Raw genomic sequence first — 72,089 nt, 5'->3', positions numbered from 1 at the left:
TATAAAACAAAGGATAGCCACTGACGATTTAAGACCGACACAGGAAGGAATCAGTCATATAATGACAAAACATTAATATAAAACATAGAACAACCACTTACCAGTTAAGACAGACACAGGAAGGAATCAGTCCCATAATGACAAAACATTAATATAAAAGAAAGGATAGTCACTGACGAGTTAAGACATACACAGGAAGGAATCAGTCATATAATGACATGACATTAATATAAAACATAGAACAGCCACTGACGAGTTAAGAGAGACACAGGAAGGAATCAGTCCTATAATGACAAAACATTAATATAAAACAAAAAAGAACCACTGACGAGTTAAGACAGACACAGGAAGGAATCAGTCCTATAATGGTAAAACATTAATATTAAACATAGGACAACCACTGACGATTTAAGACAGACACAGGAAGGAACCAGTCCTATACACTAGTAACTCGAATTTAGCTTGAACGGACAAAAACGCATTAACGGCATTTAAAAAAGATTAATGAAAATTGAATAAAGATTGACAAAAATTAAAAATCATTTTTAATGCATTTCAATCCTTAACAAATCATTTTAATACCAGTCAAATAGTTTCCCTTGCGGTCATTCAAGTTAGTTTGAGATTTGGTTAAACTGCGTCAAACTAATTAGCCACGCCCCCGTTAAACGGAATCAAACTGATGTTAAGTCCTTTTAAACTTTAAAGTGTCCGCCTTTTTGTAAGGTAAATCACTCAAGCAGAACAGCATCCTCGTGTATCTATCATTAATCCGCTCCGAGCATTATCGATTTAAGCTATCTTACTGGTGGTTAGTTTTATATATGTTTTCCAATACTTATGTTATACGTAATGTTTTATATGTATATTGGAATGTATAATGTTATACAAGTGATGAGACTTTAATAAAAAAAATTGAATCTGAATATATAAACATGCTTCACAATTAAGATAAACGAATGAACAATAGATATATAACTAAATTTATAAATATTGATGCACGATTTAAAAAGCACAAAGTGTTAATCTGTTAAAAATAAAATAGCTCTTTATATCAAATTATTCGTTTTCAATATTGCTTACTAATATGAAAACTCGTGGCATGTAAGTAAGGTATGGTCTTTTAAATATATCTGCGAAAAAATAAAAACCGGAAAGATAAAAAGAAGGTCGTAGTTGTGCTCATTACAAACCTAGAAGTGAAAGATGTTTTTTTATTCAATAGACAATAAGTTTTAATAGATGCATTTTATATTTTCGGTAAGAAAAAAACATTAACATTTATACCGACATTTAAAAAAGCTTGTAATTAAAAACATTTTTTTGTTAAATAATAAAATTGATCTAGATGAGCTTGACATTTGTTGAATTCATTTAGTAAACAGTTTCGTCTTGCTAAAACTTGTAATTAAAGTAACAGCTCAATGAACTTTTAAACCTTTGTAAAATTGTAATACCGGTCACTGGTTAAAAATGTGTGTTATTTGTGTAAAAGCAGCAAACGACAAATGAAATTTGAAGTGGGTTTACGAAGGGATTATCGTTATGTCCGCATGTAAAATAATTTTTGCAAGAAATGAACGTTTGACGAACTGGACTGGCTATTAAGCCCTCGCACGGTCGGCTCTGGCCCAAAAGGAATATTTTAAAAAAAAACTTATTTTTATATTTGCGGCATTCAAAAACGTTTGTAAGACCAAAAGGTAACTTAAACTTTGTTAAGCACGTCGGATAAAATGTTTCTGTCATATAATTGTGTAAGGCATATTTTAGCGGTAATGCATATTTTAGCGGTAATTACTAGATACAAAAAAAAAATAATTGGCTATTCTAACTTCCCAAGTTTAATCTAGGTGCTCTCGTAGGCCACGTTTAATATTCAAATAAATTTCATTGGTCGGGTTTTCATAATGTGTTATATGAAATTATCTTGAAAATAATTGCGGGAAAGGGCTGTTAAAGTGCGAGAAGAAAACTCTTTTTCTTTTTGCGGAATTGTGAACGAAGGAACGTGCTACAAATAAAGACCTGCGATTGTTTGTCAATAACTCAAATTTACCAGACTCAAGCTAGCGAACAATAAGCCAGCGAACAATAAGGTGTATCAAGCTAGCGAACAATAAGCCAGCGAACAATAAGAAATACGCGCCAAACTGATCTTGCCTAAAAACCGAAGACTTGCATTAACATGAAACGTTCTTTGAAATCTGATGACAATCATTTCCAGTAGGAAGACCAAATGCAATACATTTTCAAAAAGACTATTAATTGAAAACTGTTTATTTATTTATTTATTTATTTATATATTCAAGACAACATAATTGTTCTTGACCACAGGACATCTCTTGTAGGATTTTCAAAATTCCTTTTAGGTTCTCCTCTCCCTTTTTTGATTACCTTTGAGTAGAAACGGTTTGTCTTTATAATCATGATAATAGTGAATAAATAAAAAAATTAGACCATACTTAACTAGTGTAAAGATAAAATTAAATCCACATGCTTATATTCTTTATAAAAGAAAACAAAATACCGATTTTGGAACGTAAAGTACAGAATTTTGCAAGCAGAATTATAAGTTGAAATAAAAACTAATAAATATCCACAGTTTTCGTCAGGAATGATTGAAAACTGGCAATTTATTTATTACATTTCAATAGGAAATGTGTTTTATGTGACAATGACACACGTGACACGATATCTGAATGGATATAAAGATTTCAGCTACTTTAACAGACAAAATTTTCAAATCAAAGCTTTTCAAGGAGGCATATTTAAAAAAAAATCGGGAAACAGACGGAAAAACCGAAATCAGAAGAACAATTTCTTTACACTGATTTAAATTAACAAGAACAGGATGCAATCACAACAATACAAACTATTTCATTTTAACATTGGAATTATAATCAGGGAAACGGTCCAAAGTTGCGGTAGGGTGACCCAACCCCCTCCCTTCTTTAATTCATAAAAAAGTCCCTACGGCAAAGCTTTTGTCCACACTAGGTACAAATGATAGGCAATTGCCTAAGGTTGCCTGGACCCAAAGACCCAGGTGGGTAAAGTTACGGAACTTTTTTAATTGAGGTCCAAAGTTGCGGTAGGGTGACCCAACCCCCTCCCTTCTTTAATTCATAAAAAAGTCCCTACGGCAAAACTTTTGTCCACACTAGGTACAAATGATAGGCAATTGCCTAAGGTTGCCTGGACCCAAAGACCCAGGTGGGTAAAGTTACGGAACTTTTTTAATTGAGGTCCAAAGTTGCGGTAGGGTGACCCAACCCCCTCCCTTCTTTAATTCATAAAAAAGTCCCTACGGCAAAGCTTTTGTCCACACTAGGTACAAATGATAGGCAATTGCCTAAGGTTGCCTGGACCCAGGTGGGTAAAGTTACGGAACTTTTTTAATTGAGGTCCAAAGTTGGTGGTATATCACCTTTTTAATTTAATTCATAAAAAAAGTTGCGCACCATACATTGATACATAATATAGTTCTCAAGCTTTTAACAAAAAGAAAAACGAAATCCGCTTTTTCAAGAAAAAATAAATTTACTTAAACACTTTTGTCTTGAAAGGTAATCATTTACATAGTTTTTACATTGTCTATACGTTTATTCTACAAAAAATGTTATTTTAGGAACTATTTGACAGGATGTCGAAAGTACGGAAAGCCATTTCACACAACACATAATTTATAGTTGAAAAGTTGATAAAATAACAGGGAATGTTGTTTACACTTTTAAATTAGATTATTTAACAAAATATAGAAATTTATCTGCAAAAACCAGCAAAATATAACTGACGACAATAACTAATAAGTAGATCATAATTAGCGGATCATTTTTGTGGAAAATCTTTTGTAAAAGTAAATGGATGATGACGGCGGACGACTACGGACTACAAACAACAGACGCCAAATATTGTAAAAAGCTCACACTGAACCTTTAGACCAGGTTAACTAGAACTTTCCATTAAGCTGGACTAATAACCCCGCATCTTGGATTGACTGAGTATTCTAGTTATTGAAAAACATGCTGTCACAGAAGCTGATAATAATAATTTGGTCTTTTTCCCAGTATGGAACTGTAGATTCATTTGATATATATTTTTCTTTGATTGCGTGGGAAAAGGTGAACCAGTAGTATTGTCTCTGATTTTTTAACCCCCACAACAACCAGTGCTGCTGTGGTTGTCCCAAATATGGTTTTGCCCCGCCCCTTAAAGCCAAATATGGGCATGTCCCGCCCCCTTATGTTATATGATATATGGGCATATACGCTGCCCTCCCCCCCCCCCCCCCATCTTATGATGTCACTGGAAGTAAGGAAGATGAATCACGACGGATGCATGTTGACCATATTTGGATGTATATATACCGCCCCCCTTTCCCCCAACCTAATGACGTCATAGGAATTAAGTATATATATATCATTTTATTCTGATATCACCTATGTTGAACAGAGGTAAGGAAGATGAATCACGACGGATGCATGTTGACCATATTTGGATATGGATATAACAGTATGACTCACGTAGAACCATGCCAATCCCCCCTCATGAGTCATACCGAATTCACGCCCGCCATTTTTGGTCATTATGCGATCCGACCATTTCGATACCACGAGTCATCAGGATGCAAGATCAGGGCATGACGCACCACATGACAATAACATGAGTCACACCAGATGTACGTTGACCGTATTTGGTCTTGTTGTGTAGATCTGACAAGTCAGACATCCGTATGAGTAACAAAGTCGATATTGTTGGTACGTTCATTAAACAAGGGCATCATGTCTCCCTTATTGGAAAATTTAAATTATCAAAAATTCAAAACTTAAAAAATCCATAAAATTCAAAATTTTATATTTTAAATATGTAACTTTTGTGAAGTTGAATCGTAAATGCGCCACCGTTATTATTTTCAAAAAGCATAAAAGAAATCTGCTGGATACGTAAAGGTAAAATTCATCCATCGTTTTGCTTCAGGCATTCTTATAGATAGGTTGATCAATGTATGCAGTGATTTTTTTTTTCGATTTTCAAAATATTTTGATTTGTTTTATTTGATTTTTTTTTTTTATTTATTTAAAAAAAATTATGACTTTTTTTTTTTTATTTCAATTTTTTTTCTATTTTTCAAATTTTGAATTTGAATTTTTTGATTTTTTTGCATTTCAAAATTTTTAACAATTTTTATTAAAATTTTGAATTGTGTGGATTTTTGCATTTCTAAATTGTATATAATTTAAATTTTCGAATAAGGGAGACATGCCCTTGTATAATGAACGTCCCAACAATGTCGACCTTGTTACTCATGCGGATGTCTGACTCGTCAGACCTACACAACAAGACCAATACGGTCAACGTACATCTGGTGTGACTAATGGTATTGTGTCATGTGGTGCGTCATGCCCTGATCTTGCATCCTGATGACTCGTTGTATCGAAATGGTCGGATCGCATCATGACCAAATATGGCGGATGTGCATTCGATATGACTCATGGTTTTGGCATGGTTCTACGTGAGTCATACTGTTATATTCATATCCAAATATGGTCAACATGCATCCGTCATGATTCATCTTCCTTACCTCTATTCAACATAGGTGATACCAGAATAAAATGATATATATATACTTACTTCCGGTGACGTCATTAGGTTGGGGGAAAGGGGGCGGTATATGCCCATATATAATATTAGGGGGTGGGACATGCCCATATTTGGCATTAAGGGGCGGGTCATGACCATATATGGGACAACCACAGCACCACGGATTTTGGTGGATGGTTAAAAAACCACAGACAATACTACTCATAAGATTATTCATCTGATGACATGGGCCATCTGGTCTGGAGTAGTGTGAAAAGGCCGATTCTGCCGCACTCCCCCATTTTAAGGGGAAATCCTGCATAGGACCCCTAACCTCGAGGCTGAGATGCAATCCGACAGCGTCCCTTCTTAGCGTATAATAAATCATGACTTTTGTACACAATGGTTTCGTCGACACAGTTGACTTCATCAGCGAAGACACCTTAGAGGGAAGGGTGCCCCAAATTAAAATAAATAAAAGGATGGCATTGGGTAAGTATATTATGGATCAGTACGCAGATTTCTTCTTGGAGAATGAGAAGGATTTGGAGGATAGCGTCTCAACCCCAGTTCCAGCCCCAACCCCAACCCCTCAGCAGTGCTGCGACAACCCAAATATGGCACAGATGGATATGACCACCCAGATGTGTCAAAACTGCGGCGCTCAGTCGACAAAGCTAAAATTTGAAGACCAGCCAGAAGAATGGGTGAGACACACCTGCGGTGTCCCACTGAAGAGGAAGAAGGTGCAGTTCTGCAAGAGCAAATCGGGAATGGACAGTCTCTGCTGGAGACATAGGAAGCAATCGCGCCAACAGGACGATGACGAGAACATACCAATCGTAGGCAAAATTGTGGTAAAAGAGACCATGAAGGCACTCCGATAAATAGCTAAGGATAAGGGTCTGAGGGGGGTCAGCAGGATGTCGAAGAAAAAGTTGGTCAAACTAATCGAGGAGAAAACCAACCGAAAATTTGCCCGCGAAGAGGTCTTCACAAAGAAGGAGCTGAAGGCCATCGCCAAAAGACGTGGAATCACCAAATATTCCCGACTAGGAAGAGCCGCCCTAACCGACCTGGTGAAGAAGGATATCGAAAATGCCCCATTGGAAGACGAGATCAAGGTAGTTGACCGACGCGATGCATTGAAAGGAGCTTTTGGCACAGTCAGAATTAACCCGCTCCAGCAGCATGATTTTGAAACGTTTTTCCAGGTAAGTTGCAGCACCATCTCGAGGACAATCGAAGATGCCCTCACCCGAAAGAAGGGCTTGAAGATACAGCTAGTACTGAAAGTGGAGCTGGTTAAAACGAATCCCGCGACTGGGGGGAACACCTACGTCAACCCTTACTTCAGATCAGCCCTGACAGTCATCACCGAATCAGCAGACCTCGACTTCGAGATTGCGGTTATGGTAGGGAAGATTAAAGAAAGCATGTCAAGGTATATGCGTGAGGGTAGTGGATGGACCTTCGCCCACATCGAGCAGCTAGAGATCCACCTGAACGAATTTAAGCCACTTAGGGGCAGCTCCCACATACCACTCCCAAAGCCACTCGCTCAGAAGAAGGCCATCATCAACATCCAAAACCAAGATCAGGAGTGCTTCCGCTGGGCCATTCTCTCAGCCCTACATCATGGGGAAGTCGATCAGAAGTCAACACACCGCGTAAGCCAGTACAAGCAGTGGTGGGGGGGGGGGGGGGGGGGGGGGGGGCGATGAGCTAAAATTCGATGATATTGACTTTCCAGTATCTTTCAAGGCGATCGATAAATTCGAGAGGCGGAATGCAGACCTTAACATCAACGTCTTTGGCTATGATGGTCTGAAGAAGGGTGAGGATGGGGAAGAGGACCTCCAGATAAATCCCCTAAGGATATCCAAGAACACCGGCGCGCAGCACGTAGATCTCCTTTTCCTAACCAGCGATAGCAAGCAGCATTACTGCTGGATCAAGATCTTGTCACGACTCTTGAGCTCGCAAGTGAGGGAGCACAGGCACGAGCTCTTTTTCTGCCGCAGATGCCTGTGCCACTTTTCTAAGCAGGACATCCTCGACGATCATATGGAGTACTGCGGCAAAAAGGATGCGGTCAGAATCGAGATGCCGGAAGAAGGATCCTTCATCAGCTTCCAACATCACAAGCGTCAGATGAGGGTTCCATTCACCATCTACGCGGATTTCTAGTGCTTCACGGGAAAGATGGATACCTGCCAACCAAACCCATCGCGAGCCTACACGAAGGCATACCAGCTACATCGACCATCAGGTTTTTGCTACCGCGTGAAGTATGCCCAAGGCGACTACAAGGAATCGGTCGTCTACTGTGGGGAGGATGCGGCCAAGAAATTTATGGAGTGCATGGAGAAGGAAGATCTAAAATCTATCGGGACAACAAACCCATGACGATGATGGACGAATAAGGAGAGCTTCGCGGTGAGCACACTCTGCCACATTTGCGGTGGAGCATTGGGTGAGGATAAGGTATGGAATCACGATCACCTCACGGGTAGGTATCGCGGCGCCGCACACAACCAGTGCAATCTTGACTTCCACCTCCCAAAATACGTGCCCATCGTCTTCCACAACCTGAGTGGGTACGACGCCCACCTTTTCGTGAAGGAATTAGGATTCGGGGAAGGGAAGATCACCTGCATCCCCAACACCGACGAGAAGTACATTAGCTTCTCCAAGAAGGTGGGAGACCTTGAGATGGGGTTCATTGACTCCATGCGATTTATGCTCAGCTCTCTCGAAGCCTTGGCAGGGAATCTTACTAAGGACAAATTCAACGCGACGCAGAAGTGCTTTGGCGACCGATCCGAACTGATGCTTAGGAAGGGGGTATATCCCTACGATTATATGGATGGTCCCGCCAAGCTGGAGGAAACCCAGCTACCGCCCAAGGAGGAATTTTTCAGCAGACTCTATGGCACGCACATCAGCGATGAGGAGTACGAGCACGCGCAGCAGGTCTTCGAGAAATTCAGCTGTCGGACGATGCAGGACTATCACAATCTCTACCTGGAGAGCGACGTAGCAATATTGGAAGATTTTTTCGAAGATTTCAGGGATATGTGCATCAAACACTACAAGCTCGACCCTGCACAATACTTCACATCTCCAGGGCTAGCTTACGACGCGGCGCTAAAATTTACTGGGGTCCGACTGGAACTCCTCTCAGATCCGGATATGCTGTTGATGTTCGAAAATGCGACTAGGGGAGGTGTGGCCATGATTTTCCATCGACTTGGTAAGGCTAACAATCCGTATATGAGCAATTACGATCCAGCACAACCCACCATGTATCTGACTTATCTGGACGCGAATAATTTGTACGGGTGGGCCATGACGCAACCCCTACCTACGTTTCGAATGGTTGGAATCGGAAAAGATTGAGGCCGTCTTAAACTTCCCCGACGATCATGGAGCTATGGTGGAATGTGACCTAGAGTACCCCCATCACCTCCACGATGATCATAACGACTACTCTTTGGCGCCGGAGACCATGGAGATCGATGGGTGCGCAAACTGGTGCCTCATCTAGGCAAACGTGAAAAATATACCCTTCACATTCGTAACCTCAAGTACTATATCTCCCAGGGAGGGGGGGGGGGGGGGGGTGTTAAAGAAGGTCTACCGCATCATTGGGTTTAACCAATCTCCATGGCTTAAACCGTACATCGACAAAAACACCGGACTCAGAGCCGTGGCCAAGTCCGACGCCGAGAAAGATTTCTTCAAGCTCATGAATAATTCGGTCTTCGGCAAGACCATGGAAAATATCCGCAAGAGGGTCGATGTCCGGCTGGTCACCAACGAGAAGCAGGCGCTGAAGCTCGTGGCCAAGTCCAACTTTGATCGTCGGGTCGTCTTCACCGAGTACCTGGCAGCCGTCCATATGAAGAAGACGAAGCTCAAGTTCGATAAGCCCGTCTACCTGGGAGCATGCATCCTGGATATTTCAAAGATCCTGATGTGTGACTTCCACTACGGATTCGTGCGGCAGATGTATGGCGACGACGCCCGGCTGCTTTTCACCGACAACGACAGCTTGGCCTACGAGATCCGAACCGAGGATTTCTACAAGGATATCGCTCCCCACGTCCAGGAGATATTCGAGGCGATAAGTGGGCGGCTGAGTGTTCAACACTAGGAAAATGGTGAATACTTCCTCGGTCCAGCGGGGTGTGTATCCCTTCTCGAATGTACCTTTCTTCTTTGTGATTCGGACTTTGTCGCCAGCACGAAATCGCGGTGGTTTCATGGGAGGTATGCTGCCGTAAAGGTTCCAATACACCTTGTTTTCATGCTCCTTGTGACTTGCGGCGACAGGGGTCATCTTGATGGAGCGGTGCTTGGTGGTATTGTACTGGCGAACAAGATCGTCCAGGACATCGATATAGGTGCGCGTGGAGTTGGCCGAGAAATATTTGAACATCTTCTCTTTCATGGTGCGATTCCAGCGCTCAACCACACTCGACTTCTCCTCATTCTCGGTGGAGTAGAGCTCAATATCATGCTTTTGAAGCAGCTGCTTTACATCCTTGTTGTAAAACTCAGTGCCTTTGTCTGTTCAAAGCTTCTTGGGCACACGATCCTTGAACACCGCTTGAAAGGCATCCCGCACCGTCACCCCCTTCTTGTTTTTGAGCGGTATCAACCAGCCATATTTGGAGAAGACATCGATGATGCTCAGGATGAACTTATTTCCCTTGTTGTCCCTAGAAAAGGCACTCATATCAACACGGTCGGCCACCCAGGTCTCATCCAAACCACCCACTACCACACGGCGTTTTTGAAACTTACGTCGAACTGGTTTGTGCAACTCCTTAGCTAAATCATCGGTCTAGCGAACTTTTTTATTTTAACACCCAGACCGAATCGAGCTTTGGTACCGATGATGGGTCCGACGATGCTGCGGTCCATGCGTTCGCGTGTGGTAGGGTTGGGAATGGTGTTAAGCGAGGCTAGCATAGCTTTGTCACAAATGGAGTTGCGTGCGGTTGTATCCTTGTGCTGGGCATAACAAAGATCGTGGTGATATGCAGCCTGGTCAACTCGATTAATGGGTTTTGACCAAGCCTTCGGGGTGCCATCGGGGAGTAGTCGCTTGCTAAGTTTAGTCCCTGGCCCGGTGAAGTTGTGTCCGGGCAGATGCATTTCCATGGGTAATCGGTTGATTAGCTTGTTCATGAACCCTGCACCGGTTGTAGCAACAAACTGAAACTTCTTGGCACCGCACACCTTGCAGTTGCCAAACTTCCTCCGTCGCCCGTTGCTGGTAATTGTTTCACCAGGGTTAACTGTGTCCGTCTTCATACGACATTTTACGCAGAAGATCATCGTTATTTTATTTAAATAAATGAACGTCGAAGACATTTCCTACAGTGCCAACGCCCCCAAGAGGAGCAATCACTACCTCCTTCCGCAGCGGTCGATCATTGAGAAGTCGGACTGTGGTAAAACAACGCTGTTGAACAACCTACTCCTGCGCGATGGATGGCTCGACTACGATCGATTGTACGTCTTCGGAAAATCACTTCACCAGCTCATCTACCAGCTGTTGCAGCAAGCGCTGGGAAAAGGCTTCCCTAAGGAAGATATTCAAGACCTCCTACAGTGCAAGAGCAAGTCACCCTACTCGTTGATCGATGTGGTCGACGCCTTACCACCACCACGACACCCGAGTGGTATCAACACTTTTTTCTTCGAGCAAGCGAGCGATGTATCAGACCCCCGGGAAATCGATCCCAGCCGCAAAAACCTCATGGTGTTTGACGACTTGATGCTGAGCAAACAGAACACGTGTGAAGACTACTACGTGCGCGGTCGCCACAACAACGTCGATTGTTTCTACCTGTGTCAGAACTACTTGAAACTACCCCGACAATCGATCCGAGAAAATGCAAACTTCCTCTGCCTCTTCCAGCAGGACGCAAAGAATCTCGACCATATTCGGCGCGATCACTGCAACGATCTTACCAAGGAACAATTTGACGCTCTGTGTAAGCATTGCTGGTCCCAACCCTATGGATTTGTAACCATCGATCTCACAAGCCCCAAGTCAGCAGGGAAATACCGATGCAAATTAGATGAGTTCTATGAGTTATAAAATAAAAAAAAAAAATGGATCACTTGCAGGAATTTTTCCTGGAGAATCAACGGGACTTGGATCGGGAGTTTGAGAATGCTCCCAAGCCCTCACGACCACCCCCTGAATGCAAGCACGATTGGGACTCAGTCGATATGACAAGTATGTGTTGGAAATGCGGTGTAACAATCATCCGCCCGATCGATAGCAGTGGAGGTGATTTCGACGCATGGAACTCTGGCCGTCTGTATGGTAAGGTGGAGCGCTTTTCTCAACCCCAATGCCCTACCAAGACGATTCGATGCCATCAGTGCACATACCCATGCCGCCCTGGTAAAGACCTATGTGGTAGACACTTTAATCTTGCAAAGAAAAAGGGGGCCGTAGTGGATACGGTCGATACCCCTAGCGATTGGGAAAGGCGTCTGAACCTTCCCCCAGGCGCTTGGGAGCGTTTCTCCTAACGCTTAAGGGCGATCGACCCAACGCTTAGGGGCGATCGAACCAACGCTATGGGACGTTCACACCAACGCTTAGGGGCGTTCATACCAACACTTAGGGGCGTTCGATTCAACGCTTAAGGGCGTTCAATCCAACGCTTAGGGGCGTTCAACAGCGTTCGATCCTATAAATAAATGACATTTATCCAGATTAACGACCCTAAGCAGCGTGAGGCACTTTCCAGGGAGTTGCAAGACACCAAGCGGAAGATTCAAGCCAGTAATATGCAGCATCGTCTCGACAAGATTGGACTCAGCCGAGACCTTTCCAAGGTGTTTAAGCCTGTGGTTGAGGCTCAGCGGGAAGCGGCTTCAAAGATTACCAAGACGATTGAAGATCTTCCTGCAGCGGTGTCAGCCCTTTCTCCCCCACCAGCCGAGTTTGCTGCTCCGCTATCCATTGCATTTACCACAGACACCGTACTTGGACCCTTAGCTCAGCAATACCTCAAACTCGGTACGACTCCGGAGGCTGACCATACATTCGGATTGAGGGTTGAAGACAACACCTACATGATCGGGAATTCACCGGTGGAGTTCAGTGGTGATGATATTTTCGTGGATGGAGTGCGCTACGAAGGTACCCCCGTCCTATGGGAACTCATGGTCAAGAAGAATCCAGAATCGTTCGAGCCCGAAGACCTAGAGAACTATGCACAGATCCTGAAAAGTTCCGGTGCCATGTATCAAGGCAATTCCACCCTCTCGAGAACCCCGAAGGCGAATAAGGGTTACAAGTGGAAGGAAATCGTATCCCACATCTACAAGAAGGATAAGTTTGGTAGTGGGCTGCAAACCATATTTCTTCCTTCCAACTTCAAGCAGCTTCTTGATCGCTTGGAACTGTGTGCCGCAGCATACCGAGCAGGAAATAATGGTGTGCGCAACGAAATTGTGTCGATTATCGATGCTATGAAGAAGGGTAGACATATCAGCATCGAGGAATATAAGGCACTGCATCGTAGCATCCTATAAATAAATGTTGCAAATCAAGAAAGGTTACGATCGAAAGTACGCCTACGGTGGTAAAGGACTGTTTGACACAATCGCCAGTTTGGCTGGACGCATGTTTACTTCCTCTGCCGCCAAAACCCGAGGAAGTAAGGCCGTGAGTGCTGCCACCAATGCGGCCTTGAAAGGTGTTGAAAAAGGAGCCTCCAAAGGCGTCGACCATGTGGTTAATAAAGTGATCCGCCCCAGAAAACGCAGTAAAACCCCTCAACAGCCTAGTGTTCTAAGCAAGAAGCCAGAGCAAGTTCGGTTAAACAATCTCATCTCCGGCTCTGGTATCAAAACCATTCACGACTTCATCCAACGCTATAAACAAATACATTATGTCTAACATTCTTACAATCACCGAAGGATTGACCTTCGACGAAAGTCTCCAGGAATATCAGGTTCGAGAATACGAACCACAAGCCGGGGCCCAGCTGAACAATGCCGGTGCTGAAATCCGAATCAACATCGAAACCCAGGATTTGTTCCTACACCCCGCCGAGAGTTATCTCGTGGTGGAAGGTCGACTTCTCAAGAATGATGACACAGCATATGCCGATTGCGATCTTGGGTCGCTCACCCATAATGGTATCATGTATCTCTTCAAGAGCATCAGTTACAGGCTTTTCGGTCAGCAGATCGAACATATTAACGACCCCGGCATCGCCACCACTATGCTCGGAATGTTAACCTACCCCGACGACTTCTCCAAATCGCAGGGTCTCAACCATCTGTGGTATAAGGATTCTTCCACCAATGCTGAGGCTGAGAACACTGGATTTGCAGCCCGCCATGGATACATTATCACCAAGCCCACCAACAAAGGATCGTTTTCGTTTGCCATCCCCCTAAAACATATTTTTGGATTCGCAGATGATTGCAACAAAATAGTGTACGGGTTCAGGCACGAACTCTCACTCGTTCGCGATTCAAATGCTAATGCCATTCTGAGAGCAGCTGCCGTCAACGATCCGGCAAAGATTGTCCTGAGTAAACTATCGTGGTTCGTCCCTCACGTCAACCCCTCAGACGAAAATAAGATGCAACTGTACAAAACCATCCAAAGTAAATCCAAGATCCACTGTGGATTTCGCATGAGACAGTGTGATTCCCTAGCCGTTCCCCAAGCCTCACAGTTTAACTTGCGCCTAGCTGCCAATAGTGGTCGCGAAAAGCCTAGATATATCATTGTTGCCTTCCAAACCGACAAAATAGGTGACCAAACCCATAATGCTTTCGTGTTCGATCACTGCCGATTGCGAAATATCCATGTCACCCTCAACGCTGAACGTTATCCGGCAGTTGACTATAATGCAGTTTTCAACGAAAATAGGATCGCCAGAGTGTTCAAAGAGGCCTCTGACTTCAGAAAGAAATTCCACAATATGGACAGTCTCCTCAGTAATGGTGGTATTAATCCCTCCGATTACATCGACTTGTACCCCTTGTTTGTAATCGATGTGAGTCATCAGTCTGAGCGTCTCAAAGAATCTACGGTAGACATTCAGATCCGGGTCGAATTCGCCCGCAATGTTCCAGCCAACACCGAGGCGTTTGCATTTGTTATTTCCGACAGAATCCTACAGTTTGAATCCGATGGTCAGAAGATGAACGTCGTGTACTAAAAAGTAAATGGATAAAATTCACCTACAACTCCTCTTTACCAGTCGCCCCGCCGAAGTCTATGCGATCGTAGTGAAGGCTGGTAAACAACTCAAGGAGCAGTATGACGGTATCGAAAAGTGGACGCAAAAATATGTGACAATGGTCTACCATAAATAAATGGACAACACATTGTTGCAGCAAATTGTTCATAATACCGACCCAAAGCATGGGTTTTCCTTCATTGTCTCTGGAAACGATAGCCAAATCCTTACCCGGTTCAACCCCCCACTACATCTCAAGGAATCCAAGACCTACGAAATGGCATTGGTGAACCTGGAAACCTATAACTCCATCCCCAACATTCATACAGGTAACAATTCCTTCCGTTACTCCCCCGACGATGGTGCCAACTGGTTTCCCATCGCACTGAGCACTGGTTCCTATGACATCGAAGACATCAACAATGAGATCGAGCGGCGGCTACGGCTCAACAAACACAAAACGAAGATCATCATCGATGCCAACCGGGCGACCCTAAGAGCAACGCTGACCCTCGCCAGACACTATCAAGTAGACTTCAACGTTGTCAATAGCATCAGCACCGTCTTGGGATTCGAGCGGCAGATTTACATGTTCGATATGATCACAAACGGCTATACTGAAGGGGAACACATTGTAAATATCATCAGCATCAACAGCATTCTGGTGAATAGTGATATCATCCATGGAAGTTATGTGAATGGTACACAGCAGTCTACCATCTACAGCTTCTTTCCCGCAGACGGTCCTGGTATGAAGATCATTTAAACCCCTAAGAATCTAGTATACTTGCCAGTGACCTTGCGAACCATCAATCGCATGCAAACGTATCTCACCGATCAAGACGGTAGGCCCATCGATTTCAGGGGTGAACATCTCACCATCCGCTTTCATCTTCGTGAGGTATAAATAAATCACGAACATGGTTTAAACTTGACAAAAGGTCAAGCTGATAAACTACAACGGGCTGCCAAGAAAGGTTGTCCGGTCTCCATTCGTTTTTCCCACGCAAACCTGCAAGGCGAACACAAGATGTGGCTCACCACCCGCCAGGTTCAAAAGATCGCCAAGCTTCTACAGAAGGGTACTGGTGGCATGGTCCTAAAGTTAAGTGCGACCCAATTGAAGGAAAACATGCAGAAGGTAGGTGGCTTCCTATCCATGTTGGCGGGGCTGGCAATGAGGGCACTTCCCATGTTAGCAAAAACCATTCTACCCGCCTTGGGTGTAGAAACTTTGAGTGGTCTGGGTGGTGTAGCCGTCAACAAGGCCTTAGGGTCTGGATTGTACCTGAAACGTGGTGGATGCGTTTGCACCGTAAAACCTAGTGGCAACGGTCTCTACCTCAAACCCTCAAACGCCCGGATCACCTTTGGTGATGGACTTTACTTGAAGCGTGGTCAGCAATTCCACGACGGAGCCGGTCTGATCTTAGGTGCTAACAGTCCCTTCAAAAATATTCTCCTCCTCGGTATGCTCCTATAAATAAATGGATCAAGTAGATGCCAGTCATATCGCATGCATGGAAGAGGAGCTCACCGCAGAAATCCGGAGATATGAGCATGCGTTGAAGATCTACAACCGATTGGAAAAGGTCATCTCCATTGCCCTGGGTGGATGCTGCGTAGGCAGTCTATTGCTGACCAGTGGTACCATGGGGTCTGCTCTGACCGGTGTGGGTGCCGTGGCATCCATTCCCCTAGGTTCCCTCGCCTGTGTATGTGTCACGGGGATAATGGTTCTGTCCTTGATCTCACGCCGAGTCGCCCAGAAGAAAAAGAAGCATCGAGACACCGTGCGATTAGCCAAAACCTACAAGTTCCAGCTGGCAGGTGAAGACGGTGCTCCTGCAGTCTGCCTGAAGAACTGCTATGATGAAAAGGATCAGCTTCGTCAACCTTCTACCCCAATTAGTGAAGAATTGAATGCGCATGCGCCGTAGGGAGGGTTCTTCCAATCGCGCCTCGCTCGGCTACGCCTCGCTCCCCGCTCATTCCCGAACCCTCCAGATCAAAGTGTTAAGTGACCAAAAAAATTTCCCAATCCGCTTTGGATTGGGAAATTTTGCGTCCTTACCTCTAGCCCTCGGTTATTTTTTTTTTTTTTTTTTTTTTTACTTCCTCAACAGATCGTATGAGAGATACTCCTGCTTGGACTTTTTGCTGAGCTTGAACCCAGTGCTTCGTACGAAGTCTCCTTGCAAAGAATATTTCTCCTTATTAAGCGTGGGGCAAGCCCATACTCTTCTGGTCTCTCCTTGACGGTCCTTCAGGGTGAGGATTTTGCTTTTTCCAAACTTACCATCCACTTCAGCTACCTCCAAGATCACCTCGGTGGGCAAGTCTTTCCATTTGATGGCTTCCTGATTCTGGTCCTGCACCTTTTCCTGAAAGGTGTCTTCGCTGATGAAGTCATCTGTGTCGACGAAACCATTCTGTACAAAAGTCATGATTTATTATACGCTAAGAAGGGACGCTGTCGGATTGCATCTTAACCTCGGGGTTAGGGGTCCTATGCAGGATTTCTCCTTAAAATGGGGGAGTGCGGCAGAATCGGCCTTTCCACACTACTGTCTGCGCAAAAGAAAAAAGCTTTGCCATAGGAATCTGTTAAGGGTTACATGTAAAATTGGGAGGGTGGGGGTCTACATACTCTAATTTTGAATCTCATTTGAAGAAATTCGGTGAATTTACCCACCTCCGCTATCTGGTCCGGGCAACTTCAAGGCCTAACCTATCGTTTGTTCATAGTATGGACAAAATCAAAGCTTTGTCGTAAGAAATTTTATAACAATTAAAGTTTCGACGGAATGATCTCCTTATCCCAACTTTGAACCTCAGTTGCAGTAGTTCCGTGAATTAACTCACCAGGTTCATCTAATCCGGGCAACTTTATGCCATTGAATTTCATCTGTACCTTATGTGGTCAAAGCTTTGCCGCGTAGAGAATTGTTTTGACGAATTAAAGTTTTGAGGGGAAAAGGTCTCCATTTCCCAACTATGGACCTCAGTTGCAAACGTTCCAAGAATTTATCCACCCGGCCCATCTGTTCCAGGTAACACGTAGGGAATTGCCTATCATTTGTACCTAGTGAGAAAAACGCTTAGCCGGAATGATTTTTTGACAAAATTAAACTTGGGATGGGATAGGGTGTGCAAACACCAAATGTGAAATCAGTTGTAGAAGTTCAGGAACTTTACCCACCTGCGGGTTCTTCGAGTCCAGGCATCCTTAGGCAATTACTATCATTTGTTACTAGAGTGGACAAATGCTTTGCCGTGAGAAATTTTTTAAGAATTCAAGTTGGGAGATACGGTCTACAAACTTTGGACCTAAGTTGTAGGAGTTCCGTAACTTTACCCACCTTGGTCTTTGGGTTCAGGCAACCTTAGGCAATTGCCTACCATTTGTAACTAGCGTGGACAAAAGCTTTGCCGTAGGAAATTTTTTTATGAATTAAAGAAGGGAGGGGGTTGGGTCACCATATCCCAACTTTGGACCTCAATTATAAAATATCCGTAACTTAACCCGCCTGGGTCTTTGGGTCCAGGCAATCTAAGGCAATTGCCTATCCTTTATACCTAGTGTGGACAAAAGCTTTGCCGTAGGGACTTTTTTATGAATTAAAATTGGGTGGGGTTGGGTCTCCCTACCCAAACTTTTGACCTCAATCTAAAAAGTTCTGTAACTTTACCCACCTGGGTCTTTGGGTCCAGGCAACCTTAGGCAATTGCCTATCATTTGTACCTAACGTGGACAAAAGCTTTGCCGTAGGAAATTTTTCATGAATTAAAGAAGGGAGGGGGTTGGGTCACCCTATCCCAACTTTGGACCTCAATTATAAAAGTTCCGTAACTTTACCCACCTAGGTCTTTGGGTTCAGGCAACCTTAGGCAATTGCCTATCATTTGTACCTAGTGTGGACAAAAGCTTTGCCGTAGGGACTTTTTTATGAATTAAAATTGGGTGGGGGTTGGGTCACCCTACCCCAACTTTGGACCTCAATTAAAAAAGTTCCGTAACTTTACCCACCTGGGTCTTTAGGTCCAGGCAACCTTAGGCAATTGCCTATCATTTATAACTAGAGTGGACAAAAGCTTTGCCGTAGGGACTTTTTTTTAATTAAAGAAGGGAGGGGGTTGGGTCACCCTACCCCAACTTTGGACCTCAATTAAAAAAGTTCCGTAACTTTACCCACCTGGGTCTTTAGGTCCAGGCAACTTTAGGCAATTGTTATCATTTGTACCTAGTGTGGACAAAAGCTTTGCCGTAGGGACTTTTTTATGAATTAAAGAAGGGAGGGGGTTGGGTCACCCTACCGCAACTTTGGACCTCAATTAAAAAAGTTCCGTAACTTTACCCACCTGGGTCTTTGGGTCCAGGCAACCTTAGGCAATTGCCTATCATTTGTACCTAGAGTAGACAAAAGCTTTGCCGTAGGGTATTTTTATGAATTAAAGAAGGGAGGGGGTTGGGTCACCCTACCCCAACTTTGGACCTCAATTAAAAAAGTTCCGTAACTTTACCCACCTGGGTCTTTAGGTCCAGGCAACCTTAGGCAATTGCCTATCATTTGTACCTAGTGTGGACAAAAGCTTTGCCGTAGGGACTTTTTTATGAATTAAAGAAGGGAAGGGGTTGGGTCACCCTACCCCAACTTTGGACCTCAATTAAAAAAGTTCCGTAACTTTACCCACCTGGGTCTTTGGGTCCAGGCAACCTTAGGCAATTGCCTATCATTTGTACCTAGTGTGGACAAAAGCTTTGCCGTAGGGACTTTTTTATGAATTAAAGAAGGGAGGGGGTTGGGTCACCCTACCCCAACTTTGGACCTCAATTAAAAAAGTTCCGTAACTTTACCCACCTGGGTCTTTGGGTCCAGGCAACCTTAGGCAATTGCCTATCATTTGTACCTAGAGTGGACAAAAGCTTTGCCGTAGGGACTTTTTTATGAATTAAAGAAGGGAGGGGATTGGGTCACCCTACCGCAACTTTGAACATCAATTAAAAAAGTTCCGTAACTTTACCCACCTGGGTCTTTGGGTCTAGGCAACCTTAGGCAATTGCCTATCATTTGTACCTAGTGTGGACAAAAGCTTTGTCATAGGGATTTTTTTATGAATTAAAGAAGGGAGGGGGTTGGGTCACCCTACCCCAACTTTGGACCTCAATTAAAAAAGTTCCGTAACTTTACCCACCTGGATCTTTGGGTCCAGGCAACCTTAGGCAATTGCCTATCATTTGTACCTAGTGTGGACAAAAGCTTTGCCGTAGGGACTTTTTTATAAATTAAAGAAGGGAGGGGGTTGGGTCACCCTACCCCAACTCTGGACCTCAATTAAAAAAGTTCCGTAACTTTACCCACCTGGGTCTTTAGGTCCAGGCAACCTTAGGCAATTGCCTATCATTTGTACCTAGTGTGGACAAAAGCTTTGCCGTAGGGACTTTTTTATGAATTAAAGAAGGGAAGGGGTTGGGTCACCCTACCGCAACTTTGGACCTCAATTAAAAAAGTTCCGTAACTTTACCCACCTGGGTCTTTGGGTCCAGGCAACCTTAGGCAATTGCCTATCATTTGTACCTAGTGTGGACAAAAGCTTTGCCGTAGGGACTTTTTTATGAATTAAAGAAGGGAGGGGGTTGGGTCACCCTACCCCAACTTTGGACCTCAATTAAAAAAGTTCCGTAACTTTACCCACCTGGGTCTTTGGGTCCAGGCAACCTTAGGCAATTGCCTATCATTTGTACCTAGAGTGGACAAAAGCTTTGCCGTAGGGACTTTTTTATGAATTAAAGAAGGGAGGGGATTGGGTCACCCTACCCCAACTTTGAACATCAATTAAAAAAGTTCCGTAACTTTACCCACCTGGGTCTTTGGGTCCAGGCAACCTTAGGCAATTGCCTATCATTTGTACCTAGTGTGGACAAAAGCTTTGTCATAGGGATTTTTTTATGAATTAAAGAAGGGAGGGGGTTGGGTCACCCTACCCCAACTTTGGACCTCAATTAAAAAAGTTCCGTAACTTTACCCACCTGGATCTTTGGGTCCAGGCAACCTTAGGCAATTGCCTATCATTTGTACCTAGTGTGGACAAAAGCTTTGCCGTAGGGACTTTTTTATAAATTAAAGAAGGGAGGGGGTTGGGTCACCCTACCCCAACTTTGGACCTCAATTAAAAAAGTTCCGTAAATTTACCCACCAGGGTCTTTAGGTCCAGGCAACCTTAGGCAATTGCTTCTCATTTGTACCTAGTGTGGACAAAAGCTTTGCCGTAGAGTATTTTTTTATGAATTAAAGAAGGGAGGGGGTTGGGTCACCCTACCGCAACTTTGGACCTTAAGTAAAAAAGTTCCGTAACTTTACCCACCTGGGTCCTTAGGTCCAGGCAACCTTAGGCAATTGCCTATCATTTGTACCTAGTGTGGACAAAAGCTTTGCCGTAGGGACTTTTTTATGAATTAAAGAAGGGAGGGGGTTGGGTCACCCTACCGCAACTTTGGACCTCAATTATAAAAGTTCCGTAAATTTACCCACCTGGGTCTTCGGGTCCAGGACACCTTAGGCAATTGCCTATCATTTGTTCCTAACGTGGACAAAAGTTTTGCCGTAGGAAATTTTTTATGAATTAAAGAAGGGAGGGGGTTGGGTCACCCTATCCCAACTTTGGACCTCAATTAAAAAAGTTCCGTAACTTTACCCACCTGGGTCTTTAGGTCCAGGCAACCTTAGGCAATTGCCTATCATTTATACCTAGAGTGGACAAAAGCTTTGCCGTAGGGACTTTTTTTTTAATTAAAGAAGGGAGGGGGTTGGGTCACCCTACCCCAAATTTGGACCTCAATTAAAAAAGTTCCGTAACTTTACCCACCTGGGTCTTTAGGTCCAGGCAACCTTAGGCAATTGCTTATCATTTGTACCTAGTGTGGACAAAAGCTTTGCCGTAGGGTATTTTTTATGAATTAAAGAAGGGAGGGGGTTGGGTCACCCTACCCCAACTTTGGACCTCAATTAAAAAAGTTCCGTAACTTTACCCACCTGGGTCCTTAGGTCCAGGCAACCTTAGGCAATTGCCTATCATTTGTACCTAGTGTGGACAAAAGCTTTGCCGTAGGGACTTTTTTATGAATTAAAGAAGGGAGGGTGTTGGGTCACCCTACCCCAACTTTGGACCTCAATTAAAAAAGTTCCGTAACTTTACCCACCTGGGTCTTCGGGTCCAGGCAACCTTAGGCAATTGCCTATCATTTGTACCTAACGTGGACAAAAGTTTTGCCGTAGGAAATTTTTTATGAATTAAAGAAGGGAGGGGGTTGGGTCACCCTATCCCAACTTTGGACCTCAATTAAAAAAGTTCCGTAACTTTACCCACCTGGGTCTTTAGGTCCAGGCAACCTTAGGCAATTGCCTATCATTTATACCTAGGGTGGACAAAAGCTTTGCCGTAGGGACTTTTTTTTTAATTAAAGAAGGGAGGGGGTTGGGTCACCCTACCCCAACTTTGGACCTCAATTAAAAAAGTTCCGTAACTTTACCCACCTGGGTCTTTAGGTCCAGGCAACTTTAGGCAATTGCTTATCATTTGTACCTAGTATGGACAAAAGCTTTGCCGTAGGGACTTTTTTATGAATTAAAGAAGGGAGGGGGTTGGGTCACCCTACCGCAACTTTGGACCTCAATTAAAAAAGTTCCGTAACTTTACCCACCTGGGTCCTTAGGTCCAGGCAACCTTAGGCAATTGCCTATCATTTGTACCTAGTGTGGATAAAAGCTTTGCTGTAGGGACTTTTTTATGAATTAAAGAAGGGAGGGTTTGGGTCACCCTACCCCAACTTTGGACCTCAATTAAAAAAGTTCCGTAACTTTACCCACCTGGGTCTTCGGGTCCAGGCAACCTTAGGCAATTGCCTATCATTTGTACCTAACGTGGACAAAAGTTTTGCCGTAGGAAATTTTTTATGAATTAAAGAAGGGAGGGGGTTGGGTCACCCTATCCCAAATTTGGACCTCAATTAAAAAAGTTCCGTAACTTTACCCACCTGGGTCTTTAGGTCCAGGCAACCTTAGGCAATTGCCTATCATTTGTACCTAGTGTGGACAAAAGCTTTGCCGTAGGGACTTTTTTATGAATTAAAGAAGGGAAGGGGTTGGGTCACCCTACCGCAACTTTTGACCTCAAATAAAAAAGTTCCGTAACTTTACCCACCTATGTCTTCGGGTCCAGGCAACCTTAGGCAATTGCCTATCATTTGTACCTAGTGTGGACAAAAGCTTTGCCGTAGGGACTTTTTTATGAATTAAAGAAGGGAGGGGGTTGGGTCACCCTACCCCAACTTTGGACCTCAATTAAAAAAGTTCCGTAACTTTACCCACCTGGGTCTTTGGGTCCAGGCAACCTTAGGCAATTGCCTATCATTTGTACCTAGTATGGACAAAAGCTTTGTCATAGGGATTTTTTTATGAATTAAAGAAGGGAGGGGGTTGGGTCACCCTACCCCAACTTTGGACCTCAATTAAAAAAGTTCCGTAACTTTACCCACCTGGATCTTTGAGTCCAGGCAACCTTAAGCAATTGCCTATCATTTGTACTTAGTGTGGACAAAAGCTTTGCCGTAGGGACTTTTTTATAAATCAAAGAAGGGAGGGGGTTGGGTCACCCTACCCCAATTCTGGACCTCAATTTAAAAAGTTCCGTAACTTAACCCACCTGGGTCTTTAAGTCCAGGCAACCTTAGGCAATTGCTTATCATTTGTACCTAGTGTGGACAAAAGCTTTGTCGTAGGGTATTTTTTTATGAATTAAAGAAGGGAGGGGGTTGGGTCACCCTACCGCAACTTTGGACCTCAATTAAAAAAGTTCCGTAACTTTACCCACCTGGGTCCTTAGGTCCAGGCAACCTTAGGCAATTGCCTATCATTTGTACCTAGTGTGGACAAAAGCTTTGCCGTAGGGAGTTTTTTATGAATTAAAGAAGGGAGGGGGTTGGGTCACCCTACCCCAACTTTGGACCTCAATTAAAAAAGTTCCATAACTTTACCCACCTGGGTCTTTAGGTCCAGGCAACCTTAGGCAATTGCTTATCATTTGTATCTAGTGTGGACAAAAGCTTTGCCGTAGGGTATTTTTTATGAATTAAAGAAGGGAGGGGGTTGGGTCACCCTACCCCAACTTTGGACCTCAATTAAAAAAGTTCCGTAACTTTACCAACCTGGGTCTTTAGGTCCAGGCAACCTTAGGCAATTGCCTATCATTTGTACCTAGTGTGGACAAAAGCTTTGCCGTAGGGACTTTTTTATGAATTAAAGAAGGGAAGGGGTTGGGTCACCCTACCGCAACTTTTGACCTCAAATAAAAAAGTTCCGTAACTTTACCCACCTATGTCTTCGGGTCCAGGCAACCTTAGGCAATTGCCTATCATTTGTACCTAGTGTGGACAAAAGCTTTGCCGTAGGGACTTTTTTATGAATTAAAGAAGGGAGGGGGTTGGGTCACCCTACCCCAACTTTGGACCTCAATTAAAAAAGTTCCGTAACTTTACCCACCTGGGTCTTTGGGTCCAGGCAACCTTAGGCAATTGCCTATCATTTGTACCTAGTATGGACAAAAGCTTTGTCATAGGGATTTTTTTATGAATTAAAGAAGGGAGGGGGTTGGGTCACCCTACCCCAACTTTGGACCTCAATTAAAAAAGTTCCGTAACTTTACCCACCTGGATCTTTGAGTCCAGGCAACCTTAAGCAATTGCCTATCATTTGTACTTAGTGTGGACAAAAGCTTTGCCGTAGGGACTTTTTTATAAATCAAAGAAGGGAGGGGGTTGGGTCACCCTACCCCAATTCTGGACCTCAATTTAAAAAGTTCCGTAACTTTACCCACCTGGGTCTTTAGGTCCAGGCAACCTTAGGCAATTGCTTATCATTTGTACCTAGTATGGACAAAAGCTTTGTCGTAGGGTATTTTTTTATGAATTAAAGAAGGGAGGGGGTTGGGTCACCCTACCGCAACTTTGGACCTCAATTAAAAAAGTTCCGTAACTTTATTCACCTGGGTCCTTAGGTCCAGGCAACCTTAGGCAATTGCCTATCATTTGTACCTAGTGTGGACAAAAGCTTTGCCGTAGGGACTTTTTTATGAATTAAAGAAGGGAGGGGGTTGGGTCACCCTACCCCAACTTTGGACCTCAATTAAAAAAGTTCCATAACTTTACCCACCTGGGTCTTTAGGTCCAGGCAACCTTAGGCAATTGCTTATCATTTGTATCTAGTGTGGACAAAAGCTTTGCCGTAGGGTATTTTTTATGAATTAAAGAAGGGAGGGGGTTGGGTCACCCTACCCCAACTTTGGACCTCAATTAAAAAAGTTCCGTAACTTTACCAACCTGGGTCTTTAGGTCCAGGCAACCTTAGGCAATTGCCTATCATTTGTACCTAGTGTGGACAAAAGCTTTGCCGTAGGGACTTTTTTATGAATTAAAGAAGGGAGGGGGTTGGGTCACCCTACCGCAACTTTGGACCTCAATTAAAATAGTTCCGTAACTTTACCCACCTGGATCTTTGGGTCCAGGCAACCTTAGGCAATTGCCTATCATTTGTTCCTAGTGTGGACAAAAGCTTTGCCGTAGGGACTTTTTTATAAATTAAAGAAGGGAGGGGGTTGAGTCACCTTACCCCAACTCTGGACCTCAATTAAAAAAGTTCCGTAACTTATCCCACCTGGGTCTTTAGGTCCAGGCAACCTTAGGCAATTGCCTATCATTTGTATCTAGTGTGGACAAAAGCTTTGCCGTAGGGACTTTTTTATGAATTAAAGAAGGGAGGGGGTTGGGTCACCCTACCCCAACTTTGGACCTCAATTAAAAAAGTTCCGTAACTTTAACCACCTGGGTCTTTAGGTCCAGGCAACCTTAGGCAATTGCCTATCATTTGTACCTAGAGTGGACAAAAGCTTTGCCGTAGGGACTTTTTTATGAATTAAAGAAGGGAGGGGATTGGGTCACCCTACCCCAACTTTGGACCTCAATTAAAAAAGTTCCGTAACTTTACCCACCTGGGTCTTTGGGTCCAGGCAACCTTAGGCAATTGCCTATCATTTGTACCTAGTGTGGACAAAAGCTTTGCCATAGGGATTTTTTTATGAATTAAAGAAGGGAGGGGGTTGGGTCACCCTACCCCAACTTTGGACCTCAATTAAAAAAGTTCCGTAACTTTACCCACCTGGATCTTTGGGTCCAGGCAACCTTAAGCAATTGCCTATCATTTGTACTTAGTGTGGACAAAAGCTTTGCCGTAGGGACTTTTTTATAAATCAAAGAAGGGAGGGGGTTGGGTCACCCTACCCCAATTCTGGACCTCAATTTAAAAAGTTCCGTAACTTTACCCACCTGGGTCTTTAGGTCCAGGCAACCTTAGGCAATTGCTTATCATTTGTACCTAGTGTGGACAAAAGCTTTGTCGTAGGGTATTTTTTTATGAATTAAAGAAGGGAGGGGGTTGGGTCACCCTACCCCAACTTTGGACCTCAATTAAAAAAGTTCCGTAACTTTACCCACCTGGGTCCTTAGGTCCAGGCAACCTTAGGCAATTGCTTATCATTTGTACCTAGTGTGGACAAAAGCTTTGCCGTAGGGACTTTTTTATGAATTAAAGAAGGGAGGGGGTTGGGTCACCCTACCCCAACTTTGGACCTCAATTAAAAAAGTTCCATAACTTTACCCACCTGGGTCTTTAGGTCCAGGCAACCTTAGGCAATTACTTATCATTTGTACCTAGTGTGGACAAAAGCTTTGCCGTAGGGTATTTTTTATGAATTAAAGAAGGGAGGGGGTTGGGTCACCCTACCCCAACTTTGGACCTCAATTAAAAAAGTTCCGTAACTTTACCAACCTGGGTCTTTAGGTCAAGGCAACCTTAGGCAATTGCCTATCATTTGTACCTAGTGTGGACAAAAGCTTTGCCGTAGGGACTTTTTTATGAATTAAAGAAGGGAGGGGGTTGGGTCACCCTACCGCAACTTTGGACCTCAATTAAAATAGTTCCGTAACTTTACCCACCTGGATCTTTGGGTCCAGGCAACCTTAGGCAATTGCCTATCATTTGTTCTTAGTGTGGACAAAAGCTTTGCCGTAGGGACTTTTTTATAAATTAAAGAAGGGAGGGGGTTGGGTCACCCTACCCCAACTTTGGACCTCGATTAAAAAAGTTCCGTAACTTATCCCACCTGGGTCTTTAGGTCCAGGCAACCTTAGGCAATTGCCTATCATTTGTATCTAGTGTGGACAAAAGCTTTGCCGTAGGGACTTTTTTATGAATTAAAGAAGGGAGGGGGTTGGGTCACCCTACCCCAACTTTGGACCTCAATTAAAAAAGTTCCGTAACTTTAACCACCTGGGTCTTTAGGTCCAGGCAACCTTAGGCAATTGCCTATCATTTGTACCTAGAGTGGACAAAAGCTTTGCCGTAGGGACTTTTTTATGAATTAAAGAAGGGAGGGGATTGGGTCACCCTACCCCAACTTTGGACCTCAATTAAAAAAGTTCCGTAACTTTACCCACCTGGGTCTTTGGGTCCAGGCAACCTTAGGCAATTGCCTATCATTTGTACCTAGTGTGGACAAAAGCTTTGCCATAGGGGTTTTTTTATGAATTAAAGAAGGGAGGGGGTTGGGTCACCCTACCCCAACTTTGGACCTCAATTAAAAAAGTTCCGTAACTTTACCCACCTGGATCTTTGGGTCCAGGCAACCTTAGGCAATTGCCTATCATTTGTACCTAGTGTGGACAAAAGCTTTGCCGTAGGGACTTTTTTATGAATTAAAGAAGGGAGGGGGTTGGGTCACCCTACCCCAAATCTGGACCTCAATTAAAAAAGTTCCGTAACTTTACCCACCTGGGTCTTTAGGTCCAGGCAACCTTAGGCAATTGCCTATCATTTGTACCTGGTGTGGACAAAAGCTTTGCCGTAGGGACTTTTTTATGAATTAAAGAAGGGAGGGGATTGGGTCACCCTACCCCAACTTTGGACCTCAATTAAAAAAGTTCCGTAACTTTACCCACCTGGGTCTTTGGGTCCAGGCAACCTTAGGCAATTGCCTATCATTTGTACCTAGTGTGGACAAAAGCTTTGCCATAGGGATTTTTTTATGAATTAAAGAAGGGAGGGGGTTGGGTCACCCTACCCCAACTTTAGACCTCAATTAAAAAAGTTCCGTAACTTTACCCACCTGGGTCTTTGGGTCCAAGCAACCTTAGGCAATTGCCTATTATTTGTACCTAGTGTGGACAAAAGCTTTGCCGTAGGGTATTTTTTATGAATTAAAGAATTGAGGGGGTTGGGTCACCCTACCCCAACTTTGGACCTCAATTTAAAAAGTTCCGTAACTTTACCCACCTGGGTCTTTAGGTCCAGGCAACCTTAGGCAATTGCCTATCATTTGTACCTAGTGTGGGCAAAAGCTTTGCCGTAGGGACTTTTTTATGAATTAAAGAAGGGAGGGGGTTGGGTCACCCTACCCCAACTTTGGACCTCAATTAAAAAAGTTCCGTAACTTTACCCACCTGGGTCTTTAGGTCCAGGCAATCTTAGGCAATTGCTTATCATTTGTACCTAGTGTGGACCAAAGGTTTTGCCGTAGGGTATTTTTTATGAATTAAAGAAGGGAGGGGGTTGGGTCACCCTACCGCAACTTTGGACCTCTTTTAAAACAGTTCCGTAACTTTACCCACCTGGGTCCTTAGGTCCAGGCAACCTTAGGCAATTGCCTATCATTTGTACCTAGTGTGGACAAAAGCTTTGCCGTAGGGACTTTTTTATGAATTAAAGAAGGGAGGGGGTTGGGTCACCCTACCCCAACTTTGGACCTCAATTACAAAAGTTCCGTAACTTTACCCACCTGGGTCTTTAGGTCCAGGCAACCTTAGGCAATTGCCTATCATTTGTACCTAACGTGGACAAAAGTTTTGCCGTAGGAAATTTTTTTATGAATTAAAGAAGGGAGGGGGTTGGGTCACCCTATCCCAACTTTGGACCTCAATTAAAAAAGTTCCGTAACTTTACCCACCTGGGTCTTTAGGTCCAGGCAACCTTAGGCAATTGCCTATCATTTATACCTAGTGTGGACAAAAGCTTTGCCGTAGGGACTTTTTTATGAATTAAAGAAGGGAGGGGGTTGGGTCACCCTACCCCAACTTTAGACCTCAATTAAAAAAGTTCCGTAACTTTACCCACCTGGGTCTTTAGGTCCAGGCAACCTTAGGCAATTGCCTATCATTTGTACCTAGTGTGGACAAAAGCTTTGCCGTAGGGATTTTTTTATGAATTAAAGAAGGGAGGGGGTTTGGTCACCCTACCCCAACTTTGGACCTCAATTAAAAAAGTTCCGTAAATTTACCCACCTGGGTCTTTGGGTCCAGGCAACCTTAGGCAATTGCCTATCATTTGTACCTAGTGTGGAGAAAAGCTTTGCCGTAGGGACTTTCTTATGAATTAAAAAAGGGAGGGGGTTGGGTCACCCTACCCCAACTTTGGACCTCAATTAAAAAAGTTCCGTAACTTTACCCACCTGGGTCTTTAGGTCCAGGCAACCTTAGGCAATTGCCTATCATTTGTACCTAGTGTGGACAAAAGCTTTGCCGTAGGGTATTTTTTATGAATTAAAGAAGGGAGGGGGTTGGGTCACCCTACCCCAATTTTGGACCTCAATTAAAAAAGTTCCGTAATTTTACCCACCTGGGTCTTTGGGTCCAGGCAACCTTAGGCAATTGCCTATCATTTGTACCTTGTGTGGACAAAAGTTTTGATGTAGGGACTTTTTTATGAATTAAAATTGGATAGTGGTAGGGTCACCCTACCCCAACTTTGGACCTCAATTAAAAAAGTTCCGTAACTTTACCCACCTGGGTCTTTAGGTCCAGGCAACCTTAGGCAATTGCCTATCATTCGTACCTAGTGTGGACAAAAGCTTTGCCGTAGGGACTTTTTTATGAATTAAAGAAGGGAGGGGGTTGGGTCACCCTACCCCAACTTTGGACCTCAATTAAAAAAGTTCCGTAACTTTAACCACCTGGGTCTTTAGGTCCAGGCAACCTTAGGCAATTGCCTATCATTTGTTCCTAGAGTGGACAAAAGCTTTGCCGTAGGGACTTTTTTATGAATTAAAGAAGGGAGGGGATTGGGTCACCCTACCCCAACTTTGGACCTCAATTAAAAAAGTTCCGTAACTTTACCCACCTGGGTCTTTGGGTCCAGGCAACCTTAGGCAATTGCCTATCATTTGTACCTAGTGTGGACAAAAGCTTTGCCATAGGGATTTTTTTATGAATTAAAGAAGGGAGGGGGTTGGGTCCCAACTTTGGACCAAAATCTTTATGGGTGCCTCTCTTACACTTATCACTCTTCCTTTCGAAATATAGTAAATACATTACCAGAGTGACGACATACTTTTGAATAATTAGAAAAATGAACTAGTTCTTTGACAAAAGAAGAAAACTGCGTATAATGCTTTTATTTCTAAAGAAAATCTAACAAAAAATACTGGACGTTCCAAAATCAGATGATTTATTTTTCTTTTCTTTTCAAACGCATATGTAAAGTAGAAGATTTATTTGTATCGTTACATGTACACTAGTTTAGTTTCATTATTATAAAAACAACAAACCCATCTCTAATCAGACAGCACTAAAAAGAGAAAGGATTACCTAATAGGAATTTTAGATGTCCGGTTAAAAAACAGTTGTATTAGATACACGAATAACTAATTAACTTTGTCTGTGTGATAATGGAATTGCATTTCGTTCTCCTACTGGAAATTAGTTTCATTAGAATTAAAAGGACGTTTTGTGTTATTGCAAGTCTTCGGTTTTTAGGCATGATCATGTTGGCGCGTTTTCTTATTGTTCGCTGGCTTATTGTTCGCTAGCTTGATACATCTTATTGTTCGCTGGCTTAGTGTTCGCTAGCTTGAGTCTGGTCTCAAATTTACAAAATAGTAAAATATAACTTATGATCAATGTCAAAATTATTGGAAGTTTTGTGTTATGTAGAATAAATACTCGAATTTGTCAATTATACCACATCTTCTTATTTGTATATTAATCATGTCAAAATACGAAAATGGAACGAATATAGTGAAGTATTGTGTCCATGCTTGACGATATCAAAGTCGCGTACATATACGAAGAGAAGATCTGACAAAGACGTAAAAGAGACAGCAACTCAGCCACACAACATACCAGAATGTGTACAGTTAGCTCTTGTGTGCATCCTTTCATTAGGATTTGACTTTAAAAGATATTACTACTTTTGCCTGAACATACCGGAATTGTACTATTTTCTCGGAAAAGTAAGGTATTTATTTCCCGAAGCGTAGACTTTAATTGTGGAAACGTATTCTTTTTCCCGGCCAAATTTTATATGAGCAGTGTATTTGTTTCAATGTCAGTATAATAAAGCATTAACTAGTGTTAATGTCTATGGATGTATTAGTTACAGTTGCATACTAATTGAGAGATCGTCCTTTTTGATGTTCTTCGTGTGGAAATTATTCTTCCTTCAGCATGCATCTTTTACTTTTTTCCTCTAATGAGATCCTCATTTACCCTTACATTATAATAGTTTGTGGACCCGTATGTATTTAGGGAACGGCACTCTCCGTGTATCGTACGTAAAGAAAAACAACTTTCGTATATTTTACGTTTCAGAGTCCTACATGTATGTTGAATTTTACTCAGAACTTAGAAAGTTGATATCAGCGCGGGTTATGCTTAAAGTTAACCTTTTATTCTATATGTCAGATAACCTACTTGTTTTTATGTAGGATTGCTGTCTGATTGACGAATAGCCGTAATTTTATCTCTATATTTTTTTTAAATTTTTTTTTAGGGATGCATCCAATTGCACCTTTTCATTTGTAATATATTTCCGTGACGTAACCTCAAAAGATTAGTCACTTCAATAAAAAAAATATAAGCGAAAATGAAACCTCTTCTCGCATGTTGCACTTTGTGTAATTGTTCTCTTCGACAAAATTAAATATAAAGAAGCCACAATTTGGTTCCTAAATGGATATTTTTTAAAACCCGGGGCCTAAAGCTAGATAAAGCCTATCTCTTGATAAAGTTTCTTGAATTCGGCAAATTTTAGAGACCGACCGTGCGAGGGCTCAGTCTGTATAGCCATTCAAGGTCGTTAAAACTTTGATCATCCTTGTAGAGATTTTTTGAAAATACGATGGTTGATGCTTTTTTCAAACTAAAACATGATCAAATATAATTGGTGGCCTTCTGTTTTCATGTTGTTGTCTCTTTTACATATTCCCCATTTCCATTCTTAATTTTAGATAAAGTAAAAAATTATGATAAACAAATGTATTCTTGTTGTCAGATCAAAATACATTTAACAAGCCAGTGCGATAAAATTCCATTCGTTACTATTACGTAAAATATATATCACGATATCTCAGTAGCATGGGTTCGAATCCCGGCGGGGGAAGAACAAAAAATTTGCGAAAGCAAATTTACAGATCTAACATTGTTGGGTTGATGTTTAGACGAGTTGTATATATATATATAAGTCCTGTGTCCAATTGAGAAATAACTACATGTGGTTTGTATATCAGGGGAGAATTGACAATGGGTGGTATGTATACTAAAATGTTTATCGTCTTCTATTATACATGACATTGTGGATGAAAATTATTGACAAAAGAATAAAGAAAACAGAAAATAACCAGACAAATACATAGAAAAGAAAATGATGAGGTTCTAGAATACATGGAATAAAGAATGATCGGCAAAAGGTATAACGAATAGAAAAAATTGCCTAAAATGATAGAATACAGAAATAAATTAAATGAATCCCGATTCAGACCCTCACAATCTGACGATGACATTAAGCTTTAGGGCAATTATGGGCAAACGACCAACAACACAGTGTTTTTTTTAATGAAAGTTCACATACAAGCTAATTTTAACAAAATCAACTTGAATATGTAATAAAAACTATATCTATATATTATCTTCATGTGTTGAATTTTAAAGATAAACGGGTTTGAAGTTTTCGACATTTACTAAAAATTTCGGTTTCTTGAACATTTCTGTCTCCTTAAATTTTGTTTCCAAAGATAAACATATGCGGATTTCGGTAAAGAGATAAGGAATATCTTCGTTACAAAATTGGGCTCTACGTTTGTGTAACAATCCTCATCAAAAATCCTTTTTGTTAAAGAAAGAAATTGATTTTAGAAGAAAGAAAAACGACATTTTTGTTGTTTATTTATCTAGTTGAAAAAAGTCGGTTATTTCTTCATAAAAGTTGGAACGAATAATCTTCATCGGAGACTTATAGTAATTGTATGGGTGTATAACGTTTCCGCATTTTTAGCAAAAATCCAGTTCACGTTTCCACATTTTCGTGCATTACTTTTCCGAAATAAATAGATACCACTTTTCAGCATTTTTACCTGTATTTCACCTGTAAAAAATGGTAATAATGATATATCGGTATGAGACTTTATTATCAAATATGGTCATCTCCTCCCGACAATCCGGAATCGTTTCTCCCAGTTCTATCCATGTCACACAATTATATTTATTTTTATGGACGTTTTGCAGAAGATCCAAACAACAACTTACATCAAAATTCGGTCTTTATCAGCAATAGCATCAGTTCGTAAAAATGATAGCGAACGTGCTGAATTAGAATAGAATACGAGGTTAGACTTTATAAAGTCAGTTGGCTACAAGTTTACCGCTTTAAACTGTGCTACATGTACTGTATAATAGTATACTGACGCTTAAAATATATATAAACTTTTAGTGCTGAACATTGACTTTCAATTGATATATGACCATGTGTGATTTTTATCATTTTAAGTTGATACATTTGTAGTTTCATTTTAGTCATAAAGACTTATCCTGCTCGAAGTCCTACTTCCAACCAGTTGGTGAGTAAAAGGGGGAGGGGGGGGAGGGGGGGGGGGGGGATACATTAAAAATCTAAATGCGGAAACGTAAATAATCTTTAATAAAATCAATGTAAAAACAATTCGGAAAAGAGTACTATAAAAATGCGGAAACGTAAGAATTTTAATGCGGAAACGTAAGAATTTTAATGCGGAAACGTAGTGCCAAAATGCGGAAACGTAAAACGCCGAATTGTATTATATGTCTCTGTCTTCGTACAGTATCATGCCAAACGCCATTTTTAAAAAGAGGGGGTCCATGTTCTCGTTTTTAAGCTAATGGTTAAATCTCGAAAAGATGCATTTTTTCCCGATATTTCACAGTTTGACGTCGCGAAAAATAATATTTTTACGGAAGCAAATAATGAATTAATGTGTCGATAAAAAGAACGAATTCTACAGTATATAAAATTCTGTCAAAAATCATTTCCTGGGTCAATATTATAAAGTTCATCCGAAAAAGTGATAAAACTGATAATAACATACTAATTCAATTTCATGCAATTAGGTTTTAATGCCAGAAGTTTTAGAAGAAAGAGTTAAATGTCTTCTTTAAAATATTTAGATTAATTCTGCGAAAACATCAGAGAGAGATAAAACAAAAATGTATGCAACCAATTGAATAAAAAGGAGAATGGAAATAGAAAATGTGTCCGACAACAATCCGACCAGAGAGCAGAAAAGGTATATAAGGCACAAAATTTGCACCATAATTGAGTTACCTTGTTTTGTAACCCCCATTGACATAATGGTTACATTGGTTACAATGGTTACACTCATACAAACTATCATAAATCATATTATTCAGAAATTCTTTTTGGGGATCATTAATGTACGTCCAGTGGCATATATATAACATGCATGTCGGAACAGGAAAATTGACATAAGGTACTATTAGAACCATGTTCACATTATTATACATTAGACATATGTCTCTGATTATACCCAACAATTGTGATGATGACGAATTTCTTAAACTGTTCGAAATAATCTAACCGAAAGATAAATCTGTAATTTTACTTTGTCCATTACTTCGACGAACCAAATTAAAGCGAGTAATACTTCGACCTGTTTTTAAATCAGATTGGTTTTGAATGTTTCTCTCATATATTCAATATGTATATACATGTATATATTCTAAATTGAGACTATCTATTATTATTATAGTTCCATAACATTCTTTCAAGGCGTATAAATCAATGATCGACAAGTGCGTACATTTTGTGAAATCATTTATAATGTGTATGTTTCAAATGTCCTTATCTATTGACAACGAGTATATACCCTTGGAAAATATGTAAATAGATTTTTATTTTATCAGATCTTTTTTGGGGAATTATTAAGATTTTCATAAATATCATTCTTAACACCAGAAACGTTATTTATAAACAAGCGTATAAGTAATGACTATAGTATATCACTATCGGACACGCAAGACAAAGATGTATATTACACCTGATATTTTCAAAATGGAAAGTTACAAGTTATCGGCCGTGTACACTGATCAATACCCTCAGAGGTCAAGTGATGCACCAACTTGCTTTATGTAATTGTGTAATGAGAGTTTTAAAGTCCGACAGGAAATCGTTTGAATACCTGGACGTGTCACCTCACAATACATCTGGGAATAATTTCTTCAGCCATGTTGGTGATCAGATGAGGGAAGATCCGAATTTATTTAAAGAAGTTTACAAAACCGTTTTACATAGAGAAATTATGATCAAACTAGACTTTCGAAAACATTTCTACACGGAACACTTAATTATGACTTTGAACTTTGACTTTTTAACTAATTTCCATTAATATGACTTTTTTCAAAAACTTAATAAAAAATTAGTTTCAAAACGATTCCTTATTTAAAATTTAAAAAATATGTTATTATTTTAATGTGGCACGCGCTCTTCTTGTGTAATGTCTAATCACCTTGTTAATTGATCCAGTAAATCTTTAAGAAATAACTTCAAAATAAAAAAAAATAATTCTTGTCTTTTCGTAATTAGAAGAGATAAAGAGGTATTGATCTTAAAGTCATATGAAACCTCAAATTAAAAAATATGCATATGTTTTTTATAACAAAATGGATAGTTGTCATTATTAAACTTATGTACAAGTGTTATACAAGTGCTCAATATCCATGCTTCTTTGTTGATTGATTTTTTTGACAAACAACATCAGATAATATAATATCTTGTGGAAAAACTACATTTGACGGTACGTTTATTTTTTATTCATAACACTATCCCATCATGGGCTTGGCCCAGTTAACGGAGATTAGTGCACAAAGGCGGCCTAGGTGGAGTTTAAGCTCTCGTTAATTCAGTTTCCTGATATAAAGGCTCCAAGGCAGCACATTCGTAGAAATACCGCAAAGAACCTCCTTCGTACACTAAGAAGAAAAATGTGCACTAAGGACCTGATGGAATGATACAACTTTCACAAAGGACATGGCATATAGAAATAGACTTTGTAAAAATACATTATTTTAAATTTTATGATCATATCTTTTGTGAGGGGAGGGGGGGGGGGGGGGTCGGAGGGGTCCTGATCCCGAAATCCCGGGCTTAAAAACATGAAATCCCGAAGTCCCTAATTTAAAAAAAGTTAAATCCCGACATCCCGAAATTCGAAAAACCTTGACCGTTTAGAATCCACTTTGTATACTGATTAAACATGTAAAATTGAAGATGAGAAACATATTATATTAGACTGTCCTTTATATGCAGATTTACATGAAAGTTTATTTTATGAAGTTAAAAGAAGTAATGGTGATTTTAATATTTTATCTGATGATGATAAGTTTATTCATCTTTTTAAAAGTACTGTTTTTGGTGTGGTTGACAAGACATGCTGTAATATTCTAAGTAGAAGAAATTGTTTTTTTTATATGCTTGATTGATAGTGATGTTTTTGCAGACCTGAAATATTTTATAAACATGATAAATGCACTTATATGGTGCTTTTGGTATTTCTGACTGTTATATTTTTTAATCCTATGTAATATCGTATTTTCTACTCTTATTTTTAGCTCATCTTGCGTCAATCGTCGTTAGCTTTTACAAAAAATCTTCTCCTCTGAAATCACTGGGCCAAATTTTAGTTATAGAACGGTAATTTTGTTCAACCGAAATACTTTTAATGGGTACACATACTAGATTTACTAAGGATAAGATTATAAGAGTTTTATTTAGGAGCAAGAATATATGGTTTACATTATTTTTTAAATGCATCAGTGTTATATTAATAACATAATTGAATTTTATAATTATACAAAATACACATATGGCGGAGAATGACAATAAAAAAAACAATGACATCCGTAATAAAGGTAACTTTCATAGAAGACTATTTAATATGATTATTCTCTTTTTGAAAATAATATTAACCTCTTGAAGTCTTTCTATATCACTTCTATAATCGGGTTTTGAAGAATATGTGTTACTCTCAAATGTCTTTCAAGGTATAGTAATAGTATGTAAACTATAGAGTTGTAAATGTGGAAATGAAATCTCAGAAGCATTTTTTTTTTTCAATTTCTATCTCAAAACAGGTTTCTTTAAATAAAAAAAAAAACAAGTTTACTAAAGCAATTTCCTTCAGAACAAAATAAAACAAAGGCAAAGTAAACATAAAATTCAGTTTTTAATTTTTCTTTCATCAGCTTGAAATTATAACATCCTAAACCGTTAGGTTTATTCAACAACTATCATTAATTAATCAATTAGTAACGATCAAAAGACGATTGTTATTTGGATATGGTTGATTGAACTTAATGATTGGGAATTTGCAATAAGCCGTTGGTCACGTGCCGAGTGGCACGCGCTGATTAAAAAGTCATTTTCCTTCAAAATTACAATATCTATTGATACCAAACTTTATATTTATGAGTTATATACTTATATCCATGTTCTTTGTGATCTTAAAACATCGTTTTTGTGTCCTTAGTGCACTAAGAAGTCCTTTGCGGTATTTCTACACACCGTTTCATTTTAAAGATACTATATAATATGTTTTTGCATTGTTTGCACATTGTACACAAAAAAATCTAAAAAAATAAGGAGATGTGGTATAATTTCTCGTCAAGAGACCAAATAACACAGAAATTAACAACTAAGCGTTTTTTTGCCTTCTACTATACATCTGACGGTGACTTTTATCTTTAGGGCAATTTAGTGACCAGAGAGAAGACATATAACCTTCTGTAGAAAAATCATTTGAAAGGTAAATATTATTAGGGTCATCCGGTAAGCTCATGAAAATACTTTAGATACAAAATGTATTTCTTTTTAATTTATGCAATTCAATTTTGATACTACAAGTTTTTAAATCAGTAATATCTTACGATTCAAATTAGCGTTAGGCAAATTATAAGCAATGTGTCAGTATTTCAATTAGTTATTAGTCCTAATAAGTGACATTGGCCGATCTGAGCTGTGATACTTCTTATTTAGTTTGATATTTAGATGATCTGTTATAATACTTAAAGTGTTTTTGACATTTGAAATAATAATAATCCGAACTTCACTATTCATTTTCTTACTAGCGTCAACAACTGGTAAATGCCAAATTTGTTGGTAATTCGTATACTAGTAAAATTAGAAGATACGGGGATGTCGTGTGACTCGTGTCTGTGTATTGGAAAATAGGAAGTGATAATGAAATGATATCCTCCTGGGCCTATACCATGTTTAATATACGTGATTTGCGTTATCGTTATATCCGAGACAGTCCATGCAAAAAGGTACAAAAAGTCTCGTTGAACTTTACAGATTACGATATTAAAGTTCGATAAAATATTTTCAAATAAACAGCTGCGCCATGAGCGCATGATACGCCCGTCGTCTTGTGTGTGAATTGTTACTCAATAATCATAAATAGTTTCTGACATACGGCCTGACATGCGAAAACCCCCTTTTTTACAAAAAACTCAATATCTCTAAAATAAAATTTTGAATCAAAACCAAAAAGTATACAGATCTTTAGATTAATATAACTAAGAAGTGTGTAAAATTTTAAGCAATAATCATAAATTGTTTTTGAGATACGGCGCGACATGTGAAAACCCCCCCTTTAAAAAAAAAATCAATATCTCAAAAATAAACTTTTGAATCAAAACCAAAAAGTATACAGATCTTTAGATTAATATAACTAAGAAGTGTGTAAAATTTTAAGCAATAATCATAAATCGTTTTTGAGATAAGGCGCAACATGTGAAAAACCCCTCCCCCTTTTTTTGCAAAATACTCAATAACTCAAAAATAAAATTTTGAATCATCACTAAAAAGTATACAGATCTTGTGATTAATATAACTAAAAAGTGTGTAAAGTTTTAAGCAATAATCATAAACTGTTTTGAGATACGGCGCGACATGTGGAAAAACCCCTCCCCTTTTTTTTAACAAAATACTCAATATCTCTAAAATAAAATTTTGAATCATCACCAAAAAGTATACAGATCTTAAGATTAATATAACTAAGAAGAGTGTAAAGTTTTAAGCAATAATCATAAATTGTTTTTGAGATACGCGACATGTGAAAAAAAAAACACACACCTGTTTTAGTTACTAAGTCCCGTAACTCAAAAAGTTTTAATCTTATTTTCACCAAAAAGTATACAGATCGTTTGACCATCATAAAAAACAACTATTTTAAGTTTCATAAAATTTGGATAAGTCGTTCTGATGTTACGGTGCGACATGTTTACGCCGGACAGACCGACGGATGGACGGACGGACGGACGGACACCGGACATTTGTATACCATAATACGTCCCGTCAAAAATTGACGGGCGTATAAAAACTATTTCTATCAATGTCAACATTCATAAAATTGTGAATTTATGTAGTATGGGATGAAGAGAGCCTTGTTAGTCTTGTATAATTTTAATTTTCGGAGTTGAGTATGACGTCCATTATCCCGATATTCATTCCCAATTTCATTTACAAGAAAATTAAATGTGAGTACTCTATTTTGGTATGAAGACATGTTCCATATATTAATACAGCATCAACATTCTTAAAACTAATGTTTAGGCACTTGCTGATTTTCTTTGATTTTGCCGAAAATCGGTGACCCGTAAGACACGTGTCAAAGAACATATCTGATAACACTATTATCTTGAAAAAATGAAAAAATAATTATTTTGCATGAGAAAATAACCCATTAGATATGTTTGCCATAAAAATACATTGGGACTTATTATTGTTTTTTTTTAATTCAACATCTATAGTTGAAAATCTTAGGTGTACATCGGTTAATTGAATGATAGAATATACAAATTGTTTTAGTTTAAAAAAAAAAAAAAAAATGTTCCCCCTTTCGAGATTGGTTATTACATAAGTGTGTGCTAAAGTTTGGAGACCAAGGACTAACAGACTACGAACAGCAAAAAGTTGATACAACATTTGATATGCATGAAAGAACGTTGGACACACAATACTGATTTTTACTGAAAAATTTCAACTAGCACATGATACCATTTGAATTTATTTACATACTTGAACTCTTCTAAGGAATATAATTCTGGACAAAAACGAATTCAGTATATGTTAAATGGACAAACAAACAACAGCACTCATTGATGGATACACTTGCGGCTTAATTCATTTTTAAAGCACAATTTGAATGATTGATTAATGGTTGTTTAACGTCCAGTGGCAAACATTTCATACATGTTCAAGGCGAGAAGTCGTTTCAGAAATAGATTATGAATTATAAGGTATACCAAAATGTTAAAATGTTATCATCGTTTAGCAAAAGGAAATTTTCTTAGCTATTAGAATTGGTACGTCAATATTTTTCTCACAAACTTATATCTTTTGCTTTAAAATTAACACATATAAGGTTCTGATCTTATTAAAACAATGTCACTTAAGTCTCGAGAATTATTCGTGTATTTGGGCTTTTGAACTCCGCTGCATTTGTTTGCATCTGCCCTAACCTGCTGTTTAGTGGTTGTTGTTTGATTATGTATTTCAAAAGTCGAATATATAGACCGTTAGTTTTTTCCGTTTGAATGGTTCTACACTGGTCAATTTGGGGCACCTTATAGCTTGCTGTTCGGTGTTAGCCAAGACGTTGTGTTGAAGGCAGATGAGTAAAATTGTATAGTTTTACACATATGAATTTAGTAATGACTAGCAGAGCACTATCAGACTCAAGACAAACAGTGATCATGTATATTTGGTATCCGGTATACGAGTACGGGGCGCATTTAAAACTGTTTAAGCTAAACGAAATTTTAATTTTCCAGGCGAATTAGACCAAAAAAAAAAGATATGTTTTAATGTGAATTTTTAAAAGTTCGGGACGGAATTGGTTCAATTAAATATGCTTAACGTACCGTGGCAAATACTATTGCATATTCTCGACGAAATTACATTTTTGATCAGACGATACCTTCATATAGATTAATGTTTGCGTACAATATCCATTGGCATTCAACAAACATGCTCATTTTGGTCCCTTTATTGGCTATTAAATAACTACCAGCTTTCTCGTTTTATTTCAAGCAAAATATTTTTTTTTTTTTCACAGTCACAGTTTTTTTTTATCTCAAGAGCTACTGCGTGTTTACAAATAAAAAAAAGAACTAATTATACTTTTCGCTGCATTTTAAAAATCTGGCATCATTAACTATAAAAAACTTAGTATACACATGTATTTGTCATTATTTAATTTTAATGTGAATATTTGTAAGAGGTACATTTTTACTTTTCCGACTAAAATCGATAACGCTCGGAACGGTTAAACGATAGATCCACGCGGATGCTGTACCGCTTGAGTGATTTACCTTACAAAAAGGCGGACACATTAAAGTTTAAAAGGACTTAACATCGGTTTGATTCCGTTTAACGGGGGCGTGGCTAATTAGTTTGACGCAGTTTAACCACATCTCAAATTAACTTGAATGACCGCAAGGGAATCTATTTGACTGGTATTAAAATGATTTGATATGGATTGGAATGCATTAAAAATAATTTTTAATTTTTGTCAATCTTTATTCAATTTTCATTAATCTCTTTTAAATGCCGTTAATGCGATTTTGTCCGTTCAAGCTAAACTCGAGTTACTAGTGATAATAACAAAACATTAATATAAAACAAGAACAACCACTGACGAGTTCAGACAGACACAGGAAGGAATCAGTCATATAATGACAAAAAATTAATATAAAACACAGCACAACCACTGACGAGTTAAGACAAACACAGGAAGGAATCAGTCCTATAATGACAAAACATTAATATAAAACATAGCACAACCACGGACGAGTTAAGACATACACGAGAAGGAATCAGTCCTATAATAACAAAACATTAATATAAAACACAGAACAACCACTGACGTGTTAAGACATACACAGGAAGGAATCAGTCCTTAAATGACATGACATTAATATAAAACATATAGAACAACTACTGACGGGTTAAGACAGACACAGGAAGGAATCAGTCCTATAATGACAAAACATTAATATAAAACATAGAACAACTACTGACGAGTTAAGACAGACACAGGAAGGAATCAGTCCTATAAAGACAAAACATTAATATAAAACATAGAACAACTACTGGCGAGTTAAGACAGACACAGGAAGAAATCCGTCCTATAAAGACAAAACATTAATATAAAACAAAGGATATCGACTGACGAGTTAAGACAGACACAGGAAGGAATCAGTCATATAATGACAAAACATTAATATAAAACATAGAACAACCACTAACCAGTTAAGACAGACACAGGAAGGAATCAGTCCTATAATGACAAAACATTAATATAAAAGAAAGGATAGTTACTGACGAGTTAAGACATACACAGGAAGGAATCAGTCATATAATGACATGACATTAATATAAAACATTGAACAACCACTGACGACTTAAGACAGACACAGGAAGGAATCAGTCCTATAATAACAAAAAATTAATATAAAATAAAGAACAGCCACTGACGAGTTAAGAGAGACACAGGAAGGAATTAGTCCTATAATGACAAAACATTAATATAAAACAAAGAAGAACCACTGACGAGTTAAGACAGACACAGGAAGGAATCAGTCCTATAATGACAAAACATTAATATAAAAGAAAGGATAGCCACTGACGAGTTAAGACAGACACAGGAAGGAATCAGTCATATAATGACAAAACATTAATATAAAAGAAAGGATAGTCACTGACGAGTTAAGACATACACAGGAAGGAATCAGTCATATAATGACATGACATTAATATAAAACATAGAACAACCACTGACGAGTAAAGACAGACACAGGAAGGAATCAGTCCTATAATGACAAAACATTAATATAAAACAAAGAACAGCCACTGACGAGTTAAGAGAGACACAGGAAAGAATCAGTCCTATAATGACAAAACATTAATATAAAACAAAGAAGAATCACTGACGAGTTAAGACAGACACAGGAAGGAATCAGTCCTATAATGGTAAAACATTAATATTTAACATAGGACAACCACTAACGAGTTAAGACAGACACAGGAAGGAACCAGTCCTATAATGACAAAACATTAATATAAAACAAAGAACAACCACTGACGAGTTAAGACAGACACAGGAAGGAATTAGTCCTATAATGACAAAACATTAATATAAAACAAAGAAGAACCACTGACGAGTTAAGACAGACACAGGAAGGAATCAGTCCTATAATGACAAAACATTAATATAAAACAAAGGACACCACTGACGTGTTAAGACAGACACAGGAAGGAATCAGCCCTATAATGACAAAACATTAATATAAAACACAGCACAACCACTGACGAGTTAAGACAGACACAGGAAGGAATCAGTTCTATAATAACAAAACATTAAAATAAAACATAGGACAACCACTGACGAGTTAAGACAGACACAAGAAGGAACCAGTCCTATAATGGTAAAACATTAATATAAAACATAGCACAACCACTGACGAGTTGAGACAGACACAGGAAGGAATCAGTCCTATAATGACAAAACATTAATATAAAACAAGAACAACCACTGACGAGTTAAGACAGACACAGGAAGGTATCATTCCTATCATGACAAAACATTAATATAAAACAAAGGACACCACTGACTTGTTAAGTCAGACACAGGAAGGAATCAGTCCTTTTATGACATGACATTAATACAAAACATAGCACAACCACTGACGAGTTAAGACAGACACAGGAACGAATCAGTCCTATAATGTCAAAACATTAATATAAAACACAGCACAACCACTGACGAGTTAAGATAGACACAGGAAGGAATCAGTTCTATAATAACAAAACATTAATATAAAACATAGCACAACCACTGACGAGTTAAGACAGACACAGGAAGGAATCAGTCCTATAATGACAAAACATTAATATAAAACACAGCACAACCACTGACGAGTTAAGACAGACACAGGAAGGAATCAGTCCTATAATGATAAAACATTAATATAAAACAAGATCAAACACTGACGAGTTAAGACAGACACAGGAAGGAATCAGTCCTATAATGACAAAACATTAATATAAAACACAGCACAACCACTGACGAGTTAAGACAGACACAGGAAGGAATCAGTCCTATAATACCAAACATTAATATAAAACAAAGGATAGCCACTGACGATTTAAGACAGACACAAAAAGGAATCAGTCCTATAATGACAAAACATTAATATAAAACATAGAACAACCACTGACGAGTTAAGACAGACACAGGAAGGAATCAGTCCTTTAATGACAAAACATTAATATAAAACAAAGGATAGCCACTGACGAGTTAAGACAGACACAGGAAGGAATCAGTCATTTAATGACAAAACATTAATATAAAACAAAGGACACCACTGACGTGTTAAGACAGACACAGGAAGGAATCAGTCATATAATGACAAAACATTAATATAAAACGCAGCACAACCACTGACGAGTTAAGACAGACACAGGAAGGAATCAGTCCTATAATGACAAAACATTAATATAAAACAAAGGATAGCCACTGACGATTTAAGACAGACACAAGAAGGAATCAGTCCTATAATGACAAAACATTAATATAAAACATAGAAGAACCACTGACGAGTTAAGACAGACACAGGAAGGAATCAGGCTTATAATGACAAAACAATAATATAAAACAAAGAAGAACCACTGACGAGTTAAGACAGACATAGGAAGGAATCAGTCCTATAATGACAAAACATTAAAATAAAACATAGCAAAAACACTGACGAGTTAAGACCGACACAGGGAGGGATCAGTCCTATAATGACAAAACATTAATATAAAACATAGCACAACCACTGACGAGTTAAGACAGACACAGGAAGGAATCAGTCCTATAATAACAAAACATTTAATATAAAACACAGAACAACCACTGACGATTTAAGACATACACAGGAAGCAATCAGTCCTATAATGACATGACATTAATATAAAACATAGAACAACTACTGACGAGTTAAGACAGACACAGGAAGGAATCAGTCCTATAAAGACAAAATATTAATATAAAACATAGAACAACTACTGACGCGTTGAAAGTGACACTGGAAGGAATCAGTCCTATATATGACAAAACATTAAGATAAAACATAGCACAAACACTGACGAGTTAAGACAGAAAAAGGAAGGAATCAGTCCTATAATGAAAAAACATTAATATAAAACACAGAACAACCACTAACGAGTTAAGACATACACAGGAAGGAATCAGATCTATAATAACAAAACAAATATATATATAACAGAACAACCACTGACGAGTTAAGACAGACACAGGAAGAAATCAGTCCCATAATGACAAAACATTAATATGAAACATAGAACAACTACTGGCGAGTTAAGACAGACACAGGAAGGAATCCGTCCTATAAAGACAAAACATTAATATAAAACAAAGGATAGCCACTGACGAGTTAAGACAGACACAGGAAGGAATCAGTCATATAATAACAACACATTAATATAAAACATAGAACAACCACTAACCAGTTAAGACAGACACAGGAAGGAATCAGTCCTATAATGACAAAACATTAATATAAAACATAACACAAACACTGACGAGTAAAGACAGACGCAGGAAGGAATCAGTCCTATAATGACAAAACATTAATATAAAACATAGCACAACCACTGACGAGTTAAGACATACACAAGAAGGAATCAGTCCTATAATAACAAAACATTAATATAAAACACAGAACAATCACTGACGAGTTAAGACATACACAGGAAGGAATCAGACCCATAACGACAAAACATTAATGTAAAACATAGCACAACCACTGACGAGTTAAGACAGACACAGGAAGGAATCAGTCGAATAATGACAAAACATTAATATAAAACATAGAACAACTACTGACGAGTTAAGACAGACACAGGAAGGAATCAGTCCTATAAAGACAAAATATTAATATAAAACATAGAACAACTACTGACGCGTTAAAAGTGACACAGAAAGGAATCAGTCCTATATATGACAAAACATTAAGATAAAACATAGCACAAACACTGACGAGTTAAGACAGACACAGGAAGGAATCAGTCCTATAATGAAAAAACATTAATATAAAACACAGATCAACCACTGACGAGTTAAGACATACACAGGAAGGAATCAGATCTATAATAAAAAAAACAAATATATATATAACAGAACAACCACTGACGAGTTAAGACAGACACAGGAAGAAATCAGTCCTATAATGACAAAACAATAATATAAAACATAGAACAACTATTGACGAGTTAAGACAGACACAGGAAAGAATCAGTCCTATAAAGACAAAACATTAATATAAAACATAGAACAACTACTGACGAGTTAAGACAGACACAGGAAGGAATCAGTCCTATAATGACAAAACATTAATATAAAACACAGAACAACCAATGACGGTTTAAGACAGACACAGGAAGGAATCAGTCCTATAATGACAAAACATTAAGATAAAACATAGCACAAACACTGACGAGTTAAGACAGACACAGGAAGGAATCAGTCCTATAATGAAAAAACATTAATATAAAACACAGAACAACCACTGACGAGTTAAGACATACACAGGAAGGAATCAGATCTATAATAACAAAACAAATATATATATAACAGAACAACCACTGACGAGTTAAGACAGACACAGGAAGAAATCAGTCCCATAATGACAAAACATTAATATGAAACATAGAACAACTACTGGCGAGTTAAGACAGACACAGGAAGGAATCCGTCCTATAAAGACAAAACATTAATATAAAACAAAGGATAGCCACTGACGAGTTAAGACAGACACAGGAAGGAATCTGTCATATAATAACAAAACATTAATATAAAACATAGAACAACCACTAACCAGTTAAGACAGACACAGGAAGGAATCAGTCCTATAATGACAAAACATTAATATAAAACATAACACAAACACTGACGAGTAAAGACAGACGCAGGAAGGAATCAGTCCTATAATGACAAAACATTAATATAAAACATAGCACAACCACTGACGAGTTAAGACATACACAAGAAGGAATCAGTCCTATAATAACAAAACATTAATATAAAACACAGAACAACCACTGAGGGTTAAGACATACACAAGAAGGAATCAGTCCTATAATAACAAAACATTAATATAAAACACAGAACAATCACTGACGAGTTAAGACATACACAGGAAGGAATCAGACCCATAACGACAAAACATTAATGTAAAACATAGCACAACCACTGACGAGTTAAGACAGACACAGGAAGGAATCAGTCGAATAATGACAAAACATTAATATAAAACATAGAACAACTACTGACGAGTTAAGACAGACACAGGAAGGAATCAGTCCTATAAAGACAAAATATTAATATAAAACATAGAACAACTACTGACGCGTTAAAAGTGACACAGAAAGGAATCAGTCCTATATATGACAAAACATTAAGATAAAACATAGCACAAACACTGACGAGTTAAGACAGACACAGGAAGGAATCAGTCCTATAATGAAAAAACATTAATATAAAACACAGATCAACCACTGACGAGTTAAGACATACACAGGAAGGAATCAGATCTATAATAAAAAAAACAAATATATATATAACAGAACAACCACTGACGAGTTAAGACAGACACAGGAAGAAATCAGTCCTATAATGACAAAACAATAATATAAAACATAGAACAACTATTGACGAGTTAAGACAGACACAGGAAAGAATCAGTCCTATAAAGACAAAACATTAATATAAAACATAGAACAACTACTGACGAGTTAAGACAGACACAGGAAGGAATCAGTCCTATAATGACAAAACATTAATATAAAACACAGAACAACCAATGACGGTTTAAGACAGACACAGGAAGGAATCAGTCCTATAATGACAAAACATTAATATAAAACATAGAACAACCACTGAGGGTTAAGACAGACACAGGAAGGAATCAGTCCTATAATGACAAAACATTAATATAAAACACAGAACAACCAATGACGGTTTAAGACAGACACAGGAAGGAATCAGTCCTATAATGACAAAACATTAAGATAAAACATAGCACAAACACTGACGAGTTAAGACAGACACAGGAAGGAATCAGTCCTATAATGAAAAAACATTAATATAAAACACAGAACAACCACTGACGAGTTAAGACATACACAGGAAGGAATCAGATCTATAATAACAAAACAAATATATATATAACAGAACAACCACTGACGAGTTAAGACAGACACAGGAAGAAATCAGTCCCATAATGACAAAACATTAATATGAAACATAGAACAACTACTGGCGAGTTAAGACAGACACAGGAAGGAATCCGTCCTATAAAGACAAAACATTAATATAAAACAAAGGATAGCCACTGACGAGTTAAGACAGACACAGGAAGGAATCTGTCATATAATAACAAAACATTAATATAAAACATAGAACAACCACTAACCAGTTAAGACAGACACAGGAAGGAATCAGTCCTATAATGACAAAACATTAATATAAAACATAACACAAACACTGACGAGTAAAGACAGACGCAGGAAGGAATCAGTCCTATAATGACAAAACATTAATATAAAACATAGCACAACCACTGACGAGTTAAGACATACACAAGAAGGAATCAGTCCTATAATAACAAAACATTAATATAAAACACAGAACAACCACTGAGGGTTAAGACATACACAAGAAGGAATCAGTCCTATAATAACAAAACATTAATATAAAACACAGAACAATCACTGACGAGTTAAGACATACACAGGAAGGAATCAGACCCATAACGACAAAACATTAATGTAAAACATAGCACAACCACTGACGAGTTAAGACAGACACAGGAAGGAATCAGTCGAATAATGACAAAACATTAATATAAAACATAGAACAACTACTGACGAGTTAAGACAGACACAGGAAGGAATCAGTCCTATAAATGACAAAACATTAAGATAAAACATAGCACAAACACTGACGAGTTAAGACAGACACAGGAAGGAATCAGTCCTATAATGAAAAAACATTAATATAAAACACAGATCAACCACTGACGAGTTAAGACATACACAGGAAGGAATCAGATCTATAATAACAAAACAAATATATATATAACAGAACAACCACTGACGAGTTAAGACAGACACAGGAAGAAATCAGTCCTATAATGACAAAACAATAAAATAAAACATAGAACAACTATTGACGAGTTAAGACAGACACAGGAAAGAATCAGTCCTATAAAGACAAAACATTAATATAAAACATAGAACAACTACTGACGAGTTAAGACAGACACAGGAAGGAATCAGTCCTATAATGACAAAACATTAATATAAAACACAGAACAACCACTGACGGTTTAAGACAGACACAGGAAGGAATCAGTCCTATAATGACAAAACATTAATATAAAACACAGAACAACCACTGAGGGTTAAGACAGACACAGGAAGGAATCAGTCATATAATAACAAAACATTAATATAAAACACAGAACAACCACTGACGGGTTTAGACAGACACAGGAAGGAATCAGTCCTATAATGACAAAACATTAATATAAAACACAGAACAACCACTGACGGGTTAAGACAGACACAGGAAGGAATCAGTCCTATGATGACAAAACATTAATATAAAACACAGAACAACCACTGACGAGTTAAGACAGACACAGGAAGGAATCAGTCCTATAATAAAAAAAACATTAATTTAAAACATATCACAACCACTGACGAGTTTAGACATACACAGGAAGGAATCAGTCCTATAATGAAAAAAAATTTATAAAACATAGAACAAGCACTGACGAGTTAAGACAGACACAGGAAGGAATCAGTCCTATAATGACATGAAATTAATATAAAACATAGGACAACCACTGACGGGTTAAGACAGACACTGGAAGGAATCAATCCTATAATAAAAAAAACATTAATATAAAACATAGCACAACCACTAAAAGTTAAGACAGACACAGGAAGGAATCAGTCCTATAATGACAAAACATTAATATAAAACAAAGAAGAATCACTGACGAGTTAAGACAGAGACAGGAAGGTATCAGTCCTATAATGACAAAACATTAATATAAAATAAAGGATAGCCACTGACGAGTTAAGACAGACACAGGAAGGAATCAGTCATATAATGACAAAACATTAATATAAAACATAGAACAACCACTAACGAGTTAAGACAGACACAGGAAGGAATCAGTCCTATATTGACAAAACTTTAATTTAAAACAAAGAAGAACCACTGACGAGTTAAGAGAGACACAGGAAGGAATCAGTCCTATAATGATAAAACATTAATATAAAAGAAAGGGTAGCCACTGACGAGTTAAGAAATACACAAGAAGGAATCAGTCATATAATGACATGAAATTAATATAAAACATAGGACAACCACTGACGGGTTAAGACAGACACTGGAAGGAATCAATCCTATAATAAAAAAAACATTAATATAAAACATAGAACAACCACTGGCGAGTTAAGAAATACACAGGAAGGAATCAGTCATATAATGACAAAACATTAATATAAAACAAAGAACAACCACTGACGAGTTAAGAGAGACACAGGAAGGAATCAGTCCTATAATGACAAAACATTAATATAAAACAAAGAAGAACCACTGACGAGTTAAGACAGACACAGGAATGAATGAGTCCTATAATGACAAAACATTAATATAAAACATAGGACACCACTGACGTGTTAAGACAGACACAGGAAGGGATCAGTCCTATAACGACAAAACATTAATATAAAACATAGATCAACTACTGACGAGTTAAGACAGACACAGGAAGGAACCAGTCCTATAATGACAAAACATTAATATAAAACAAAGGATAGCCACTGACGATTTAAGACAGACACAAGAAGGAATCAGTCCTATAATGACAAAACATTAATATAAAACAAGAACAACCACTGACGAGTTAAGACATACAAAGGAAGGAATCAGTCCTATAATGACAAAACATTAATATAAAACAAGGACAACCATTGACGAGTTAAGACAGACACAGGAAGGAATCAGTACTTTAATGACAAAACATTAATATAAAACAAAGGATAGCCACTGACGAGTTAAAACAGACACAGGAAGGAATCAGTCCTATAATGACAAAACATTATTATAAAACATAGAACAACCACTAACGAGTTAAGACAGACAAAGGAAGGAATCAGTCCTATAATGACAAAACTTTAATATAAAACAAAGAAGAACCTGGTTAGGGTTAGGGTTAGGGTTAGGGTTAGGTTAGGGTTAGGGTTTAGGGTTAGGGTTAGGGTTAGAGTTAGGGTTAGGGTTAGGGTGGGGGTTAGGGTTATGGTTAGGGTTAGGGTTAGGGTTTAGGGTTTAGGGTTTAGGGTAAGGGTTAGGGTTATGTATCATATAGAGGGGGGCAGCTTGGGTGTAGGTAGACAATTAAGATTGTGATATGGCTGGCGTATGAATATATGAGGGTTAGTGTTTGGGTTAGGGTTTGGGTTAGCCGGGACTATTTTCCAAAGTCTGAGTGCGCATGCGCGACATGCCTTGGATACAAGGGTTCCCCCCATTAGCATATGTGTACTGAGTGCTTTATATAGTAGGCTTTGTGTTATAATTTCCTCAAACAAGGTGTGACACAAAATTTGAATTCAGGGAAGATAATCCAATTAGGATTATAGGCAAAGTTTGAAAAATCGTAGCTCCGTTGTTTGCGGTCCGATGCTTAAACTGTTTAGTGTTTTGGAAAGGACATTTAACTGCGGAAATTGTGCTGACCTGATAGTGAAAATAAAATGTGTATAGCCGTTAAAAAAGACTTGGGTATTTGTTTACATATCAGACGTAGTAAGGAATACGGAAGGCTATATGGCAAACTTTGAAAAAGTCATAGCTTCGTTTTTAACCGTTTGATTTACAAAATGTTTAGGGTTAGGGTTACGGTTAGGGTAAGGGTTAGGGTTAGGGTTAGGTTAGGGTTAGGGTTAGGGTTAGAGGGGGGAACCTGGGGTGTAGGTAGACAATTAAGGTTGTGATATGGCTGGCGTATGAATATATGAGGGTTAGGGTTTGGGTTAGCCGGGACTAATTTCCAAAGTCTGAGTGCGCATGCGCGACATGCCTTGGATACAAGGGTTCCCCCATTAGCATATGTGTACTGAATGCTTTATATAGTAGGCTTTGTGTAATAATTTCCTCAAACAAGGTGTGACAAAATTTGAATTCAGGGAAGATAATCCAATTAGGAATATAGGCAAAGTTTGAAAAATCGTAGCTCCGTTGTTTGCGGTCCGATGCTTAAACTGTTTAGTGTTTTGGAAAGGACATTTAACTGCGGAAATTGTGCTGACCTGATAGTGAAAATAAAATGTGTATAGCCGTTAAAGAAGACTTGGGTATTTGTTTACATATCAGACGTAGTAAGGAATACGGGAGGCTATATGGCAAACTTTGAAAAAGTCATAGCTCCGTTTTTAACCGTTTGATTTACAAAATGTTTAGGGTTAGGGTTAGGATTAGTTAGGGTTAGGGTTAGTTAGGGTTAGGGTTAGGGTTAGGGTTAAGTTATGGTTAGAGGGGGGCACCTGGGGTGTAGGTAGACAATTAAGGTTGTGATATGGCTGGCGTATGAATATATGAGGGTTAGGGTTTGGGTTAGGGTTAGGGTTAGGTATGGTTAGGGTTAGGGTTAGGGTTAGGGTTAGGGTTAGGGTAGTGGACTTTGACGAGGGTTAGTGAGGTGCCCTTTTTCACTTCTGCGCATGTCTGCCCTTTTTTGTGACTGCGCATGCGTCAGAAATTTCCAAAAATATTTCTAAGTACAGAGTATGAAAAGTGCCTTTGACTTCAATCTTCAAATAGGTGTAGAATGGATTTGAATAGAGATATTTTCTTAAAGTTAACTGTTCCGAAAAGATGAAAAGGCGATCTAGAGCATGAAAACTTATTGGTATCAATGAAGTGTACGGCCGCACTTTCCGACCTCACTGAAGAAACGTTTGTGTGAGAGTGAAGCCTAATCCCGACATTAACCCCAACTCCGAAACTACAAAAGATAAAGACTTGCGGTTTTCATCATAGGCTTAATTCTCGCAAAGTACTGCCCCTAACGGGGTCGATTTATTAATTTCAAGCCAATCGAAGCATAGGATCATGTTGAGACTTTGAAAAGATCGACTTTGAAAAGTACCAAAAACCACAACCTGACCCCCCACCCCTCCAAAACTGTGATTTTTGAGAAGTTCGTGAAAAAACTTAATACGAAAATCTAATCGGTTAACCCCCTAGACTTACCCGTTCCAAGATAAAGTAAGGCCTTCAAAACAACGATTTTAACACATTTGGGGTTTTGGTTTGGGTTAGTGTTAGGGTTAGGGTTAGGGTCAGGGTTTGGGTCAGGGTTAGGGTCAGGGTTAGGGTCAGGATTTGGGTCAGGGTTAGGGTCAGGGTTTGGGTCAGGGTTAGGGTCAGGGTCAGGGTTTAAGTTAGGGTTAGGGTCAGGGTTTGCGTATGGTAGTGGACTTTGACGAGGGTTAGTGAGGTGCCCTTTTTCACTTCTGCGCATGTCTGCCCTTTTTTGTGACTGCGCATGCGTCAGAAATTTCCAAAAATATTTCTAAGTACAGAGTATGAAAAGTGCCTTTGACTTCAATCTTCAAATAGGTGTAGAATGGATTTGAATAGAGATATTTTCTTAAAGTTAACTGTTCCGAAAAGATGAAAAGGCGATCTAGAGCATGAAAACTTATTGGTATCAATGAAGTGTACGGCCGCACTTTCCGACCTCACTGAAGAAACGTTTGTGTGAGAGTGAAGCCTAATCCCGACATTAACCCCAACTCCGAAACTACAAAAGATAAAGACTTGCGGTTTTCATCATAGGCTTAATTCTCGCAAAGTACTGCCCCTAACGGGGTCGATTTATTAATTTCAAGCCAATCGAAGCATAGGATCATGTTGAGACTTTGAAAAGATCGACTTTGAAAAGTACCAAAAACCACAACCTGACCCCCCACCCCTCCAAAACTGTGATTTTTGAGAAGTTCGTGAAAAAACTTAATACGAAAATCTAATCGGTTAACCCCCTAGACTTACCCGTTCCAAGATAAAGTAAGGCCTTCAAAACAACGATTTTAACACATTTGGGGTTTTGGTTTGGGTTAGTGTTAGGGTTAGGGTTAGGGTCAGGGTTTGGGTCAGGGTTAGGGTCAGGGTTAGGGTCAGGGTTTGGGTCAGGGTTAGGGTCAGGGTTAGGGTCAGGATTTGGGTCAGGGTTAGGGTCAGGGTTTGGGTCAGGGTTAGGGTCAGGGTTTGGGTCAGGGTTAGGGTCAGGGTCAGGGTTTAAGTTAGGGTTAGGGTCAGGGTTTGCGTATGGTAGTGGACTTTGACGAGGGTTAGTGAGGTGCCCTTTTTCACTTCTGCGCATGTCTGCCCTTTTTTGTGACTGCGCATGCGTCAGAAATTTCCAAAAATATTTCTAAGTACAAATTATGAAAAGTGCCTTTGACTTCAATCTTCAAATAGGTGTAGAATGGATTTGAATAGAGATATTTTCTTAAAGTTAACTGTTCCGAAAAGATGAAAAGGCGATCTAGAGCATGAAAACTTATTGGTATCAATGAAGTGTACGGCCGCACTTTCCGACCTCACTGAAGAAACGTTTGTGTGAGAGTGAAGCCTAATCCCGACATTAACCCCAACTCCGAAACTACAAAAGATAAAGACTTGCGGTTTTCATCATAGGCTTAATTCTCGCAAAGTACTGCCCCTAACGGGGTCGATTTATTAATTTCAAGCCAATCGAAGCATAGGATCATGTTGAGACTTTGAAAAGATCGACTTTGAAAAGTACCAAAAACCACAACCTGACCCCCCACCCCTCCAAAACTGTGATTTTTGAGAAGTTCGTGAAAAAACTTAATACGAAAATCTAATCGGTTAACCCCCTAGACTTACCCGTTCCAAGATAAAGTAAGGCCTTCAAAACAACGATTTTAACACATTTGGGGTTTTGGTTTGGGTTAGTGTTAGGGTTAGGGTTAGGGTCAGGGTTTGGGTCAGGGTTAGGGTCAGGGTTAGGGTCAGGGTTTGGGTCAGGGTTAGGGTCAGGGTTAGGGTCAGGATTTGGGTCAGGGTTAGGGTCAGGGTTTGGGTCAGGGTTAGGGTCAGGGTCAGGGTTTAAGTTAGGGTTAGGGTCAGGGTTTGCGTATGGTAGTGGACTTTGACGAGGGTTAGTGAGGTGCCCTTTTTCACTTCTGCGCATGTCTGCCCTTTTTTGTGACTGCGCATGCGTCAGAAATTTCCAAAAATATTTCTAAGTACAGAGTATGAAAAGTGCCTTTGACTTCAATCTTCAAATAGGTGTAGAATGGATTTGAATAGAGATATTTTCTTAAAGTTAACTGTTCCGAAAAGATGAAAAGGCGATCTAGAGCATGAAAACTTATTGGTATCAATGAAGTGTACGGCCGCACTTTCCGACCTCACTGAAGAAACGTTTGTGTGAGAGTGAAGCCTAATCCCGACATTAACCCCAACTCCGAAACTACAAAAGATAAAGACTTGCGGTTTTCATCATAGGCTTAATTCTCGCAAAGTACTGCCCCTAACGGGGTCGATTTATTAATTTCAAGCCAATCGATGCATAGGATCATGTTGAGACTTTGAAAAGATCGACTTTGAAAAGTACCAAAAACCACAACCTGACCCCCCACCCCTCCAAAACTGTGATTTTTGAGAAGTTCGTGAAAAAACTTAATACGAAAATCTAATCGGTTAACCCCCTAGACTTACCCGTTCCAAGATAAAGTAAGGCCTTCAAAACAACGATTTTAACACATTTGGGGTTTTGGTTTGGGTTAGTGTTAGGGTTAGGGTTAGGGTCAGGGTTTGGGTCAGGGTTAGGGTCAGGGTTAGGGTCAGGGTTTGGGTCAGGGTTAGGGTCAGGGTTAGGGTCAGGATTTGGGTCAGGGTTAGGGTCAGGGTTAGGGTTAGGGTTAGGGTTAGGGTTAGGGTTAGGGTTAGGGTTAGGGTTAGGTTAGGGTTAGGGTTAGGGTTAGGGTTAGGGTAGTGGACTTTGAACCCTAACCCTAACCCTAACCCTAACCCTAACCCTAACCCTAACCCTAACCCTAACCCTAACCCTAACCCTAACCCTAAACCCTAACCCTAACCCTAACCCTAACCCTAACCCTAACCCTAACCCTAACCCTAACCCTAACCCTAACCCTAACCTAACCCTAACCCTAACCCTAACCCTAACCCTAACCCTAACCCTAACCCTAACCCTAAACCCTAAACCCTAACCCTAACCCTAACCCTAACCCTAACCCTAACCCTAACCCTAACCCTAACCCTAACCCTAACCCTAACCCTAACCCTAACCCTAACCTAACCCTAACCCTAACCCTAACCCTAACCCTAACCCTAACCCTAACCCTAGGCTTCACTCTCACACAAACGTTTCTTCAGTGAGGTCGGAAAGTGCGGCCGTACACTTCATTGATACCAATAAGTTTTCATGCTCTAGATCGCCTTTTCATCTTTTCGGAACAGTTAACTTTAAGAAAATATCTCTATTCAAATCCATTCTACACCTATTTGAAGATTGAAGTCAAAGGCACTTTTCATACTCTGTACTTAGAAATATTTTTGGAAATTTCTGACGCATGCGCAGTCACAAAAAAGGGCAGACATGCGCAGAAGTGAAAAAGGGCACCTCACTAACCCTCGTCAAAGTCAGGGTTAGGGTTAGGGTCAGGGTTAGTGTTAGGGTAAGGGTCAGGGTAGTGGACTTGAAGGATGGTAGTGGACTTTGGCGAGGGTTAGTGAGGTGACCTTTTTTTACTTCTGCGCATGTCTGACCTTTTTTGTGACTGCGCATGCGTGAGAAATTTCCAAAAATATTTCTAAGTACAGAGTATGAAAAGTGCCTTTGACTTCAATCTTCAAACAGGTGTAGAATGGATTTGAATAGAGATATTTTCTTAAAGTTAACTGTTCCGAAAAGATGAAAAGGCGATCTAGAGCATGAAAACTTATTGGTATCAATGAAGTGTACGGCCGCACTTTCCGACCTCACTGAAGAAACGTTTGTGTGAGAGTGAAGCCTAATCCCGACATTAACCCCAACTCCGAAACTACAAAAGATAAAGACTTGCGGTTTTCATCATAGGCTTAATTCTCGCAAAGTACTGCCCCTAACGGGGTCGATTTATTAATTTCAAGCCAATCGAAGCATAGGATCATGTTGAGACTTTGAAAAGATCGACTTTGAAAAGTACCAAAAACCACAACCTGACCCCCCACCCCTCCAAAACTGTGATTTTTGAGAAGTTCGTGAAAAAACTTAATACGAAAATCTAATCGGTTAACCCCCTAGACTTACCCGTTCCAAGATAAAGTAAGGCCTTCAAAACAACGATTTTAACACATTTGGGGTTTTGGTTTGGGTTAGTGTTTGGGTTAGGGTTAGGGTCAGGGTTTGGGTCAGGGTTAGGGTCAGGGTTAGGGTCAGGGTTTGGGTCAGGGTTAGGGTCAGGGTTTGGGTTTGGGTTAGGGTCAGGGTTTGGGTTAGGGTCAGGGTTAGGGTTAGGGTCAGGGTTAGTGTTAGGGTAAGGGTCAGGGTAGTGGACTTGAAGGATGGTAGTGGACTTTGGCGAGGGTTAGTGAGGTGACCTTTTTTACTTCTGCGCATGTCTGACCTTTTTTGTGACTGCGCATGCGTGAGAAATTTCCAAAAATATTTCTAAGTACAGAGTATGAAAAGTGCCTTTGACTTCAATCTTCAAACAGGTGTAGAATGGATTTGAATAGAGATATTTTCTTAAAGTTAACTGTTCCGAAAAGATGAAAAGGCGATCTAGAGCATGAAAACTTATTGGTATCAATGAAGTGTACGGCCGCACTTTCCGACCTCACTGAAGAAACGTTTGTGTGAGAGTGAAGCCTAATCCCGACATTAACCCCAACTCCGAAACTACAAAAGATAAAGACTTGCGGTTTTCATCATAGGCTTAATTCTCGCAAAGTACTGCCCCTAACGGGGTCGATTTATTAATTTCAAGCCAATCGAAGCAAAGGATCATGTTGAGACTTTGAAAAGATCGACTTTGAAAAGTACCAAAAACCACAACCTGACCCCCCACCCCTCCAAAACTGTGATTTTTGAGAAGTTCGTGAAAAAACTTAATACGAAAATCTAATCGGTTAACCCCCTAGACTTACCCGTTCCAAGATAAAGTAAGGCCTTCAAAACAACGATTTTAACACATTTGGGGTTTTGGTTTGGGTTAGTGTTTGGGTTAGGGTTAGGGTCAGGGTTTGGGTCAGGGTTAGGGTCAGGGTTAGGGTCAGGGTTTGGGTCAGGGTTAGGGTCAGGGTTTGGGTTTGGGTTAGGGTCAGGGTTTGGGTTAGGGTCAGGGTTAGGGTTAGGGTCAGGGTTAGTGTTAGGGTAAGGGTCAGGGTAGTGGACTTGGGGTTAGGGTTAGGGTTAGGGTTAGGGTTAGGGTTAGGGTTAGGGTTAGGGTAGTGGACTTTGGCGAGGGTTAGTGAGGTGACCTTTTTTACTTCTGCGCATGTCTGACCTTTTTTGTGACTGCGCATGCGTGAGAAATTTCCAAAAATATTTCTAAGTACAGAGTATGAAAAGTGCCTTTGACTTCAATCTTCAAACAGGTGTAGAATGGATTTGAATAGAGATATTTTCTTAAAGTTAACTGTTCCGAAAAGATGAAAAGGCGATCTAGAGCATGAAAACTTATTGGTATCAATGAAGTGTACGGCCGCACTTTCCGACCTCACTGAAGAAACGTTTGTGTGAGAGTGAAGCCTAATCCCGACATTAACCCCAACTCCGAAACTACAAAAGATAAAGACTTGCGGTTTTCATCATAGGCTTAATTCTCGCAAAGTACTGCCCCTAACGGGGTCGATTTATTAATTTCAAGCCAATCGAAGCAAAGGATCATGTTGAGACTTTGAAAAGATCGACTTTGAAAAGTACCAAAAACCACAACCTGACCCCCCACCCCTCCAAAACTGTGATTTTTGAGAAGTTCGTGAAAAAACTTAATACGAAAATCTAATCGGTTAACCCCCTAGACTTACCCGTTCCAAGATAAAGTAAGGCCTTCAAAACAACGATTTTAACACATTTGGGGTTTTGGTTTGGGTTAGTGTTTGGGTTAGGGTTAGGGTCAGGGTTTGGGTCAGGGTTAGGGTCAGGGTTAGGGTCAGGGTTTGGGTCAGGGTTAGGGTCAGGGTTTGGGTTTGGGTTAGGGTCAGGGTTTGGGTTAGGGTCAGGGTTAGGGTTAGGGTCAGGGTTAGTGTTAGGGTAAGGGTCAGGGTAGTGGACTTGGGGTTAGGGTTAGGGTTAGGGTTAGGGTTAGGGTTAGGGTTAGGGTTAGGGTAGTGGACTTTGGCGAGGGTTAGTGAGGTGACCTTTTTTACTTCTGCGCATGTCTGACCTTTTTTGTGACTGCGCATGCGTGAGAAATTTCCAAAAATATTTCTAAGTACAGAGTATGAAAAGTGCCTTTGACTTCAATCTTCAAACAGGTGTAGAATGGATTTGAATAGAGATATTTTCTTAAAGTTAACTGTTCCGAAAAGATGAAAAGGCGATCTAGAGCATGAAAACTTATTGGTATCAATGAAGTGTACGGCCGCACTTTCCGACCTCACTGAAGAAACGTTTGTGTGAGAGTGAAGCCTAATCCCGACATTAACCCCAACTCCGAAACTACAAAAGATAAAGACTTGCGGTTTTCATCATAGGCTTAATTCTCGCAAAGTACTGCCCCTAACGGGGTCGATTTATTAATTTCAAGCCAATCGAAGCAAAGGATCATGTTGAGACTTTGAAAAGATCGACTTTGAAAAGTACCAAAAACCACAACCTGACCCCCCACCCCTCCAAAACTGTGATTTTTGAGAAGTTCGTGAAAAAACTTAATACGAAAATCTAATCGGTTAACCCCCTAGACTTACCCGTTCCAAGATAAAGTAAGGCCTTCAAAACAACGATTTTAACACATTTGGGGTTTTGGTTTGGGTTAGTGTTTGGGTTAGGGTTAGGGTCAGGGTTTGGGTCAGGGTTAGGGTCAGGGTTAGGGTCAGGGTTTGGGTCAGGGTTAGGGTCAGGGTTTGGGTTTGGGTTAGGGTCAGGGTTTGGGTTAGGGTCAGGGTTAGGGTTAGGGTCAGGGTTAGTGTTAGGGTAAGGGTCAGGGTAGTGGACTTGGGGTTAGGGTTAGGGTTAGGGTTAGGGTTAGGGTTAGGGTTAGGGTTAGGGTAGTGGACTTTGGCGAGGGTTAGTGAGGTGACCTTTTTTACTTCTGCGCATGTCTGACCTTTTTTGTGACTGCGCATGCGTGAGAAATTTCCAAAAATATTTCTAAGTACAGAGTATGAAAAGTGCCTTTGACTTCAATCTTCAAACAGGTGTAGAATGGATTTGAATAGAGATATTTTCTTAAAGTTAACTGTTCCGAAAAGATGAAAAGGCGATCTAGAGCATGAAAACTTATTGGTATCAATGAAGTGTACGGCCGCACTTTCCGACCTCACTGAAGAAACGTTTGTGTGAGAGTGAAGCCTAATCCCGACATTAACCCCAACTCCGAAACTACAAAAGATAAAGACTTGCGGTTTTCATCATAGGCTTAATTCTCGCAAAGTACTGCCCCTAACGGGGTCGATTTATTAATTTCAAGCCAATCGAAGCAAAGGATCATGTTGAGACTTTGAAAAGATCGACTTTGAAAAGTACCAAAAACCACAACCTGACCCCCCACCCCTCCAAAACTGTGATTTTTGAGAAGTTCGTGAAAAAACTTAATACGAAAATCTAATCGGTTAACCCCCTAGACTTACCCGTTCCAAGATAAAGTAAGGCCTTCAAAACAACGATTTTAACACATTTGGGGTTTTGGTTTGGGTTAGTGTTTGGGTTAGGGTTAGGGTCAGGGTTTGGGTCAGGGTTAGGGTCAGGGTTAGGGTCAGGGTTTGGGTCAGGGTTAGGGTCAGGGTTTGGGTTTGGGTTAGGGTCAGGGTTTGGGTTAGGGTCAGGGTTAGGGTTAGGGTCAGGGTTAGTGTTAGGGTAAGGGTCAGGGTAGTGGACTTGGGGTTAGGGTTAGGGTTAGGGTTAGGGTTAGGGTTAGGGTTAGGGTTAGGGTAGTGGACTTTGGCGAGGGTTAGTGAGGTGACCTTTTTTACTTCTGCGCATGTCTGACCTTTTTTGTGACTGCGCATGCGTGAGAAATTTCCAAAAATATTTCTAAGTACAGAGTATGAAAAGTGCCTTTGACTTCAATCTTCAAACAGGTGTAGAATGGATTTGAATAGAGATATTTTCTTAAAGTTAACTGTTCCGAAAAGATGAAAAGGCGATCTAGAGCATGAAAACTTATTGGTATCAATGAAGTGTACGGCCGCACTTTCCGACCTCACTGAAGAAACGTTTGTGTGAGAGTGAAGCCTAATCCCGACATTAACCCCAACTCCGAAACTACAAAAGATAAAGACTTGCGGTTTTCATCATAGGCTTAATTCTCGCAAAGTACTGCCCCTAACGGGGTCGATTTATTAATTTCAAGCCAATCGAAGCAAAGGATCATGTTGAGACTTTGAAAAGATCGACTTTGAAAAGTACCAAAAACCACAACCTGACCCCCCACCCCTCCAAAACTGTGATTTTTGAGAAGTTCGTGAAAAAACTTAATACGAAAATCTAATCGGTTAACCCCCTAGACTTACCCGTTCCAAGATAAAGTAAGGCCTTCAAAACAACGATTTTAACACATTTGGGGTTTTGGTTTGGGTTAGTGTTTGGGTTAGGGTTAGGGTCAGGGTTTGGGTCAGGGTTAGGGTCAGGGTTAGGGTCAGGGTTTGGGTCAGGGTTAGGGTCAGGGTTTGGGTTTGGGTTAGGGTCAGGGTTTGGGTTAGGGTCAGGGTTAGGGTTAGGGTCAGGGTTAGTGTTAGGGTAAGGGTCAGGGTAGTGGACTTGGGGTTAGGGTTAGGGTTAGGGTTAGGGTTAGGGTTAGGGTTAGGGTTAGGGTAGTGGACTTTGGCGAGGGTTAGTGAGGTGACCTTTTTTACTTCTGCGCATGTCTGACCTTTTTTGTGACTGCGCATGCGTGAGAAATTTCCAAAAATATTTCTAAGTACAGAGTATGAAAAGTGCCTTTGACTTCAATCTTCAAACAGGTGTAGAATGGATTTGAATAGAGATATTTTCTTAAAGTTAACTGTTCCGAAAAGATGAAAAGGCGATCTAGAGCATGAAAACTTATTGGTATCAATGAAGTGTACGGCCGCACTTTCCGACCTCACTGAAGAAACGTTTGTGTGAGAGTGAAGCCTAATCCCGACATTAACCCCAACTCCGAAACTACAAAAGATAAAGACTTGCGGTTTTCATCATAGGCTTAATTCTCGCAAAGTACTGCCCCTAACGGGGTCGATTTATTAATTTCAAGCCAATCGAAGCAAAGGATCATGTTGAGACTTTGAAAAGATCGACTTTGAAAAGTACCAAAAACCACAACCTGACCCCCCACCCCTCCAAAACTGTGATTTTTGAGAAGTTCGTGAAAAAACTTAATACGAAAATCTAATCGGTTAACCCCCTAGACTTACCCGTTCCAAGATAAAGTAAGGCCTTCAAAACAACGATTTTAACACATTTGGGGTTTTGGTTTGGGTTAGTGTTTGGGTTAGGGTTAGGGTCAGGGTTTGGGTCAGGGTTAGGGTCAGGGTTAGGGTCAGGGTTTGGGTCAGGGTTAGGGTCAGGGTTTGGGTTTGGGTTAGGGTCAGGGTTTGGGTTAGGGTCAGGGTTAGGGTTAGGGTCAGGGTTAGTGTTAGGGTAAGGGTCAGGGTAGTGGACTTGGGGTTAGGGTTAGGGTTAGGGTTAGGGTTAGGGTTAGGGTTAGGGTTAGGGTAGTGGACTTTGGCGAGGGTTAGTGAGGTGACCTTTTTTACTTCTGCGCATGTCTGACCTTTTTTGTGACTGCGCATGCGTGAGAAATTTCCAAAAATATTTCTAAGTACAGAGTATGAAAAGTGCCTTTGACTTCAATCTTCAAACAGGTGTAGAATGGATTTGAATAGAGATATTTTCTTAAAGTTAACTGTTCCGAAAAGATGAAAAGGCGATCTAGAGCATGAAAACTTATTGGTATCAATGAAGTGTACGGCCGCACTTTCCGACCTCACTGAAGAAACGTTTGTGTGAGAGTGAAGCCTAATCCCGACATTAACCCCAACTCCGAAACTACAAAAGATAAAGACTTGCGGTTTTCATCATAGGCTTAATTCTCGCAAAGTACTGCCCCTAACGGGGTCGATTTATTAATTTCAAGCCAATCGAAGCAAAGGATCATGTTGAGACTTTGAAAAGATCGACTTTGAAAAGTACCAAAAACCACAACCTGACCCCCCACCCCTCCAAAACTGTGATTTTTGAGAAGTTCGTGAAAAAACTTAATACGAAAATCTAATCGGTTAACCCCCTAGACTTACCCGTTCCAAGATAAAGTAAGGCCTTCAAAACAACGATTTTAACACATTTGGGGTTTTGGTTTGGGTTAGTGTTTGGGTTAGGGTTAGGGTCAGGGTTTGGGTCAGGGTTAGGGTCAGGGTTAGGGTCAGGGTTTGGGTCAGGGTTAGGGTCAGGGTTTGGGTTTGGGTTAGGGTCAGGGTTTGGGTTAGGGTCAGGGTTAGGGTTAGGGTCAGGGTTAGTGTTAGGGTAAGGGTCAGGGTAGTGGACTTGGGGTTAGGGTTAGGGTTAGGGTTAGGGTTAGGGTTAGGGTTAGGGTTAGGGTAGTGGACTTTGGCGAGGGTTAGTGAGGTGACCTTTTTTACTTCTGCGCATGTCTGACCTTTTTTGTGACTGCGCATGCGTGAGAAATTTCCAAAAATATTTCTAAGTACAGAGTATGAAAAGTGCCTTTGACTTCAATCTTCAAACAGGTGTAGAATGGATTTGAATAGAGATATTTTCTTAAAGTTAACTGTTCCGAAAAGATGAAAAGGCGATCTAGAGCATGAAAACTTATTGGTATCAATGAAGTGTACGGCCGCACTTTCCGACCTCACTGAAGAAACGTTTGTGTGAGAGTGAAGCCTAATCCCGACATTAACCCCAACTCCGAAACTACAAAAGATAAAGACTTGCGGTTTTCATCATAGGCTTAATTCTCGCAAAGTACTGCCCCTAACGGGGTCGATTTATTAATTTCAAGCCAATCGAAGCAAAGGATCATGTTGAGACTTTGAAAAGATCGACTTTGAAAAGTACCAAAAACCACAACCTGACCCCCCACCCCTCCAAAACTGTGATTTTTGAGAAGTTCGTGAAAAAACTTAATACGAAAATCTAATCGGTTAACCCCCTAGACTTACCCGTTCCAAGATAAAGTAAGGCCTTCAAAACAACGATTTTAACACATTTGGGGTTTTGGTTTGGGTTAGTGTTTGGGTTAGGGTTAGGGTCAGGGTTTGGGTCAGGGTTAGGGTCAGGGTTAGGGTCAGGGTTTGGGTCAGGGTTAGGGTCAGGGTTTGGGTTTGGGTTAGGGTCAGGGTTTGGGTTAGGGTCAGGGTTAGGGTTAGGGTCAGGGTTAGTGTTAGGGTAAGGGTCAGGGTAGTGGACTTGGGGTTAGGGTTAGGGTTAGGGTTAGGGTTAGGGTTAGGGTTAGGGTTAGGGTAGTGGACTTTGGCGAGGGTTAGTGAGGTGACCTTTTTTACTTCTGCGCATGTCTGACCTTTTTTGTGACTGCGCATGCGTGAGAAATTTCCAAAAATATTTCTAAGTACAGAGTATGAAAAGTGCCTTTGACTTCAATCTTCAAACAGGTGTAGAATGGATTTGAATAGAGATATTTTCTTAAAGTTAACTGTTCCGAAAAGATGAAAAGGCGATCTAGAGCATGAAAACTTATTGGTATCAATGAAGTGTACGGCCGCACTTTCCGACCTCACTGAAGAAACGTTTGTGTGAGAGTGAAGCCTAATCCCGACATTAACCCCAACTCCGAAACTACAAAAGATAAAGACTTGCGGTTTTCATCATAGGCTTAATTCTCGCAAAGTACTGCCCCTAACGGGGTCGATTTATTAATTTCAAGCCAATCGAAGCAAAGGATCATGTTGAGACTTTGAAAAGATCGACTTTGAAAAGTACCAAAAACCACAACCTGACCCCCCACCCCTCCAAAACTGTGATTTTTGAGAAGTTCGTGAAAAAACTTAATACGAAAATCTAATCGGTTAACCCCCTAGACTTACCCGTTCCAAGATAAAGTAAGGCCTTCAAAACAACGATTTTAACACATTTGGGGTTTTGGTTTGGGTTAGTGTTTGGGTTAGGGTTAGGGTCAGGGTTTGGGTCAGGGTTAGGGTCAGGGTTAGGGTCAGGGTTTGGGTCAGGGTTAGGGTCAGGGTTTGGGTTTGGGTTAGGGTCAGGGTTTGGGTTAGGGTCAGGGTTAGGGTTAGGGTCAGGGTTAGTGTTAGGGTAAGGGTCAGGGTAGTGGACTTGGGGTTAGGGTTAGGGTTAGGGTTAGGGTTAGGGTTAGGGTTAGGGTTAGGGTAGTGGACTTTGGCGAGGGTTAGTGAGGTGACCTTTTTTACTTCTGCGCATGTCTGACCTTTTTTGTGACTGCGCATGCGTGAGAAATTTCCAAAAATATTTCTAAGTACAGAGTATGAAAAGTGCCTTTGACTTCAATCTTCAAACAGGTGTAGAATGGATTTGAATAGAGATATTTTCTTAAAGTTAACTGTTCCGAAAAGATGAAAAGGCGATCTAGAGCATGAAAACTTATTGGTATCAATGAAGTGTACGGCCGCACTTTCCGACCTCACTGAAGAAACGTTTGTGTGAGAGTGAAGCCTAATCCCGACATTAACCCCAACTCCGAAACTACAAAAGATAAAGACTTGCGGTTTTCATCATAGGCTTAATTCTCGCAAAGTACTGCCCCTAACGGGGTCGATTTATTAATTTCAAGCCAATCGAAGCAAAGGATCATGTTGAGACTTTGAAAAGATCGACTTTGAAAAGTACCAAAAACCACAACCTGACCCCCCACCCCTCCAAAACTGTGATTTTTGAGAAGTTCGTGAAAAAACTTAATACGAAAATCTAATCGGTTAACCCCCTAGACTTACCCGTTCCAAGATAAAGTAAGGCCTTCAAAACAACGATTTTAACACATTTGGGGTTTTGGTTTGGGTTAGTGTTTGGGTTAGGGTTAGGGTCAGGGTTTGGGTCAGGGTTAGGGTCAGGGTTAGGGTCAGGGTTTGGGTCAGGGTTAGGGTCAGGGTTTGGGTTTGGGTTAGGGTCAGGGTTTGGGTTAGGGTCAGGGTTAGGGTTAGGGTCAGGGTTAGTGTTAGGGTAAGGGTCAGGGTAGTGGACTTGGGGTTAGGGTTAGGGTTAGGGTTAGGGTTAGGGTTAGGGTTAGGGTTAGGGTAGTGGACTTTGGCGAGGGTTAGTGAGGTGACCTTTTTTACTTCTGCGCATGTCTGACCTTTTTTGTGACTGCGCATGCGTGAGAAATTTCCAAAAATATTTCTAAGTACAGAGTATGAAAAGTGCCTTTGACTTCAATCTTCAAACAGGTGTAGAATGGATTTGAATAGAGATATTTTCTTAAAGTTAACTGTTCCGAAAAGATGAAAAGGCGATCTAGAGCATGAAAACTTATTGGTATCAATGAAGTGTACGGCCGCACTTTCCGACCTCACTGAAGAAACGTTTGTGTGAGAGTGAAGCCTAATCCCGACATTAACCCCAACTCCGAAACTACAAAAGATAAAGACTTGCGGTTTTCATCATAGGCTTAATTCTCGCAAAGTACTGCCCCTAACGGGGTCGATTTATTAATTTCAAGCCAATCGAAGCAAAGGATCATGTTGAGACTTTGAAAAGATCGACTTTGAAAAGTACCAAAAACCACAACCTGACCCCCCACCCCTCCAAAACTGTGATTTTTGAGAAGTTCGTGAAAAAACTTAATACGAAAATCTAATCGGTTAACCCCCTAGACTTACCCGTTCCAAGATAAAGTAAGGCCTTCAAAACAACGATTTTAACACATTTGGGGTTTTGGTTTGGGTTAGTGTTTGGGTTAGGGTTAGGGTCAGGGTTTGGGTCAGGGTTAGGGTCAGGGTTAGGGTCAGGGTTTGGGTCAGGGTTAGGGTCAGGGTTTGGGTTTGGGTTAGGGTCAGGGTTTGGGTTAGGGTCAGGGTTAGGGTTAGGGTCAGGGTTAGTGTTAGGGTAAGGGTCAGGGTAGTGGACTTGGGGTTAGGGTTAGGGTTAGGGTTAGGGTTAGGGTTAGGGTTAGGGTTAGGGTAGTGGACTTTGGCGAGGGTTAGTGAGGTGACCTTTTTTACTTCTGCGCATGTCTGACCTTTTTTGTGACTGCGCATGCGTGAGAAATTTCCAAAAATATTTCTAAGTACAGAGTATGAAAAGTGCCTTTGACTTCAATCTTCAAACAGGTGTAGAATGGATTTGAATAGAGATATTTTCTTAAAGTTAACTGTTCCGAAAAGATGAAAAGGCGATCTAGAGCATGAAAACTTATTGGTATCAATGAAGTGTACGGCCGCACTTTCCGACCTCACTGAAGAAACGTTTGTGTGAGAGTGAAGCCTAATCCCGACATTAACCCCAACTCCGAAACTACAAAAGATAAAGACTTGCGGTTTTCATCATAGGCTTAATTCTCGCAAAGTACTGCCCCTAACGGGGTCGATTTATTAATTTCAAGCCAATCGAAGCAAAGGATCATGTTGAGACTTTGAAAAGATCGACTTTGAAAAGTACCAAAAACCACAACCTGACCCCCCACCCCTCCAAAACTGTGATTTTTGAGAAGTTCGTGAAAAAACTTAATACGAAAATCTAATCGGTTAACCCCCTAGACTTACCCGTTCCAAGATAAAGTAAGGCCTTCAAAACAACGATTTTAACACATTTGGGGTTTTGGTTTGGGTTAGTGTTTGGGTTAGGGTTAGGGTCAGGGTTTGGGTCAGGGTTAGGGTCAGGGTTAGGGTCAGGGTTTGGGTCAGGGTTAGGGTCAGGGTTTGGGTTTGGGTTAGGGTCAGGGTTTGGGTTAGGGTCAGGGTTAGGGTTAGGGTCAGGGTTAGTGTTAGGGTAAGGGTCAGGGTAGTGGACTTGGGGTTAGGGTTAGGGTTAGGGTTAGGGTTAGGGTTAGGGTTAGGGTTAGGGTAGTGGACTTTGGCGAGGGTTAGTGAGGTGACCTTTTTTACTTCTGCGCATGTCTGACCTTTTTTGTGACTGCGCATGCGTGAGAAATTTCCAAAAATATTTCTAAGTACAGAGTATGAAAAGTGCCTTTGACTTCAATCTTCAAACAGGTGTAGAATGGATTTGAATAGAGATATTTTCTTAAAGTTAACTGTTCCGAAAAGATGAAAAGGCGATCTAGAGCATGAAAACTTATTGGTATCAATGAAGTGTACGGCCGCACTTTCCGACCTCACTGAAGAAACGTTTGTGTGAGAGTGAAGCCTAATCCCGACATTAACCCCAACTCCGAAACTACAAAAGATAAAGACTTGCGGTTTTCATCATAGGCTTAATTCTCGCAAAGTACTGCCCCTAACGGGGTCGATTTATTAATTTCAAGCCAATCGAAGCAAAGGATCATGTTGAGACTTTGAAAAGATCGACTTTGAAAAGTACCAAAAACCACAACCTGACCCCCCACCCCTCCAAAACTGTGATTTTTGAGAAGTTCGTGAAAAAACTTAATACGAAAATCTAATCGGTTAACCCCCTAGACTTACCCGTTCCAAGATAAAGTAAGGCCTTCAAAACAACGATTTTAACACATTTGGGGTTTTGGTTTGGGTTAGTGTTTGGGTTAGGGTTAGGGTCAGGGTTTGGGTCAGGGTTAGGGTCAGGGTTAGGGTCAGGGTTTGGGTCAGGGTTAGGGTCAGGGTTTGGGTTTGGGTTAGGGTCAGGGTTTGGGTTAGGGTCAGGGTTAGGGTTAGGGTCAGGGTTAGTGTTAGGGTAAGGGTCAGGGTAGTGGACTTGGGGTTAGGGTTAGGGTTAGGGTTAGGGTTAGGGTTAGGGTTAGGGTTAGGGTAGTGGACTTTGGCGAGGGTTAGTGAGGTGACCTTTTTTACTTCTGCGCATGTCTGACCTTTTTTGTGACTGCGCATGCGTGAGAAATTTCCAAAAATATTTCTAAGTACAGAGTATGAAAAGTGCCTTTGACTTCAATCTTCAAACAGGTGTAGAATGGATTTGAATAGAGATATTTTCTTAAAGTTAACTGTTCCGAAAAGATGAAAAGGCGATCTAGAGCATGAAAACTTATTGGTATCAATGAAGTGTACGGCCGCACTTTCCGACCTCACTGAAGAAACGTTTGTGTGAGAGTGAAGCCTAATCCCGACATTAACCCCAACTCCGAAACTACAAAAGATAAAGACTTGCGGTTTTCATCATAGGCTTAATTCTCGCAAAGTACTGCCCCTAACGGGGTCGATTTATTAATTTCAAGCCAATCGAAGCAAAGGATCATGTTGAGACTTTGAAAAGATCGACTTTGAAAAGTACCAAAAACCACAACCTGACCCCCCACCCCTCCAAAACTGTGATTTTTGAGAAGTTCGTGAAAAAACTTAATACGAAAATCTAATCGGTTAACCCCCTAGACTTACCCGTTCCAAGATAAAGTAAGGCCTTCAAAACAACGATTTTAACACATTTGGGGTTTTGGTTTGGGTTAGTGTTTGGGTTAGGGTTAGGGTCAGGGTTTGGGTCAGGGTTAGGGTCAGGGTTAGGGTCAGGGTTTGGGTCAGGGTTAGGGTCAGGGTTTGGGTTTGGGTTAGGGTCAGGGTTTGGGTTAGGGTCAGGGTTAGGGTTAGGGTCAGGGTTAGTGTTAGGGTAAGGGTCAGGGTAGTGGACTTGGGGTTAGGGTTAGGGTTAGGGTTAGGGTTAGGGTTAGGGTTAGGGTTAGGGTAGTGGACTTTGGCGAGGGTTAGTGAGGTGACCTTTTTTACTTCTGCGCATGTCTGACCTTTTTTGTGACTGCGCATGCGTGAGAAATTTCCAAAAATATTTCTAAGTACAGAGTATGAAAAGTGCCTTTGACTTCAATCTTCAAACAGGTGTAGAATGGATTTGAATAGAGATATTTTCTTAAAGTTAACTGTTCCGAAAAGATGAAAAGGCGATCTAGAGCATGAAAACTTATTGGTATCAATGAAGTGTACGGCCGCACTTTCCGACCTCACTGAAGAAACGTTTGTGTGAGAGTGAAGCCTAATCCCGACATTAACCCCAACTCCGAAACTACAAAAGATAAAGACTTGCGGTTTTCATCATAGGCTTAATTCTCGCAAAGTACTGCCCCTAACGGGGTCGATTTATTAATTTCAAGCCAATCGAAGCAAAGGATCATGTTGAGACTTTGAAAAGATCGACTTTGAAAAGTACCAAAAACCACAACCTGACCCCCCACCCCTCCAAAACTGTGATTTTTGAGAAGTTCGTGAAAAAACTTAATACGAAAATCTAATCGGTTAACCCCCTAGACTTACCCGTTCCAAGATAAAGTAAGGCCTTCAAAACAACGATTTTAACACATTTGGGGTTTTGGTTTGGGTTAGTGTTTGGGTTAGGGTTAGGGTCAGGGTTTGGGTCAGGGTTAGGGTCAGGGTTAGGGTCAGGGTTTGGGTCAGGGTTAGGGTCAGGGTTTGGGTTTGGGTTAGGGTCAGGGTTTGGGTTAGGGTCAGGGTTAGGGTTAGGGTCAGGGTTAGTGTTAGGGTAAGGGTCAGGGTAGTGGACTTGGGGTTAGGGTTAGGGTTAGGGTTAGGGTTAGGGTTAGGGTTAGGGTTAGGGTAGTGGACTTTGGCGAGGGTTAGTGAGGTGACCTTTTTTACTTCTGCGCATGTCTGACCTTTTTTGTGACTGCGCATGCGTGAGAAATTTCCAAAAATATTTCTAAGTACAGAGTATGAAAAGTGCCTTTGACTTCAATCTTCAAACAGGTGTAGAATGGATTTGAATAGAGATATTTTCTTAAAGTTAACTGTTCCGAAAAGATGAAAAGGCGATCTAGAGCATGAAAACTTATTGGTATCAATGAAGTGTACGGCCGCACTTTCCGACCTCACTGAAGAAACGTTTGTGTGAGAGTGAAGCCTAATCCCGACATTAACCCCAACTCCGAAACTACAAAAGATAAAGACTTGCGGTTTTCATCATAGGCTTAATTCTCGCAAAGTACTGCCCCTAACGGGGTCGATTTATTAATTTCAAGCCAATCGAAGCAAAGGATCATGTTGAGACTTTGAAAAGATCGACTTTGAAAAGTACCAAAAACCACAACCTGACCCCCCACCCCTCCAAAACTGTGATTTTTGAGAAGTTCGTGAAAAAACTTAATACGAAAATCTAATCGGTTAACCCCCTAGACTTACCCGTTCCAAGATAAAGTAAGGCCTTCAAAACAACGATTTTAACACATTTGGGGTTTTGGTTTGGGTTAGTGTTTGGGTTAGGGTTAGGGTCAGGGTTTGGGTCAGGGTTAGGGTCAGGGTTAGGGTCAGGGTTTGGGTCAGGGTTAGGGTCAGGGTTTGGGTTTGGGTTAGGGTCAGGGTTTGGGTTAGGGTCAGGGTTAGGGTTAGGGTCAGGGTTAGTGTTAGGGTAAGGGTCAGGGTAGTGGACTTGGGGTTAGGGTTAGGGTTAGGGTTAGGGTTAGGGTTAGGGTTAGGGTTAGGGTAGTGGACTTTGGCGAGGGTTAGTGAGGTGACCTTTTT

At 40.3% G+C, this 72,089-nt stretch overlaps 1 long non-coding RNA gene across 3 annotated transcripts; it reads right to left on the bottom strand.

Annotated features, from left to right (window-relative positions):
* Nucleotides 1-24,880: 24,880 nt before the first annotated feature.
* On the bottom strand, nt 24,881-27,937 carry LOC127710847 (uncharacterized). 3 transcript variants are annotated; one of them, XR_007986356.1, is made up of 4 exons: nt 27,338-27,438; nt 26,417-26,502; nt 25,834-25,914; nt 24,881-24,998 (listed from the first exon to the last, which is right to left on the bottom strand). It is a non-coding gene; the product is annotated as an uncharacterized LOC127710847 (long non-coding RNA). The 3 variants fall into 3 exon arrangements; XR_007986358.1 differs by lacking the exons at nt 24,881-24,998; nt 27,338-27,438 and adding an exon at nt 27,839-27,937 and having other exon boundaries at nt 25,726-25,914; XR_007986357.1 differs by lacking the exon at nt 24,881-24,998 and having other exon boundaries at nt 25,726-25,914.
* Nucleotides 27,938-72,089: the final 44,152 nt, after the last annotated feature.

This window comes from Mytilus californianus, unplaced genomic scaffold (assembly GCF_021869535.1).
Source record: "Mytilus californianus isolate M0D057914Y unplaced genomic scaffold, xbMytCali1.0.p SCAF_8, whole genome shotgun sequence".
In the NCBI taxonomy this organism is placed as follows: Eukaryota; Metazoa; Mollusca; class Bivalvia; order Mytilida; family Mytilidae; genus Mytilus; species Mytilus californianus.
This window is presented reverse-complemented; position numbering and strand designations above follow the sequence as displayed.